We start from the raw sequence: 72,089 nt of genomic DNA on the forward strand, positions 1-72,089 counted from the left end.
AATTTTTATCTTTTCTCTGACAAGTGAATGGCTTGACTCTGAAAAAGTATTTGGAAATGAATCTTAGATATGACATACCTGATCATTTCCTCTAAGAATGTAACAAATAAGATTTTTGCAGTAGTATGGCATACTCAGAATTTTCCAGACCTATTGACTTTTCTTAGAAAATTATACCTGGGACTTCCAGTCAAGATGGCAGCTTAGACAGAGCTAAAAATCAGATCTCCGAAAACCCTTCCTTACAGATCTCAAACTGTAGGCTCCTAGGGCACCAAAATTTAAAACGAACAACAGGATAGACCCCAGGAACCTTTCTCCTGGACCTGGATCAAAAGGTACGGTCCCCCAAAAGCCAGAACCCTAGATCACTCGGATATAAGGGGTAGGCAGAAGGAAGATCCCAGGAACCACCATCTAACCCACAGTGCTGAGTCTTAGGCAGCAGCAGGAACCTCAGAGCTGGCAAAAGGACCTCAGGGCTGGCTATTCTGAAGGCTGCATCCTGAAAACAATCTTACCCAGTCACAGGGGCACCCAACACAGACAGCAAGGGAACAGAGAGAGATGGGAGGGATCCTGTAGCCCCTTGGCTGGATCCTTCCATCTGAGTCTCATGGAAGGTCCCTGCATCAGGGCATAATCAGTCCAAAACAGCTGAAGTTAATCCTATAAGGCTCCCTCTGAGCTCCAGGAAGCCACGGCCCCTCCCCCCTCAGAGTACAAGGTCTTCTGGCGGGCAAAGGCACTGAAATACCTTGAGGACACTGCCAAGCCAGGCTCAGAGAGTGGAAGTAAGGCAAAGGAGAAACATCGGGAGGGAACTGAGGAGAGCAGTAACACCAAAACACCAGTAAATTCCAGGCTTCCCTGGGAAGACAGAACATCTGTGGAGAACGGACAATTTGCCTGGTGCTAAAGCCTCTGAACACCAGACAGATATAAGAAGAGCTAGTCCTCCCCACTCAGATAGAGATGGCAAACAGCACAGAAGCACAAAAGCCTCAAAACACCAAGAAAAACAAGAAGAAGGGGGCAACTGTGGACACATTTTATGGAGCAAAAATATAAAATACAGAGGAGATAGAAGAGGAAACACAAGTAAATGCTCCAAAACCTTCCAAAGGAAATGGAAACTCTCCACAAATTCTTGAAGAATTTGAATCAGAAATGATAAAAAAGATGGAAGCCTTCTGGCAGGGAAAGTGGGAAATAATGCAAAAGGAATTCACAAAACTACAAAACCGGTTTGACCAAATTGAAAAGAAAAACCAGGCTTTAAAGGTCAAAATCAGGCAACTGGAAGACAGTGATCTTCAAAAAGAACAAGAATCAATAAAGCAAAGCCAAAAGATCAAGAAATTAGAAGAGAACATAAAATATCTCACTGACAAGGTGACAGACTTAGAAAATAGATGGAGAAGAGATAATTTGAGAATAATTGGACTACCAGAAAAGCCAGAAATAAAAAGCAAACTCGACATCTTAATACAAGATATAATCAAAGAAAATTGCCCAGAGATTCTAGAACAAGGGGGCAATACAGCTACTGACAGAGCTCACAGAACATCCTCTACACTAAATCCCCAAAAGACAACTCCCAGGAATGTAATTGCCAAATTCCAAAGCTCTCAAAGAAAAGAAAAAATCTTACAAGAAGCCAGAAAAACACAATTTAGATATAAAGGACTGCCAATCAGGGTCACACACGACCTTTCAAGTTCCACTCTGAATGATCGTAAGGCATGGAACATGATTTTTAGAAAGGCAAGAGAGCTGGATCTTCAATCAAGAATCAGCTATCCATCAAAACTGACTATATACTTCCAAGGGAAAGTATTGGCATTCAACAAAACAGAAGATTAACAAATTTTTGCAAAGAAAAGAGCAGAGCTCTGTGGAAAGTTTGATATCAAAAAACAAAGGGCATGGAATACCTGAAAAGGTAAATATGAAGGAAAGGTAAAGGAAAAAATTGTTATCTTTTCGTTTACTCAAACTCTCTTCTATAAGGACTACATTTATATCAATCTCTATATATTCATATGTGGAAAATATAATGTGTAAATAGGGGGAAAAGAAAAACCAAATAGAATAATCTTTCTCACACAAAGATTCACATGGGAAGGGGAGGGGAAGAAAACTCCTATAAGAATGAGAGGAAGAGAGTTTTTACTTAAACCTTACTCTCAGGGAAATCAACTCTGAGAGGGAAGACATCCAGATCCATTGGGATCTTGAATTCTATCTTACCCAACAAGGGTAGGGAGAAGGGAAAACCAAGGGGGATAGTGGGGAGGGAACAGAAAAAGGGAGGGAAGGAGAGGGGGGAGGGGGAGAGAACAAAAAGGGAGAGGCTATAAAGGGAAACATATAAAGGGAGGGGACAAGGGGGACCAATTAAAAGTAAATTACTAGAGTAAAAGGTTAGAGCTAAAGAAGAAAGGTTAAAATTAGGGAAGGATATCAAAATGCCAGGGAGTCCATAAGTGACAATCATAACTTTGAAGGTGAATGGGATGAACTCACCCATAAAATATAGACAAACAGCAGAATGGATTAGAATCCAAAAGCCTACCATACATTGTCTTCAAGAAACACACATGAGGCAGGTAGATACTCACAAGGTCAGAATTAAAGGATGGAGTAAGACCTTCCGGGCCTCAATTGATAGAAAGAAGGCAGGAGTTGCAATCATGATATCTGACAAAGCCAAAGCAAAAATATACCTGATTAAAAGGGATAGGGAAGGTAATTATATTTTGTTAAAAGGGACTTTAGATAATGAGGAAATATCACTAATCAACATGTATGCACCAAATAATATAGCACCCAAATTTCTAATGGAGAAACTAGGAGAATTGAAGGAAGAAATAGACAGTAACACTATATTAGTGTGAGATTTGAACCAAACATTATCAAATTTAAATAAATCAAATCAAAAAATAAATAAAAAGAGGTAAAAAAAGTGAATGAAATCTTAGAAAATTAGAGTTGAGACATATGGAGAAAAATAAATAAGGACAAAAAGGAATACACCTTCTTCTCAGCACCACATGACACATTCACAAAGATTGACCATACACTAGGTCACAGAAACATGGCATACAAATGCAGAAAAGCAGAAATAATAAATGCAGCCTTTTCAGATCACAAGGCAATAAAAATAATGATCAGTAACAGTACTTGGAAAACCAAATCAAAAATTAATTACAAGTTAAACAATATGATACTCCAAAATCATTTAGTTAGAGAAGAAATCATAGAAACAATTAATAATTTCATTAAGGAAAATGACAATGGTGGGACATCCTTTCAAACCTTTTGGGATGCAGCCAAAGCAGTAATCAACAAACTAGGGAGGGAAGAGATCAATGAATTGGAAATGCAAAGAAAAAAAAAACTCGAAAGCGAACAAATTAAAAACCCCCAAAAGAAAACCAAACTAGAGATCCTAAAAATTAAGGGAAAAATTAATAAAATAGAAAGTGATAGAACCATTGATTTAATAAATAAGACTAGAAGCTGGTACTTTGAAAAATCAAACAAAATAAACAAAGTACTGGTCAACCTAATTTAAAAAAAGGAAAGAAGAAAAGCAAAATAACAGCATCAAAGTTGAAAAGGGAGACATCACCTCCAATGAAGAGGAAATCAAGGCAATCATTAAAAATTAATTTGCCCAATTATATGGCAATAAATACACAAATCTAGGCGATATGGATGAATACATACAAAATGCAAACTGCCTAGACTAACAGAAGAAGAAATAGAATTCTTAAGTAATCCCATATCAGAAAATGATATCCAACAGGTCTTCAAAGAACTCCCTAAGAAAAAATACCCAGGGCCCCTTTCACAAGTGAATTCTATCAAACATTCAGAGAACAGTTAATCCCAATACTATACAAACTATTTGACATAATAAGCAAAGAGGGAGTTCTACCAAACTCCTTTTATGACACAAACATGGTACTGATTCCAAAACCAGGCAGGTCAAAAACAGAGAAAGAAAACTATAGACCAAACTCCCTAATGAATATAGATGCAAAAATCTGAATTAGGATACTAGCAAAAAGAGTCCAGCAAGTGATCAGAAGGGTCATCCAACATTATCAAGTAGGATTTATACCAGGGATGCAGGGCTGGTTCAATATTAGGAAAACCATCCACATAATTGACCACATCAACAAGCAAACCAACAGAAATCACATGATTATTTCAATAGATGCAGAAAAAGCCTTCGATAAAATACAACATCCATTCCTATTAAAAACACTAGAAAGCATAGGAATAGAAGGGTCGTTCCTAAAAAAAATAAACAGTATATATCTAAAACCATCAGCTAATATCATCTGCAATGGGGATAAACTAGATGCATTCCCAATAAGATCAGGAGTGAAACAAGGATGCCCATTATCACCTCTACTATTTGACATTGTACTAGAAACACTAGCAGTAGCAATTAGAGAAGAAAAAGAAATTGAAGGTATTAAAATTGGCAACGAGGAGACCAAACTGTCACTCTTTGAGGATGACATGATGGTCTACTTAAAGAAATCTAGAGAATCAACCAAAAAGCTTGTGGAAATAATCAATAACTTTAGCAAAATTGTAGGATACAAAATAAACACACATAAGTCATCAGCATTTCTATATATCTCCAACACAGCTCAGCAGCAAAAACTAGAAAGAGAAATCCCATTCAAAATCACCTTAGACAAAATAAAATACCTAGGAATCTATCTCCCGAGACAAAAAGAGGAACTATATGAACACAACTACAAAACACTCTCCACACAACTAAAACTAGACTTGAGCAATTGGAAAAACATTAACTGCTCGTGGGTAGGATGAGCCAATATAGTAAAAATGACCATCCCACCCAAACTTATCTATCTATTTAGTGCCATACCAATTGAACTTCCAAAAAAATTCTTTACTGATTTAGAAAAGAACATGACAAAGTTCATTTGGAATAACAAAGGATCAAGGATATCCAGGGAAATAATGAAAAAAAAATTCAAAGGAAGGGGACCTTGCAGACCCAGATCTCAAACTATATTACAAAGCAGCAGTCATCAAAACAATTTGGTACTGGCTAAGAGACAGAAAGAAGGATCAGTGGAATAGACTTGGGGCAAGTGACCTCAGCAAGACAGTATATCATAAACCCAAAGTTACCAGCTTTTGGATCAAAAATCCACTATTCAATAAAAACTGCTGGGGAAAACTGGAAGACAGTGTGGGAGAGATTATGTTTGGATCAACACCTCACATCCTACACCAAGATAAATTCAAAATGGGTGAATGACTTGAACATAAAGAAGGAAACTATAAGTAAATTAGGCAAACACAGAATAGTATACATCAGACCTTTGGGAAGGGAAAGACTTTAAAACCAAGCAAGACATAGAAAGAGTCACAAAATGTAAAATAAATAATTTCAACTACATCAAATTAAAAAGCTTTTGTACAAACAAAACCAATATAACTAAAATCAGAAGGGAAGCAACAAATTAGGAAAAAATCTTCATAAAAACCTCTGACAAAGGTTTAATTACTCAAATTTACAAAGAGCTAAATCAATTGTACAAAAATTCAAGCCATTCTCCAATTGATAAATGGGCAAGGGACATGAATAGGCAGTTTTCAGATAAAGAAATCAAAACTATTAATAAACACATGAAAAAGTGCTCTAAATCTCTTATAATCAGAGAGATGCAAATCAAAACAACTTTGAGGTACCACCTCACACCTAGCAGATTGGCTAATATTAAAGCAACAGAAAGTAATGAATGGTGGAGGGGATGTGGCAATGTCGGGAAATTGCTGGTGGAGTTGTGAATTGATCCAACCATTCTGGAGGGCAATTTGGAATTATGCCCAAAGGGTGATAAAAGACTGTCTGGCTTTGATCCAGCTATAGCACTGCTGGGTTTTTACCCCAAAGAGACAATAAGGAAAAAGTCTTGTACAAGAATATTCACAGCTGCACTCTTTGTGGTGGCCAAAAATTGGAAAATGAGGGGATGCCCTTCAATTGAAGAATTGCTGAACAAATTGTGGTATTTGTTGGTGATGGAATACTATTGTGCTCAAAGGAATAATAAGCTGGATTAATTTCATGTAAACTGGAACAACCTCCAGGAATTGATGAGAGGAATAGAACCAGGAGAACATTGTTCACAGAAACTGATATACTGTGGTTCAATCGAACTTAATGGATTTCTCCATTAGTGTCAATGCAATATACCTGAACAATTTGTCGGGATCTAGGAGAAAAAATACTATCCACATTCAGAGGTGTAAAAATGGAGATTTGAACCCTGTACTGCAATTCCCAGAAGTCCTTGGTACTTCCCAGAATTCCCTAAAATCTCACTGGAGATACCCACCTGGGCAGAGAACAAAATGGGTATTTAAACTGACTGTACCACCTACTACCTCTCTGCTTCCTCTTCTAAGCACACGTGGCTCTCTACCTAGCAGTCAAGATGTAGAGTAAGCAGTTGTGAATGGGCTCTGTGCCTAAGCACTTGCTTTTTTTATTTTGTATTTTCTTTATTTCTTAATCTTTAATAAACCTCATAAAAATATAACACTTTTAGCAGAGAAACTAAATTTAACTGTTACAGAGGAAAAACTGTGGGAGCAGAAACCCAGAAAAAAACACCTGCTTGAATACATGGGTCGAGGGGATATGATTGGGGATATAGACTCTAAATGAACATTGTAATGCAAACACCAACAACATGGAAATAGGTTTTGATGAAGGACACATGCAATACCCAGTGAAATTGTGTGTCAACTACAGAAAGGGTGGGGTTAGAGGAGGGAGGGAAAATATTATTCTTGTAAACAAGAAATAATGTCATAAATTGACTAAATAAATAAAATTTAAAAAAAGAAATAAAGACTAATAGCTAATTAGAAACTAAATAATCTAATCATAAAGAATGAAAGGATCAAAGAACAAATCATAGAAGCAATGACCAATTTAGCTAAAGAAAATGATGAAAAGGAGACAATTTACCCAAATTTATGGGCTGTAGCCAAAGCTGTAATTAGGAAGAAAGTTATATCCCTCAGTGCTTATATTAATAAAGTAGAGAAAGAGAAGATCAATGACTTGGGCATTCAACTAAAATTAACCAATAAATTACAAATTAAAAATTCCTGATTAAACACCAAATCCACAATCCTGAAAATCAAGAAAGAGATTAATTAAATTTAATGTAAGAATATCATTTTACTTAAAAATAAGATAAGAAATTGTCTCATGAAAAATAAAGGAGACATTCCATTGTAAATTAGATTTCAAAAAGAATGGGGAAAATCAAATTACCAGTATTAAAATAAAAAAGGTGAAATCAAAAGCAGTGAAGAAGAAATTAAAACAATTATTGGAAATTATTTTGTCCAACTATTTGCCAATAATTCTGACAATCTAAATGAAATAGATGCATCCTTAAAAAATCATAGACTACCCAGATTACCAAATCCATTTTTAAATGTAATTTGAAAATGGGTACAAAGTGCCAAAAACTATACATACCTTTTTACTTAACTACACTGTATCCTGGTTCTGTATCCCAAAGTGATCAGATATAAGGGAAAAGTATCTATCTGTAGGATGTGGAAACTAATGGCTCCTATTTTGACTCCTAGAATATGTAGTTCTCTGTCTACAGCAAGTCATAAAGACTAATGCCATGTTTTAGCAGTAATATAATCACAAATGAGTATTAAGATGGGGCCATTCTCTTATTGTATAATAATGAATACTTCTAGCAGCAGCTGGCACATCTGCCCCACTTATCTCTTGCTCCATTCCAGGATATGACCACTTCTGGGGTGCTTATACGATATAGTGAATAATAGTTATTTTTATTATATATAAATAGCTGATGTTAGGAGAGTGAGGGGTGGGCAGTGAATAGAATAGTCATATTGGACTGTCATCAGAACTGTATCAAATAGTAGCATGTTATTTAGATACATACTACTCTCATTAAAATCAATATCCTTCTCCAGAGGCCAGCTTTTGTGGAATGCTGCTTTTTTTTTTTCAGGAAAATCCTTCCAAGTCCTTTATTTGCATTTTAAGGCAATCTGGGTTATAATTTGCATAGGGTCATATAGCTGTGAAGTATCTGAGGACAGATTTGTGCTCAAGTTCTCCTGGCTCAAGGCCTAGTAGTCTATTCATTGTGCAACCTACTTGCCTCAATATTCCTTTTCTTTTTAAAGCCCTTTTAAAAATCTAAAAAGAATTGTGCTTAGATTAGAGTATTTGGTTCTAAGGCAATTGAACAGTAATGACTAGGCAACTGAGGTTAAGTTACTTGCTCAAAATCACACAGGAAGTATCTGAGGCTATATTTGAACATGGGACCTCTCATTTCCAGGCCCCCAATATCCTTCTTTATATTGGTTTGTCTTTTTAAAAATAGTTTAAAGAAAATCAGTTTCACCATATGCCTTGTGAAAAAACAACAGCAACAACTTAAAGCTGTGAAATCCCAATGACTAATATTGCCCCCCCCCCAAAGTGATAATAACAATATTTATAGCATAGTAAGTTTGCAGAGCTCTTTATAAATACTGTCTTACTTTTTCCTCACAACCAGTTCTATGAGATAGGTGCTTTTATTACCTCCATTTTATATAAAATAGATCCAAGGTAGAGAGAAGTTAAATGATTTATTTAATTTTACAGAACTAGTAATTCTCTGAGGTAATACTTGAACTCAGGTTTTTCTGATCCTACGTTAAGTGTTCTATTCATTACCGAATCATTTTTAAAAAGGTAAGAAAGGTTTCTCCATTCTATCTTTACAGAAGACAGGGGCAATAGATATTGAGTACTACATATTATATTCACTAAGTTGATGTGGGGGACTTAGCTTGATGGAATGTTTTCCTTTCTCCAAATTTTACTTCTTCTTCTTCTTCTTCTTCTTCTTCTTCTTCTTCTTCTTCTTCTTCTTCTTCTTCTTCTTCTTCTTCTTCTTCTTCTTCTTCTTCTTCTTCTTCTTCTTCTTCTTCTTCTTCTTCTTCTTCTTCTTCTTCTTCTTCTTCTTCTTCTTCTTCTTCTTCTTCTTCTTCTTCTTCTTCTTCTTCTTCTTCTTCTTCTTCTTCTTCTTCTTCTTCTTCTTCTTCTTCTCCTCCTTCTCCTCCTTCTCCTCCTTCTCCTCCTTCTCCTCCTTCTCCTCCTCCTCCTCCTCCTCCTCCTCCTTCTTCTTCTTCCTTTCTCTTATTTTAATTCATAATAATGACTCTCTTAAAGAGTAGCAAAAACATACATTAAGAAAACAAAGTGGTATAAAAAAGAAAATGCTCACTTTTCTGTGTATATTTTAATAAAGTCAGAGATTTTGTCCTTTGCAACTGTTGCAAATTATCTGTTGTCATCAAATGAATTTTGTTTGCTCTGGACTTGTAAGATGACTAAGTCAATTGTAAGTTATTATTGATTGAAAGTTTTACATTTTTTATATCAACAAAATCAACCTAATCACAGAAACTGTGTCAAAACAGAATTTTTTTTCTCAGTCAGGGACCTTTTCCTTGTTTTGAAAGCAACAGGAAAGGGATATTTGTTCAGTGAAAGCAAGCCTGACATGCTATATATTTTCTGATTTTGAGTCAGAGCCTTGGAAAGGCCTGGGCTTTGGCTTATTCCTATTTCTTCTGTAAATGTCACAAATACAAATTTGCTTGCTTCCATTTTTATTTTTACTTTTTATAGAAAGAGATGAATTTCTTTTACAAAAATTTAGTTCCATTAGACCTCAAATTTGCCATATATTTAAAGAAAAGTATTTAAAGAACAAGACATTTCATTAAATTTTTTTTCTCCATCAGAAATTACGGTCATACTGAAAGCAGTCCTCCATGATTGAGCACACTTTCGCAAAGGATATGGTCATTCACTTTTCAATAAAAATAAAAATGAAATAATGACTATATAATTGATCCAAAGAGAAATAATGACATTATTTGATTATAAATTGAAAACATTTAATGAAATATCAGTATTATATATAAAATTCACTAATACATTAGTATTATAGTACATGGACATTCACCTTATGCCTTTTGGTGAAAAGCCTTATGCGTAAGGGTTTGGTATAATAATATTGTATTATAATTACATATTATATGTCCTCAGGCTCAAAATAGAGCCTCCAGCATACTCTGCCATGAGTGCCATAGGTTTGCCAACACAGTTATATGGTATGTGAATCACGATGAGAGGTTATTAATGTTAAGATATTCAGGTAAAGTAGCAATTTCATTTATCAAATTTCTACTTTAAGGAAGCTTTGCTTTTGTCTTTAATCTAAAATATCTTCAAAGTTGTAAGTGTATTTTTTTGTTCTCAATATCATGCATACTGCTATTTTAAAAGAAAGAATTGGGGGAAGTGATTTGACTCTGCCAAGATATACTTCTATGAGAAAAAAAAAACACCTGAGTAATACATTCAAATAATATGTGCTAATGAGGCATATATTCATAGAACAAAGCTAAAGAATTTCACCAAAGATTTATAATAATGGCTGGAAATTCCTAAGGGGCAAATTTGTCTGGATTTTGCTGTATGACCACATCTGACTCTTGGTGACTCCATGGACTCTAGTGTATCAGGCAACTTTCTGTCATCTTCTATCCAAGCTCATGGCCATTGTTTCCATGATAGTATCTATCCATCTCATCTTCTGCCATTCCTTTTTCTTTTTGTCTTCAATCATTTCAAACATTAGGATTTTTTTCAATGTCTTGTCTTCTCATTATGTAGACTAAATATTTAAGCTTCAGCTTTAGTGTTTGACCTTCCAGTGAATGGTCTTTTTTAATTTAACTACTGACTGATTTGATCTTATTGCTGTCCAAGGGACTCTCAAAAGTCTCCCCCAGAACCCCAATTTGAAAGTGTCACTTCTTTATCACTCAGATATCCTTGTATGTATGTGTATATGTGTATGTTTGTGCAAAAATACAATAGAGGGAATCTTTAGAACCAGTTGACAGGTGCAAGTTTTCTTCATTTTACAGATTCAAACAAGAGGAAAGTTTAATGATTTGTGATGGACATATATTTGAATTAATATCTCTCCCTATTCACATCACCCTAATTTTTAGTATAATAATCAACTATGCCACAGTGCCTCATTAAGAGATTAAAAAATACAAACTTAGCTTTTTGGCAGAGTTAGAATCCCTATAAAGGAAACTTTGAAGGAAAGAGACCAGGAAGAATGGAAATTTAGAAGGGGTAAATATGGCTTTGTACAAGGTGACAGGATTTAAAAGGGTGCCACTTTCTTCTCTCACTTTTGGTCACAGATAATCAAGTTAATGTAAATATAACAAGACCAACCAGAACTGGTCCTTTTGTTTCTCAAACCAGTTATCTTATATAGGCAGGCCCTCTGCTTATTCCTAGTGTTTCTATAAATATTTTTCAGTAATTTTTCTCAATTTTTCTTTAATTTTAAACTTTAAAAATGTGGGCATTTCCATGAATAAGAAGTAAGGTGGAAAGTAAATGTGTGTCTGTTATGTATAACTTCTTTTATTAATTATATATCATTATAATTCATCTTTTAAGAATGATCAAAAAATTCATCACTGTATTTGAGTCAGGGCACGTGTTCAGTTGTAGTTGATTGAACCAATATAAGTTCTAAAGAAACTACTAGCTATAAGTTACAAATTGTCCATTTAAGTGTCTATAGTGGAAGTGACTGAATTTGTGCAGTTCATTTTTCCTTTGTGCTTCTATGATTATGTTTTGCCCATGGAATATGGTGCCTTTTTTGATACAGTCATTCCATGCCAGGCAATCTTGTGCCAGGGTTTCCCATAGTTCATAGTCAATATCAAAGTTCTCTTATGTTGGCAGCACATCTACAGGACTGTCCACATAGAACACAAGATTGACACATGTATTGTCAGTACTAGCTATGTGTTTGGGAAGAGCTGAAAGAAAATGTGAGAAAGAAAAATCCTCAGGCCACCTGCCAGGTCTATATAACTCACTGTATGCTTGCAAAATCTGGGCAGTCTATCACTGCCATGCCAGAAAACTGAACCCCTTCCATTTGAATTATCTCCAGAAGATCCTGAACATCACCTAACAAGGTAAGGTACAGGACACTGAGGCCCTTTCAAGAGCTGAACTGCCAAGCAAAGTATTGCAGAGAATGCAATTATGATGGGTTAGACATGCAGTTTTAATTCCAGAACACATATTTTTCCAAAAGACTGTTTTATAGAGAACTTGCATATGATAAGCCCTCAAAGAGAGGTCAAAAGAACACTTTCAAGTTATCTCGGAATAACTTTGGTATTAAATATATATTAAATTCAACATGATTATACTGGTGCTGCCAACTTATCTATTTTTTTCTGACCTTCCTGTTGCACTTTTCTACGTATTTTTAAATGTTTCATTGGCACTCCTCTCTTTCTTTAGTTTCATCCTATTTTTCTTAAGACTATTTCACTAAAAAACTATAATCACCAATCATTAATTTGCTCACAAATTTCACAAGTAATTCTTTCATTGAACCCAATATTTAGTATCAATTAAAAAAAATCAAAGACTGGATTTTTAATAAGATCTCCCTAACTCCTGGACTAGTTCTCTGTACCCTGCACCATCTTTCTGCCTTTAGAAATGTTTTGAGCATACATTTCTGATCTCTCAGTCTTTTATCTTTATGAAGTATATCTGGTGGTTGTGAAGCTGAAACTCAGATATTTTCAGTTTTCATATTATTACTGATTTGAAGTATTTTTCAATTTTTAATAGATTTCATTTCTTCTTCATAAAAACTTTGTATCATTTTGCCATCAATTGAGGGATGGCACTTGTTTTAATATATTTGCATTATTTTCTGATATGTCTTGACTACTATTCCTTTAGCAATTTGCTAGAAATATTTGCTACCAGTTAAATTTCCTCCCCCAATTCTAACTGTATTGATTATGTTCATGTGGGGAAAAAAAACCTTTTCAATTTTATTTAATCAGAAATTATATATTTTGTCTCTATTTTGTTAACATTGCAAAAATGTTACTACATAAAATTATTTTATGGCAAAACTTTAGTGGATTCAATAAATGACAATGCTTCAAATTTACATGAAATTGTCAATATCAGAGATATCGTGATACTTCAGTAGGATTTATAATAGCAATATAAGAATTCCAAAGCAGTCTTCATTGCAAGAATAGAGAACTGAAGGGACTGAGGATTTAAAGAACCAAGTGAAAGATCTATCTTCCTAGTTGCCAATAGTGCTGTGTCACCTACCATCTCACCCTGCTCCATTAGTCCCATTATATACTACCGTAGTTCCCAATTCCTTTTTAATACTGAATGGCTCTCAATAGCATCCCCTGTTTACCAATGGTAGAGATTAATTTGAAATGTTTTGTTCATTTTTCTCTATTTCAAATAGTTCATAAGATCATTTATTTCTTTCCTACATAATCAAGCTAATTTAGTGCACAAAAGAACATTATAAAACCATTAGGCATCTTCTCATAGAACCAAAGGAACTTACTGTGGAAAGGGAAGTGTATAGTATTTAATAATTGCCATGGGGACTGAGAAGTAAAGCAACTTGCCCATGGTCACAGAATTAATTGATTGGAGAGGCAGCACTTAACCACATTTCTTCCTTCCTAATTTTAGATTTCTGACATGATTCCTGATATTAGAGTCTCCTCTATCTAAATAATTTTTACTACTACTGAATTATCCTTCCAGATTATAAAACTGATCTTCCTTTTTGTTTTAATTTCATCTGGACCTGTGATTTTGTTACTATGAGCAAACCCCCTCGTGCAAAGATTTTTTCCACTTCGTCCAATAGAGGAGCTCTTTTGTTACCTAACAGGCTTGCTGAGGCATCTTGGACACTGATAGTTTAAGAGAACTTCTTTATGGTCACAAAATGTTTATGTGTTAGATGAAAGTCATACTATAGTCCTAACAATGGTCTGAAGCATCACATCCCACCTTGATCCATAGTGAAAATCTAGGGGATTAAAGAAATCTAAGGGAATCTAATGAATCTAAGAGGAAGACTGGACATGATAAAGACAGCTATACTAGAAATATAGATCAGGGCAAAGTTCTGCAAATACCTAATATATGCCTACATACATAAATATTTGTGTAAAGCGTATATCAAACATATACACATATACCTAAATATATATGTCTATGTACCTGCATGTATATGAATTTATTTCTTTATATGCATAGAAATGATTGTAAAATGCATGGGAGCTGAAGAGGTCATCAGAGAGAAAAGGTCATAAAAGATACCCTCAGAAAATCTTCAGTCAGGTGATCTTGGCAAGAAGGAGTGGTCAGATAAGCAGTAAACCAGGTGAGAAGAACATCATGAGTTTACCCTTAACAGTCTATCACAGAGCAATTTTTAACCAAGGAAGAATTTTGTTCAATTCTCTTATGTGATCAGTTTCTAGGATCTCACTATCTCAATTACATATAAATCCACAGAAGTTGCATGATTTGTTCATGATCACACAGATGATAAAGAAATATACCAAAAATTCATCCTTCTGGATTCCTATACATATACCTACTACTTTTAAATATCTTTTCTTTCCAAATCAACACAAATTGAACTGAAAGATTAAATAAATATTATTTTATTTTGAGATAGAGTCTCCTTAATTTGCCTAGGCTACAATTAATGGTGGCTACTCAGAGACCTTATTTCACCATTTATTGGGAGTTTGATTCTTCCATACTCAGACTTGGGCCAGTTTGTTCCTCCTTTATGCATCCTACTGGCCCTGAGTTCCCAGAGACACCCCATGCTGGTGGTAGATAGAAGATCATTCTAACAGTTTAAAATCCTGAACCTCAGAGCTGTTGAGCTCAGGTGCATCACCCCCCACCAGGATCATCATTCATCATGCATATACATCCATCATGCATCAGCATACATCATGCTATAAATTAATTTCAGAAGATGAGAAATATTCGTTTAATTTCAGAGATCTACCAATTTTCCTTAACAAAATTTATTGGGGAATCTTGACTGACAGGTTGTAATTTTAATTATAGAAATTCAGTAGTTTGACCATGTGACCAGAAAATACTACATTGAGGAAATGATGGGATTTAAAACAATGGAAACCTCTTTCTTTATGACCACTTGGAAGAAGATATGGAATGTTGAACTTGCTAAGCTTTCACCCAAAAAGTATACCTTAGATAGCATCTCAGAAATAACTCCTCATTTCACTCGCTTGGAAGCATATTAAAGAATTAATAATCATAACAGGTTAATTTCGTGCTTTTTGTAAAGCAACATTTTTCTTCAATAGAGAAGACACATTACATCATTGGCTGACATGCTAGCCTAAAAGTGCTTTATTTTTTTTTTTCAGTCTTTTCACTCTCTGGTCATTTGCTCACTCGTAAGTTATGTGCCTGATCCCTCCTCAGGAAGATGTGTGTATAGTATTATCACACCAACCACTGTGGCATATTCCATATTCCCTATTTCCCAGCACCCAGGAGAGGAGAGAATATGAAAATGAATTTCTTAGGAATATGTTGTTGCTTAAAACCAATTTAATCTTATCAAGAAATCTTAGTTTCTAAATAAAGAAGCAAAAAAATTCAATTAAGAACAGAGGCCTAACATATGAATGTCATTTACATGATTAAGCAGAGATAACACTGCTCTGCATTTAATTCTCCCACACAGCTCTGAACCAAATGTGAAATTGATACGTCGATGACATTAAATATCCATAGCTTTGTAATATTGTACTACTATTTAATTACTACCAAAGCTGTGAGCTTCAGAGCTCTCTGTTCTCCCATCCTAAGGGTTTTTAATATGGAATTGTGGTGGCAAGGGTAATGAAACAAAGCAGTAAAAACAATGCCGCAATTACAAATGCCAGGCACAGTAATGGAAAGCATGCCTAGAGATCATGTGGTCTAGTGGAATGAACATTGGATTCAGAGCCAGGATGCCTGGGTTCTAGGCCTTGTTGGACTAGTATCTCTCTATCTGACCTTGGACCAATTATTTAGTATTTTGAGGTTCTGATTTTCTCATCTGTAAAATTAAGGGAATTGGACTTGATAATATCTAAGATGCTTTCTAGCTCTACCATTCTATGATTTGATGGTTTAAATAGAAAAAGAAATTAACTCTATGCCCTCCTTCATAATTAATGCCCCAAATATAAGCTCAAAATACCAGTATTAGAAATAAAGCAGGTTTAAATCATTGAAGGCAGGGCAAGTGGACTCAGAATTTCATTAATAAAAGGAATTCCCCTGTGAGGAAAATATCAATTCAGTTCGGTACCTTCTCTGAAACATGTAAGTTTCACTTAAACAGTGAGAAGTTACTTACCCAGAGCCATAGCCAATGTGGAACAATTAGAGATAGGACTTGAATTTTTGGCATCTTTGACTCAAGACCAACTCCTCTGTCTACTATGATTCACTGCTTCCCACATTTAGTAATCAAAAATAAAATTTTTCCTAATATTCTTATTTATTTGTTAGCATATATTTTATCTTGAAGGGAACCATATTTTTATTAAGCTATATTTTTATTTATTTAGTTGTAAATTGTTCCCACAGTGTATAAAGGAGTAAGAAATATATCTCTCTTGTGACACTGGGCAAGTCACTTAACTTTACATTGACCCCAGGGAAATCTAAGACTAAGTTCCTGAAAAGTGGCCAATTTGTATTGTTGGAGGTTTTCTCTCCTGGATTCTCCATTACCAATGAAATCATATGTCTGACCACAAACTAAAACAGAACCCTAATGAAAAGTATTTAGTCTTATGTATGGGTCTTGAAATGGTGTTTAAAAATTTTTTTTAAATCATTGAACCAAATAAAGACTTGGGTAAGGGGTTAATCCAATTAGCAGAACTATAAAGATACAGAAGGTTAGTAATGCATTGTATGACAGTCAGGATTTAAAAAGCTGTTGACAGTCTTCATGAATATTAACTATTAACTTTAATATGTTGGTTAAATCAATTTGATTAGTGTTTCCATTTACAATTTGAATGTCCCCAAAAAGACTGACACTCACCAACATTGTTTCTTTATTCTCTGGCATAAGTTCCTACATCTTTCTACAACTATTTGACAAATGTACATAATAACTTTATTGAGATCTCTTGAAATAGGATGACTAATGATAGAACACATAAACTTTCAGATTGGTTAACATCCTAAAGATATATATTGTATACTACAATTTTTCATATGGATAATATATGACTCCCTATTTTCATATCAACATGTATGCTTTTCCATTGCTCTTTGTGCTGAATAAAATTGAATTTACTAAGGAAAATGCAAAGTCTTATATTGGGAAAGTAAATTTCAAAAGTAAAAGAGATGAGAGATAAGTGACTAGAATGATTACAAGATTTGGTGGACCAAAAGTTCAATTTAAAAGAACCATGTCATTTGATCTGTAAGAAAAACTCATTCAATTTCATGTTATATTTAAATTAATTAATCCAATTAATAATATTTTATTAAATACATATAGTGTATCAGGTTCTATGCTAGGAAATGTGTACTAAAGAGAAAAAATTGAATTATCCTTTAGTCTCATGGATCTTTTATTCTATCAAGGGAAACATCTAAATCATGTACATATGTGATTATATACAAATTAAATACACACACACACACACAAACACATATATATATATATATATATATATATATATAGTCAACAAGCATGTATTCAGCACTTACCATGCTTCTAGTGTTGTTTTAAGTTTGGGGGAAAGAAATACTAATAAAAAGAAAGACGATTTCTATTCTCAAAAAGCTTAAATTCTAATGGGTGAATATAACATTTGAAAGAAGGTTGAGACATGGTGACTAAGTCTAAAGCATGAGAGATATAAGTTCTAGGCCTTTTACCAAAATGGAAGTTGCAGAAAATTTATCAATGGAAAAAGGGACTCTTAAGAGTAGAGACAAGAAGCATCTAAAGCATACAAGTTTTACTCGGTAGGGATAGCTAGTCTGAGATACTTCTAGAATGCAGATTCCAAGAAGAACATATTATATGTATGTACACAAATAAAGGGAGCCATCTGTGGAATAAAAGATAAGGAATTAAATCCAAAGTCAGGAAGATCTGTGTCAAAAGTCTTCAACCTTTATTGGCTTCTTGACATACTAATTCCTAAACTTCTTTGTGCTTTAGGAAACTCTCTGGGGTTCCATATAGCAGAGGAGTTGATGGCCTACATTGTCAGAGTGAGTTCTGTCACCTAGAAGTTCTCTGCATCAGTGTAATCATAGGACCAGGCTATTTGCCCTATCCTCTACATTAAAGAGACATAGTACATTGACTTCTAGGAAGACGGCAGTCTGTCGCCCTTTCATACTTGCAAGTTTCTTTTCATTTCTGGAACCCATATTTTAGAAAGTATATGTACTCAAGAGTGTCCAGAAGAAGGCTACATTGATAGTAAAGACTGTAAGGGAAAAAAAACCTTTTAAATCATGAAAGGGAGGTTAAAAGTAAAAACAAAATAAAGCAGATAAATCAAGAACATCTAAAGGGGGTTCACTGATTGGGGAATGGTTGAACAAATTGTAGTAAATGAATATAATTAAATATACTTTTGGGAAAAAAATCTGAAATGAAAAGATTTCAGAGAATCATGGGTAGTATTGATTGGATAAGAAGTGAAGTGAGAAGAACCAGAAAAAAATATTTGTGTGGATAGAGACAACTTCAAAATATATAAAAACTCTGATGAATACATTGGCCCAACCATGCCTTCAGAGTCCCTGTTATTCATTCATTATTCCATATCACTGACACAGAAGTAATAGAAGAGAAATGGAGCATGTAATATAAGAAAGAGAAAGCCAAGGGGTTGCAATGAGAAGCCAATCTGAAGAGTAGCAGAGGAGGGGCAGAGAGAGAGAAGCTCCAACTGTCAATGGTCTTCCAGCCTGGGAGGTGAAGAAGGAAAGGAGGTTTTCCTGGAAGCTGAGAAAGAGCCCATCTGTATGGGACCTGTTATTCCTTCTGGGACCCAAAACACCTCCACTAAGACTCTTCAAGAACAGCTACTGGAATTCTCAAGGGGAGTTTGGATTTGAACTCACACTGGCTAGAGTCATCCAGATCTCTCCCTGAGATTTCTTTCTCTCCCTGACCTGTTCCTAAACTCCTAAATTGAAAGGTAGTTAGCTGAGGAATAGGGATCAACTAGCAGGTGGCCAAAGTAGGGTTCAAGGCACTCAACCTTGAACCCTGAGAAGATGGTGGGGCAGGCTGCCAGAGGGGACCAGTGTTAGGGTTTTCTACTCCTCACTTTCCTTGCCTGACACCCCTACCTCTCCTTCCCTGTGTGAACCCAAATAAATTGTTCACTACTTTAGGATTAGGTCTGGTTGGTTTCTGATGCTAGTAAAGGGGACAGAAGATTTGGGGAGAATCATATCTCTTCTCAAAAAGGGAAGGTTAGCTCAGGATCTCAGGGATCCAAACTGCCTAACCCAAGGAACAACATCTCTCCTTGATAGTGGGGTGACACCAGGTTTCTTAAGGGAAGTGACAGTGGGTGTCCTCCATCTCCCAGAACTATTCTCTGAGAAGATATATTCCCTCTCTAAGGGGGACAAGACTTAGCTACCTCTCTCCCAGAAAAAAGAGAGGAAGAAGAATTTTCTCTCTCCCTCTCTCCCCATTTCCCTCTCAGATCCTTCTATTACAAGTATATACCTTTTACATCTATGAGAAGAGGATATTTTTCAACAAAATGAAAAATGGGGATAATTATCAAATATGAAATACATTATTTTGATTGTCTGAATTTGAAAAGCTTTTGCACAAAGAAAATTAATACATCTAGAACAATTCTACTGGGGTAAATCAACATATGCAAAATATTAAAATACAAATTATATAAAGATAATATAAAATAATTTGTTTGGGGGGATAGCAGGTTTGTGAGATAGAGATCAGGAATGACATCATTCAGAAAGCATTACTGAGGCTGACCCATTATAATTCTAAGAGAAAGAGAGAAGCATATAGAAAGTCCCAGAAAAAGAAAATATAGTGTCATGTCCAAAGGTCAGAAAATAGACCATTTTGGATGAAATGGGCAGTAATGAGCCAAGGTGATATTGAATAAGTCTAAGGAAGATTGGTTGGAAGCAGATTGTCAAGGATTTCAAATGCGCAAAATTTGAGATAATACAGTTTCCTAGAACTGGGCTTCTTAATCTAGGGTCACTAGAACTCTTCATAAACTTGAATATGGAAAATAGATCTTTATTTTCACCAATTTGCATCTGGAATTTAGCATTTCCTTCAATTACTTAAAAAAAAAGAAATTAGAATGGGTTAATATAGTTTCACCAGACTTACAAAGGGGTCTATGACATGCAAAAAGTTAAGAACTCATCCTATAGGATGGGGGACACAAATGATTTTTGAACAAAGAAGTGACATGGTCTTAAATATACTTTAGAAATATCAGTTTGCAAGCTATATGGAAGATAGAGAAACTTCCTTCCATGGTGATATAGAAAATAATGATGGTGATGATGACATAAACAACTGACATTCATATATTATGCTAGCAATTCCACGTAACTTACATAGAGTTACTTATTTGATCCCCACAATAATCCTCTGAGAAAGAGAAAAGAAGTATTATTATCCTCAGTTTTGCAGAAGAGAAAGCTGAGGCTACGAGGTTAACTCATTTGCCAAAAGTCACAAAACAAATTATGTCTCAGAGGTTTCATTTTTATATCTATATCTTCCTGACTAAGCCCAGTGCTTTCTGCCACATTATACTTTTTTCTCTAATATAATTGACCACATTTTAGGTCAGGATAGTCAGTAAATTCAGATTTTGCCCAACTGGATTTGCTCTAACACATCTTTCCATCACATTTGCAAAAAATAATAGCATGAGATACTGTCATAGGCATTCTTATATACCCATAGTAGGTCTCCATATGATGATTCTTAATATTCTGCTTTAAAAGGATTTCATATTTATAAGTACCAAAGGAACTGGCGGTACAGAGAGACTAAGAAAAAGAAGGCTAGCTGCTTGGCGATGAACTCTTTGGTCATAGCAAACTATAAAATTAAGAAAACACAAAATGGCTCTCAACCACTCTTCGTTGTCCTGCAAAATGAAGATAAAAAGGCATAGAGAGTGGCAGTAAAGAAGTAAGAGGGGGTCTGTAATCACATGATTTTTAGATTATCTATAAACACTATCTTGGTACTTTACGTTCTTTTGACAAGCTCTGGCAATCAAAGTGTTCATATTATGTGGATTTAATACTTTTATTACTCCTTAGAACAAATGAGAGTTTAAAAAGGTAAACGTTACCAATCAAATTCAAATTGTCTAAATGCTACTAGCTATTTATTCTAAATTCAAAACAGAGGTTGTAGAAAGAATTTGCACATATGTCCATCAATTATTGCTTTATTCATAATCTCATTAATATCTCTTTATTTTAAGGGAAAGTAAGAGTGCAAAACAACTACATTTCTGAAAGAGTATTTTGCACCTTTGAGCCTTAAGTCTCCCCTAATTGCTCTTCCCTTTGTGATATTACTAGAGCAGTTAAGTAAGGGCTCAATATAAAGACCCAACAAGATTAGTGGTCCTTTAAAAAGCTTCTCAGCTCCAATGTTATCACCTTCTCTAGCTCCCAGCTGTATTTACAGTCTTGAAACTTAAACTCTTAGTCTACATCCTTAAAGACATAGCTGAAAGATCAAAATTTGGTTCCTGCTGGTACAGCAAGAGGATTATTTCCTTTGATGAGTCCTTTGTAGAACTATGCCTATGTCTATTAATTTGAGTATTATTTAGCTTTGCCTTTATACGTAGCTCAAAACTTGTCTCCATTATTTCTGAACTGATAGGTGTTAGATCTGAGAGGGGCACGAGCTGTTCATGACGCTCTCTGTCTCTGTCTCTCTCTTTCTCTGTCTCTCTTTGTCTCTGTCTCTCTCTGTGTCTCTCTGTCTCTGTCTTTCTGTCTGTCTCTGTCTCTGTTTCTCTCTCTTTGTCACTGTCTCTCAAAAACTTATACCATAATAGGACATTCTCAATACAGAAAGACTGTATCAATTCTTTTTACCAAATGTCCTAAAGCTTAAAGCCTTAGAGGATTTCCATGGACATTGAGAAATTAAAGGGCTGGTCCACCAAAGTCACGCAGGGATAGTGTGTCAGAGGGAAAATGAGGGAGCCCAGGTCTCCGTGATTCCTATTATTTCTCTATCCCGTATGTTAAGCTTCAGTTACAAATGGAAAAAAAAAAAACAACTTTAGAAGACATTGTTATTCCTTTGTCTTTCACATCTACATGCTAATCTAAAATATGGCTTACTCCCCCATTCCTTTATTCAACCACTGATCCCTCCACATAGACACTTTGGGTAGATATAGTGCAGTCCAATGAAAAGCACCTGACGTTCTTAGCTAAATAGGTTCCAGAGCTTGTAGAAGTTCCTTAACTGTGTTGACTTTAATTTTCTCACTTACAAAATAGAAATCATAATAACTAATTATTGTGAGTTTAAAACACTATTCAACTAGATCCTTTTCACTAGGATTACCTTCAATTTGTGATGTCTCTTATTTGTATGTTGTCTCTCCCACAATACTGAGTTACTTGAGGACAGGGCACCTTTTGCTTTTCATTGCATCCTTAATATATAACAGAGTGACTGATATTGCAGGTTCTTAATAAGTGCTTTTCCCTTTCATTGTTTTTCTTTCTATTTTTTCTTCCCTCCTTCCTTCCTTCCTTCCTTCCTTCCCTCCTTCCTTCCTTCCTTCCTTCCTTCCTTCCTTCCTTCCCTTCTTCCTTCCTTCCTTCCTTCCTTCCTTCCTTCCTTCCTTCCTTCCTTCCTTCCTTCCTTCCTTCCTTCCTTCCCTCCTTCTTTCCTTCCTTCCTTCCTTCCTTCCCTCCTTCCTTCCTTCCTTCCTTCCTTCCTTCCTTCCCTCCTTCTTTCCTTCCTTCCTTCCTTCCTTCCCTCCTTCCTTCCTTCCTTCCTTCCTTCCTTCCTTCCCTCCTTCTTTCCTTCCTTCCTTCCTTCCTTCCCTCCTTCCTTCCTTCCTTCCTTCCTTCCTTCCTTCCTTCCCTCCTTCTTTCCTTCCTTCCTTCCTTCCTTCCCTCCTTCCTTCCTTCCTTCCTTCCTTCCTTCCTTCCTTCCTTCCCTCCTTCCCTCCTTCCCTCCTTCCTTCCTTCCTTCCTTCCTTCCTTCCTTCCTTCCTTCCTTCCTTCTTTACTTCCTTCCTTCCTTCCTTCCTTCCTTCCTTCCTTCCTTCCTTCCTTCCTTCCTTCCTTCCTTCCATCCCTCCCTCCCTATTTCTTTCCTTTAAATTATTTGTTCTACACTTCATTTCAGACACTCTATTCTAATTATTTTTCAAGGCAAATAGACTTTTTTTTTTAAACCCTTACCTTCCATCTTGGAATCAATACTGTCTGTGTGATCCTGAGCAAATCATTTAACATCCATTCTGTGCCTCTTTCCTCACTTGTACAATGGAAATAACAATAGTACCCACCTCTTTCAGGGTAGTTGTGAGAATCAAATGAAACAATATTTGTAAAGCGCTTAAGGTAGGACCTGGCACATAGTGAGCACTTCATAAATGTTTGACTACAATTTAAGTCTTCATTATAGGTGGGGTCTCAACTCATATTTTTTAAAAGAAAATCAGAAGATGCTTTCCAAGATTGCTTTATATTCTGGAAAAGAACCCTGAAGTTCTATACTATCATTATATTCTCAGAAAATGAATTATTTTCCAAACTGTCACATTCTTAGCCTAACTTGGGCAATAATATCATACAACACATAAATGTTTGTCTACAGGGAGGAAGAAGAAATAGCCTGCATCAAAATTGGATGTGTCCAAGTCAAGATGGCATAGATTCTTATCTTGCTTTATAAATAATGGGTGACGAGGGGGACAAAAAATAATTGTCACGAAGAGCCTAAAAGTGAGTTTTGGTAAGTAAGATAGTGTCTGGGTCAGGTTATCCTAAAATATGAATTCTCTCTATGATAAGATACCATTTAGAGAGAAATCCCCATTGTGCTTCATGTTGCAAACTGTGCCCTAGAAGTATTAATATGTCTTCCAAAGTTTCATTCACATAAACAATGCATGAATGAAGTCAAATGCCACAAGGATAGAATGCAGATTTGATCACATTCACATCCCCAAAGGCAGAATCACTTTCCAATAAATGAAATAAAAACCGACAAGGAATGCTTAATGCACAAAGAAATGCAAGGTAATACACTTAAACCTCCCAATTTGCACATTACGTGGTGACTGCCATAAGCCCCACCTTGAGGAGAACACCAGTGAGAAATCCTCCAAATCTGACAAAGCTCTCAATGATCACTTTGTTGGACCAAAATAAATTATAACTTGATTCTGACATGAAAGCCTCTAACTTCTTAGAGCCTTAACCCTTTCTCAGGTCTATCTCTAAGAAACCATCATTCTTTATTACTTTGTTCAATGCGTGTATCTCTCTACCAAGGATGATCATTAAAAACTGCCCTTTTTTCTGCCCTTTTAAATACACTAAGTCAGCTATAATTGCTGAACAGTTTCTTGCCTGAGATATCTTCATATCACCAAGAGCATATCACCTTTATTCAGTCTGTATCATTAATCTTACCAGTAATGACAGGACTTGTAATATTTCTAACATTAAATCCATTTTACAACTCATTTTACAGCTCTGGGGTGAGTTGTAACAATGATGGCTCCTGTGAAATGAGATTAATTTATATTTTACTAAACATGTAAAACATTTGTTCAGCTAAGTTTTGTTCATGGTTTCAATATTGCTTTCAATTTCAGTCAACCAATGAAGCAGTTGCAATTCTGAATTTCAGAAGAAAAAGAAATGTCACTCGTAATTTCATTGAATTCATACCACCATTCACTGGTTACTGAACACACCCAGGAACACTCACAAACACACACACACACACACACACACACACACACACACACACACACACACACACAACCTGAAAAATTGAAAATATCATTAAGGTAGCTTTAGTTTTCATTCCTATTATATTTGATTCATGAAAAGTGATATATGCTAATTGGCTTTCCTAACAGTGACCAAAAGACCAAAAAGAGTTTTATTTTTCTTTATTGTCCACTCAATAAGGGGAAACAGGAATAATTTCAAAGGAAAAATCTTAATTGAAGATTGCTCAAGATGAAACATTGAATTGGCACTGCCTTCTTTTTTGTTATTTATTTTTCAGTTGCATGTAGGAATATTTTTTGACAAGAGGTTTCCGACATTTTAGGATTCGGATGTTCTCCCTTCTTCCCATCCCCAAATCAGAAAATATTATAAAAAATAATCAGTAGGTTACACCAGTACTATCACACAATACACGCTTCCATATTGTTCATGTCATAATAGAAGATACATATCATACATACAATTTTAAAAATCTATGAAGGAAATAAAGTACATCTTAGATCTATAGTCAGACTTGAACAGTCCCTTCTTTCATTGCAGTGGTTTGAAATGGTTTGAGCTGGAATGAAATAGTTTAAACTGTTTCAGACTGTATTGAACTGGTTTCACTCAGTTTAAAACATTTTAGACTGAATTGAACCACTTTGTATTTAGTACTGGTTTGAACTGGGTTGAACTTAATAAAACTGATTTTCAGATTGTTTTAAGTGGAGTTAACTATTTTTAAATCCAACAGCAATCAGTCAGTTGGTTATTGAAAAGTATCAACTATTTTAGACTGTTTTTTTAATTGATTTAAACATGTTTTATTGCTTTAAATTTCTTTAAAATAGTTTGGGCAGGTTTAAATGGGTTTGAACAGGTTTCAGACAGTTAAAAAATTAATCTGCTTAATTAAAGAGAAATTCAAACAGAAATTAAGCAAAGGAAAGGCAGAGACTTCTGCATTGAAAAAAAAATGATTCAGTTGAAATAAATGTACAAACTATGGCCAGGAGATCTAAAGAAGGCTTTAGGACTATACATATAAAGAGCACAAGGAGACATATTGATGTTTATTTGGGTGAAGTGGAATGAAACAACACAATACAGGATCAAATTATATGAAGAAATAAATGTTAATTTATCTGAATGTCAGTCTTCACTTCATCCACATTAATAAGTGTATCTACAGCCATATTAATCAAGTGAAAAATCCACCTGAATTGTCTTAAACATTAAAACTAAAATGGTTTCCATTGTCTTTGTCAAGTTAGCTAAATTTCCTCTCTGGCATGTCTGTCTCTATTGAACAACAACAACAGTGAAGCCATGGTGCAATTCTGTGCCCAGTTTGACATTGACCATATTATTTTTTTAGTGTTCTTGCAACCTAGATCACATTAACTGCTGCCTTGTGGGAGTGAATTGGGATGGTGGAATAGAGGTAGAGAACATGAATGGAAAAAGGCAGAAAGCCATTATTGGAAATTGTACTAACATATAATTAAAAAAAAACTTTACAAAACTTTGTTTGGTTTCTATTGCAAGCAGTTTAAACCATTCAGACTATCTGAAACATGGTCAAACCTATTTAAATCCATTCCAACTAGTTAAAAGAGGTTTAAATCACAAAAAAATATTCTAAAAATGAAGTGGGGAAAAATTAGTCAAAACCAATGAACGCTTTCCAGTACTCATTCAATTTCCAACAATTGGGTATAGTTTAATACACTGAAAACCATTAAATGTTTAAATCAGTTTAGACTAATTTGAATGCTTCAAACTGGTTTAGACCACATTGAACTGGTTTGAACTACTTTCAAGTATTTTTAATGCTATATAAGAAGATGATTCATTTAACCTCTAAAACTTTATCATCTCTAGGGCATTTAGAAGGAGTTTAAGTATACTTGAATTGAGGGCATGGGCAGATACCTATTTTGTTCGAATGATCTCAAAAGAAGAATATAAGGTGAATGAGAATAATATACTGGAAGAGAGAAGGAGAAAGAAGAATGGGTAAAATAATCTCCCCTAAATAAGACATTTAAGGAAGAGGTTGTGCAGTATAAGATAGAATAGCTGGCAATGCTTGAACCTCATTCTCATCTAAATATGTTCAAAGGAGGAAGGAAGACTCTATATACCCAGATGGAAAAGGAAACCCATCTTACCCAACAAGGAAGTAGGAGAGAAAGGGGTTGAAAGAGAGAATATTATGAAGTGAAAGTCATAGTTAGCATTCATAACTTTGAATATGAGAATGGATTTATGTTTAGGACAGAATAGGATAGCAGAATGAATTAGAAGCCAGAATCCAATCATATGTTGTTTACAGGAAAAACTCTTGGGGAAAAAAAAGCACAGACTTAAAATATGGGGCTGAAGCAAAATGTTTCAGTTGATGTAAAAATGACAGGAATACCAACCATGATATCTGACAAAACAAAAGCAAAAATTAAAAGAAAATATAAAACCCCCTACATTTTGCTAATACATAATGAATTACTAGTGATAATGGGACACATATATACCAAACAGCAGGCATTCAAATTTCAGAAGTTATTAAATTAAATCTTACAGGAGGAAGAGTTAAATGAGTTAGAGGTTAAACTACCCTATCCTACCCTACACTACACTATACTACATTACACCAAACTATACTAGCAAGGCAGAAGATGTTTATAGTCTATTGAATGGTAATAAAAGGAATATGACTATTTTTCAGTTGTGAAGAGCACCATCACAAAAATTGACCATATATTAAGGTATAAAAATCTCACAAGCAAATATAGAAAAATATGTATCTTTTTCTGACTATTGTGCAATAAAATTACTTTTGATGAATTGCCTTTGAAGCAAAGATATAAAAGTAATTAGAAACCAGATAATCTAATGCTAAAGAATGATCAATCATTCTAATTAGGTCCACTGCAAATTTTTGTGATATTACTTCAAATAGGCCCTCATGTTTTGTAGTCAATCCTATTATTCCTATTAAACTCTCACTATTCTACTCTCCACAGACCCTCTTCCAAATCTTTTCATTTAATCTTAGTCTTTTTGGTCACTTTCCCTCTATTCTTACCACTGAGAAACCTGTCCCATATTTAACAGAAAAAAATGAAGCCATTTTCTGTGCATTCCTTCTTATGCCCTCTTCCTCTTTTTTATCTCTCAGATGACTTCTATCAATTTTTCCACCTTTGGCCCTAACTCATATGTTAAAGTTTCCTTACTCCTTACCAAAACTAATGTCTTTACAAGTTCAAGTGATCCTGTTTTAACTTGACTAATTCTGACAAATTGTACTTTCTCTTATCCTCAATTATTTTAATCCCTCCCTGTCTAGATTGGCTAATGTAACAGAAAAAAAATGTGCAGGATGTGGCAAAATTAGGACACTAATGCACTCTTGGTTGAGTTGTGAAGTGATCTAACAATTTTACAGTATAAATTTTGGACTGCTAAAAGGGCTATAAAGCTATACAATACTACAAATAGATCTGTATTCCAAAAGGATCAAAGAAAAAGGAAAACACTGCACATAGAATAAATATTTATTTTTGTAATGACAAAGAATTAAGAATGGGTGATTTTATTACATAAAATTTAATAAAATGAAAATGAAATTTAATAAGCAAAATGAATGCAACTGAAATTAGAAGGAAAGCAAATGACTAGGGAACGAAACTTTTGAAAAAAGAGTTCTCAAAGATCTCACTTCTCAGATATATAGGAATGGAACCAAATTAATAAGAAAATATGTATATATATATATATATATATATATATGTATGTATGTATTGATAAGTGCTCAATGGATATAAATGGGCAATTTTCAGAAGAAGAAATTATAATTGTCAAATAAAAATACTCTTAATTACTAATAATCAGATAAATGCAAATTTAAATAAAAACAACTTTGAACTATCATCTTACAGATAACAGATGACCTACCATGAAAGAAAATAGGAGACTGCTAAAATCTGGAGGACATTTTGGAAAACAGGTGCACCAATGCACTTTTAGTGGAGCTTTGAAATAGTATAACCATACTGGCCTGCAATCTGAAACTATACCACTAAAGTTATAAAAGTGCATACTTTTTGCTCCAGGAATAACATTACTTAATATATACCCTTAAAGAGATTTTTTTAAAAAAATGTAACAGGACCTGAGCATACAGAAATATTTTTAGTAGAATTTTTGTGGTGGCAAAGAATTGAAACCGAGTGGATATTTTCATTTAGGGAATAGTTGAGCAAGTTAAGATATATGAAAATGGTAGAATACTATCATGCTGTAAGAAAATTTGAAAAGGAATCATTTTAGAAAAAAAATTTGGAAGACTTAAAAGAACAGATGTAATATAAAGTGAGCAAAATAGAAGAATAATTTCCACAGTAATAGCAATATTATAAAGATAATCAGCTGTGAAAGGCAGTAAGATCAAAATGATTCACCAAAATTATAAAGAACTCAGGATGAAAAAAATATTCTCTTTCTCTGATTAGAGAAATGATGGACTCAGAATGAAGACCTCAGCACAATTTGTTCCCTTATTCTTGTTCTTACTCCATTATTATTTTTTGGTAACATGGCTAGCACAGGAATGTTTTGCATATCATTTGTGTAATTTGTATTGCATTATCTTCTCAACATGGGGAGTAGGTAGATGTGAGCAAATTTGGAAATGAAAAAAAGTTAAATTAAATAAAATTTTAAAATAAACATAGCAAAAAATAAAATAAAATAAAATAAAGAATCATAGTATTCCAAGGCATAATTAGTCTATTAGAAAGTGCCAAGAGCTTTAGATATCTTATGAGTGGAAGTATATAAGCCAGATTTCAGTGGTTTAGAGCCAACTATAGCTGGAGAGAGTAACTAGTTTTGATATGCCCATTTAAGGCTATATATAATGCTGATATTGGCAAGGTATTTGGAAGGTGTTCCATACTATCCTGTAAACAAGGAGGACAGACTTGGATTACAAAACAATAAAATTAGATGGACTGAGATTTGGCTAAATTGCTGAGCCCAGATCAAGAAACACACACACACACACACACACACACACACACACACACACACACACACACACACATCACCATTCAAGCAAACTGGTTTAAATATTTGAGCTAGTCTAAAAATTATAAATAAATATTTCCTCACTCAGTTTTGTCATGTACTTCTTTAGAACATTAACTGTGAATGTTTGAAAATCTGATAGTAAAATGGGAAACATTATTTATGGTAGAAATCATAATTTTGTTAGGTATATTTTATATAACAAGAAAAATCTTTTTTCATGTTTTGTGTGTATGTGTGTGTGTTTAAATAGGAATGAAATATAGGTTTATATAGAGGCTTCCTTCATTCCCATTTTTTTCTTTTAGTTATTTCCTTAAGATTCTGGAGCTTTTGTGCTTCCAAATGAATTTCATTAATTTTTCTACTCTTATCAAATTATCTTTTGATAGTTTAACTGATATAACACCGAATCTCTAAATTAACACATACAATATTTTTATTTTTATTACATTGACTTGAACTATTCATAAACAATTAATATTTATCCAATTATTTGCATTTGTATTTTAATAATCAAGGTTTTATACTTAAATTCACATTGTTCTGATATTTTTCTTTTTTTTTAACACTTACCTTCTGTCTTGGAGTCCATACTGTATATTGGTTCCAATGCAAAAGAGTTGAAAGGGCTAGGTAATGGGGGTTAATGGACTTGCCCAGGGTCACATAGATGAGAAGTATCTGAGGCAAGATTTAAACCTAGGACCTTCCATCTCTAGAATTGGCTCTCAATCCACTGAGTTACCTAGCTTCCCCCTGATATATTTCTTCAAAAACTCAGCTTCTAAGAATTTTGTTAGATTTTGGTAATTGTTTTAAAAATAATTAATTTGTTAATATTTTCTTGCTAGGTTTTGTTGGAAATATACAATACCCTCTGGTATTCATACTTGAGTGGGTGTGGAGGGGAAGAAAAATAAAAACAAAATTCTCATATCAAATATGAATGAACAATTAAAATAAAATTCCCTACATAAAAGTTTTATCACCTTATAAAATATACTATTATATATTTATAAACAGATTATGTTAATTGAAATTATGTACATTATAGAACTTTGCTTATATTTATTAGATATAATTATATATTATAGACAGTATTTGATTTAATTTGCAATTAAATGGAGATAAAAACACCTAACTTATTTGGCTAAGAGGATCAGATGAGATATTTGTAAACTACTTAATCCAGTACCCAGGATATATGCTAGATTTATTACTTCTACCTCAGTCTCTTTTTAACATATAATTGGTGTTAAAATTTTTCTAATACTTTAATTTGCTCTTACTTAATTTTAATGAATCATTTTAATATTTATGTATTTTTGTAAATCTGAATTTAAAAAATATATAATGCTTTTATTAGTGTGTTGATGAATCAAAATTGTTTTTACTTTACATTTTTATTTCTATTATTTTCAGAATGTTTATTTTGTGTTTATTTGGAGATTTTTATTTGTTGGATTTTAATTTATGTCATCTTTTTTTTGTTTCTTTCTTTTGTATATGAAAGTATAGATCAAACACACATTTTCACCAATGGAATTCTTTTGATGTATCCAGTAGATTTTGGATTACTATTTTATCCTTTCCATTTCCTATGATAAAATTATTAATTGCATTCTTTATTTTTTCTTTAGAACAGATGTTTAGGATTATATAATTGTACATATACAGTTGCTGTTGTCATTCTTGGCAAAGATACTAGAGTGGTTTACCATTTCTTTATCCAGCTCATTTTACAGATGAGGAGATTGAGGTAAACAGGGCTAAGTATGATATGTCCAAGACCACACACCTAGTATGTGTCAGAGACCAGATCTGAGTTCAGGAAGATGAGTCTTTCTGACTCCAAGGCTGATATTCTAATTCACTGTAGTACCTACCTGCTCCTTTCTAAGAAACAGGAAGTATTCTTGACAATTGCATTATCACCTAAGTATTTTCGATCAAGTAGAGCTTTTCTACTCAGGCAACAAATTATATAAATTAGTCCCCATTTAATTTGGAATCCTTTTGTAATATTAATTTATTAATTCTATATTTTTCTGTGATAAATATTTGAGTTAAATTCTGAATAAATGAAGATAAACAATTTTAATATTGTGGGGAAATGGATTTGGATTAAAAGATCATTGTATATACGGGGTAAAGTATTATTATAAGAAAAGACTGAAGAATGTAATGAGAAGGAAAAAAATATTTCAAATATATTATAGATTATGGGTCTATATTGCTAGAAGAGATGTCAGATATCATTGAATTAAACCCTATTAGGTTTATTAAGAATAAGTAATGCATGCTGGTGGAGTTGTGAATTGATCCAACCATTCTGGAGAGCAATTTGAAACTATGCACAAAGGGCTTTAAAAGATTGCCTACCCTTTCATCTAGCCATACCACTGCTGGGTTTATACCCCAAAGGTATAATAAGGAAAAAGACTTGTACAAGAATATTCATAGCTGCGCTCTTTGTGGTGGCCAAAAATTGGAAAATGAGGGGATGCCCATCAATTGGGGAATGGCTGAACAAATTGTGTTATATGTTGGTGATGGAATACTATTGTGCTAAAAGGAATAATAAAGTGGAGGAATTCCATGGAGACTGGAACAACCTTCAGGAACTGATGCAGAGTGAAAGGAGCAGAACCAGGAGAACATTTTACACAGAGACTGATACACTGTGGCACAATTGAATGTAATGGACTTCTCTACTAGCAGCAATGCAGTGATCCAGGACAATTCTGAGCGACTTATGAGAAAGAACACTATCTACAGCCAGAAAAAGAACTGTGGGAGCATAAACACAAGAAAAACAAGTGCTTGATTACATGGTCCAATGGGGTTATGATTGGGGATGTGGACTCTGAATGATCACCCTGGTGAAAATATCAATACTTTGGAAATAGGTTTTGATCAAGGGCACGTGTAAAACCCAGTGGAATTGCTCATTGGCTATGGGAAGGAGGTTAGGTTGAAGCGAGGGAAAGAACATAATTCATATAACCATGGAAAAATATCTGAATTAATTAAATAAATAAATAGACTTTTAAAAAATAAGCAATGCATAATATCAAGGAAATTAATGAAAAAAATGTGAAGGACAGTGGCCTAGAAGTACAAGATTTCAAAGTGTAATATAAAGCAATAATTATCAAAACAATCTGATGCTGACTGAAAAATAGAATGGTGGATCAATGAGAATAGATTACATAAATAATATATATATTGGTAAAAGACCACAGAAATCTAGCGTTTGATAAATACAAAAGATACCAACTTTTGTGATAAGAACTCATTATCTGACAAAAACTCCTGGGAAAACTGGAAAACAGTATTGCAGAAACTAGTTATAGAACAATTTCTAGCACTGTATGCCAAGAGAAAGTCAAAATAGGTTATGTGATTTATATAGGATCATACCATCAGCAAATTAGGGAAGCAAAGAATAGTTAACCTGGCAGATCTATTGAAAAGGAAAGAATTTATGACCAAAAATGAGAAAGCATTATGATATATAAGATGAATAATTTTGATTATCTTAACTTTAAAAAGTTTTGAACAAACAAAACCAATGTAAGCAAGATTTGAAGGTAAACAACAAATGGGAAAATTTTTACAGAAAATTTCTCTTATAAAGGCCTCCTTTCTCATATATTTAGAAAAATCAGTCAAATTTATAATAATAAAAGTCATTCCAGAACTAACAAATGGTCAAATGATATGAACAAGCACTTTTCAGAGGAAGAAATCAAAACTATGAATAATTTTGTGAAAAAATTATCCAAATCACTATATATTAGAGAAATGTAAATTCAAATAATTCTGAGGTTCCATATCAGAGCTATCAGATTGACCAATATGGCATTAAAGGAAATTGATAAATGTTGGCAGGCCTGTGGCAAGATTGAGACACTTATGTATTGTCAGAGGAATTGTGAACTGATCAAACCATTCTGGAGAGCAATTTGGAACTATGTTCAAACGATTATACAATTGTCCATATTCTTTGATTCAGTAATGCCACTATTAGTTCTGTTTCCCATTGAAATTTTTAAAAATGAGAAAGATCTAAATATACAAAAAATATTTATTTATGACATAAAGAATAAAGAATTGGAGGTAAAAGGTAAAGGTAAAGAATTGGAAACTGAGGGGATATCTATCAAGTGACTGTACAAATTGTGGTATAAGAAATGATAAGTGGGGACTTCCGGTTAAGATGGCGGCTTAGAGAAAGCTGAAGTTCAGATCTCCGGAAAACCCTTCCCGACCGATCTCAAACTAGAAGCTCCTAAGGCGCCGAAATTCAAAACGATCAACAGCACAGACCCTGGGAACCCTCCTCCTGGACCTGGACCCGGTTCAAAAGGTACGGCTCCCCTTAAAAGCCAGAACCCGAGATCCCTCGGACCTCAGGGGTAGGAGCGCAGAGTCCAAGGCTCCCGGAAGCGGCAGCCGCGCCGGGCTCAGAGAGCAGGGTCTGAGGAACAACAACCCTCAGGGTCTTCTACCTAAGTCCCAGTCCGGGTGAAAGTTACTGCCTGGGGCCTCCGCTGCAAAGAGCCTGTCGGTCCGAGTGAAAGTTACTGCCTGGGGCCTCCGCTGCAGAGAGCTGGTCAAAACAACAGCAACCCTCAGGGCGGGCAAGACAGCCTCACGGGCTGGATCCTGCTATCCAAGTCTCAGTGAAAGTCTGTGCTCTCGGAGCTTGGGGAAGCGGCAGCCCATCCCCCCGCAGGCCGACGAAACAGCCTCACGGCCAGGGATTCTGAAGGCAACTTCCGGAAATCGAGCCAGGGGGAGAGTGTGGCCTCATGGTCCAACCCTTCCATTCCAGTTCCAGTGAGGCATATTCAGTTCAACCCAGGGAATGCTCATAGAACCAACATCTGCCCAGGACTAAAGCCTCTGATCACCAGACAGAGATAAGAAAAGCTAATCCTCCACATTCAGAGATGGCAGCAAACTCCACAGAAGCACAGAAGCCCCAAAATACCAAGAAAAATAAGAAGAAAGGGGCAACTCTGGACACATTCTATGGAGCCAAAATACAAAATACAGAGCAGATAGAAGAAGATATACAAGAAAATTCTCCAAAATCTTCCAAAGGAAATAGAAACTCTCCACAAACCCATGAAGAATTTGAATCAGAAAGGACCAAAAAGATGGAAGCCCTCTGGGAGGAAAAGTGGGAAATGATGCAAAAGAAATTCACGCATCTACAAAACCAGTTTGACCAAACTGTAAAAGAAAACCAGGCTTTAAAGCAAGAACTAATAAAGCAAAGCCAAAACACCAAGAAATTAGAAGAGAACATAAAATATCTCACCGACAAGGTGATAGATCTGGAAAACAGGGGGAGAAGAGAAAATTTAAGAATAATTGGACTCCCAGAAAAGCCAGAAATAAACACCAAACTGGACATGGTGATACAAGATATAATCAAAGAAAATTGCCCAGAGATTCTAGAACAAGGGGGCAATACATCCACTGACAGAGCTCACAGAACACCTTCTACACTAAACCCCCAAAAGACAACTCCCAGGAATGTAATTGCCAAATTCCAAAGCTATCAAACAAAAGAAAAAATCCTACAGGAAGCCAGAAAAAGACAATTTAGATATAAAGGAATGCCAATCAGGGTCACACAAGACCTTGCAAGTTCTACGCTGAATGATCGTAAGGCATGGAACATGATCTTCAGAAAGGCAAGAGAGCTGGGTCTCCAACCAAGAATCAGCTACCCAGCAAAACTGACTATATACTTCCAAGGGAAAGTATGGGCATTCAACAAAATAGAAGACTTCCAACTTTTTGCAAAGAAAAGACCAGAGCTCTGTGGAAAGTTTGATACCGAAAATCAAAGAGCAAGGAATACCTGAAAAGGTAAATATTAAGGAAAGGGGAAAATGTTATCTTCTTTTACTCAAACTCTCTTCTATAAGGACTACATTTATATCAACCTATGTATACTAATATGTGGGGAAAATGTAATGTATAAATAGGGGGTAAAGAAAGACCAAATAGAATAATGGTTCTCACACAAAGATTCACAGGGGAAGGGGAGGGGAAGAAAACTCCTATAAGAAGGAGAGGAAGAGAGGGGGGGGGGGTTTACTTAAACCTCAATCTCAGGGAAATCAACTCTGAGAGGGAAAAACATCCAGATCCATTGGGATCTTGAATTCTATCTTACCCAACAAGGGTAAGGAGAAGGGAAAACCAAGGGGGGGAGGGGGAGAGGGAGAACAAAAAGGGAGGGAAAGAGAGGGGGGAGGGGGAGGGAACAAAAAGGGAGGGACTAAAAAGGGAAACATCAAGGGAGGGGACAAGGGGGACTGATTCAAAGTAAATCACTGGACTAAAAGGTAGAGCCGAAGAAGAAAAGGTTAGAATTAGGGAAGGCAATCAAAATGCCAGGGAGTCCACAAATGACAATCATAACTTTGAACGTGAATGGGATGAACTCACCGATAAAATGTAGACGAATAGCTGAATGGATTAGAATCCAAAACCCTACCATATGTTGTCTTCAAGAAACACACATGAGGCGGGTTGACACCCACAAGGTCAGAATTAAAGGATGGAGTAAGACCTTCTGGGCCTCAACTGATAGAAAGAAGGCAGGAGTGGTAATCATGATATCTGATAAAGCCAATGCAAAAATAGACCTGATCAAAAGGGATAGGGAAGGTAATTATATTTTGTTAAAAGGGACTCTAGACAATGAGGAAATATCATTAATCAACATGTATGCACCAAATAATATAGCACCCAAATTTCTAATGGAGAAACTAGGAGAATTGAAGGAAGAAATAGACAATAAAACCATACTAGTGGGAGACTTAAACCAACCATTATCAAATTTAGATAAATCAAATCAAAAAATAAATAAGAAAGAGGTAAAAGAAGTGAATGAAATCTTAGAAAAATTAGAATTAATAGACATATGGAGAAAAATAAATAGGGATAAAAAGGAATACACCTTCTTCTCAGCACCACATGGCACATTCACAAAAATTGACCATACATTAGGTCACAGAAACATAGCACACAAATGCAAAAAAGCAGAAATAATGAATGCAGCCTTCTCAGATCACAAGGCAATAAAAATAATGATTAGTAATGGTACATGGAAAACCAAATCTAAAACCAATTGGAAATTAAACAATATGATACTCCAAAACCGTTTAGTTAAAGAAGAAATCATAGAAACAATTAATAATTTCATCAAGGAAAATGACAATGGCGAAACATCCTTTCAAACCTTTTGGGATGCAGCCAAAGCGGTAATCAGAGGCAAATTCATATCCCTGAAAGCTCATATTAACAAACAAGGGAGAGCAGAGATCAATCAATTGGAAATGCAATTGAAAAAACTCGAAAGCGATCAAATTAAAAACCCCCAGCAGAAAACCAAATTAGAAATCCTAAAAATTAAGGGAGAAATTAATAAAATCGAAAGTGATAGAACTATTGATTTAATAAATAAGACAAGAAGCTGGTACTTTGAAAAAACAAACAAAATAGACAAAGTACTGGTCAATCTAATTAAAAAAAGGAAGGAAGAAAAGCAAATTCACAGCATTAAAGATGAAAAGGGGGACAGCACCTCCAATGAGGAGGAAATTAAGGCAATCATTAGAAATTACTTTGCCCAATTATATGGCAATAAATACACCAATTTAGGAGAAATGGATGAATATATACAAAAATACAAACTGCCTAGACTAACAGAAGAGGAAATAGAATTCTTAAATAATCCCATATCAGAAATTGAAATCCATCAAGCCATCAAAGAACTTCCTAAGAAAAAATCCCCAGGGCCTGATGGATTCACCTGTGAATTCTATCAAACATTCAGAGAACAGTTAACCCCAATACTATACAAACTATTTGACATAATAAGCAAAGAGGGAGTTCTACCAAACTCCTTTTACGACACAAACATGGTACTGATTCCAAAACCAGGCAGGTCAAAAACAGAGAAAGAAAACTATAGACCAATCTCCCTAATGAATATAGATGCAAAAATTTTAAATAGGATACTAGCAAAAAGACTCCAGCAAGTGATCAGAAGGATCATTCACCATGATCAAGTAGGATTCATACCAGGGATGCAGGGCTGGTTCAACATTAGGAAAACCATCCACATAATTGACCACATCAACAAGCAAACTAGCAAGAACCACATGATTATCTCAATAGATGCAGAAAAAGCCTTTGATAAAATACAACACCCATTCCTATTAAAAACACTAGAAAGCATAGGAATAGAAGGGTCATTCCTAAAAATAATAAACAGTATATATCTAAAACCAACAGCTAATATCATCTGCAATGGGGATAAACTAGATGCATTCCCAATAAGATCAGGAGTGAAACAAGGATGCCCATTATCACCTCTACTATTTGACATTGTACTAGAAACACTAGCAGTAGCAATTAGAGAAGATAAAGAAATTGAAGGCATCAGAATAGGCAAGGAGGAGACCAAGTTATCACTCTTTGCGGATGACATGATGGTCTACTTAAAGAATCCTAGAGATTCAACCAAAAAGCTAATTGAAATAATCAACAACTTTAGCAAAGTTGCAGGATACAAAATAAACCCACATAAATCATCAGCTTTTCTATATATCTCCAACACAGCTCAGCAGCAAGAACTAGAAAGAGAAATCCCATTCAAAATCACCTTAGACAAAATAAAATACCTAGGAATCTATCTCCCAAGACAAACACAGGAACTATATGAACACAACTACAAAACACTCGCCACACAACTAAAACTAGACTTGAACAATTGGAAAAACATTAACTGCTCATGGATAGGACGAGCCAATATAATAAAAATGACCATCCTACCCAAACTTATTTATCTATTTAGTGCCATACCCATTGAACTACCAAAATACTTCTTCACTGATTTAGAAAAAACCATAACAAAGTTCATTTGGAAGAACAAAAGATCAAGGATATCCAGGGAAATAATGAAAAAAAACACATATGATGGGGGCCTTGCAGTCCCAGACCTCAAACTATATTACAAAGCAGCAGTCATCAAAACAATTTGGTACTGGCTAAGAAACAGAAAGGAAGATCAGTGGAATAGACTGGGGGAAAACGACCTCAGCAAGACAGTATACGATAAACCCAAAGATCCCAGCTTTTGGGACAAAAATCCACTATTCGATAGAAACTGCTGGGAAAATTGGAAGACAGTGTGGGAGAGACTAGGAATAGATCAACACCTCACACCCTACACCAAGATAAATTCAAAATGGGTGAGTGACTTAAACATAAAGAAGGAAACCATAAGTAAATTGGGTAAACACAGAATAGTATACATGTCAGACCTTTGGGAGGGGAAAGGCTTTAAAACCAAGCAAGATATAGAAAGAATCACAAAATGTAAAATAAATAATTTTGACTACATCAAACTAAAAAGCTTTTGTACAAACAAAACCAATATAACTAAAATCAGAAGGGAAACAACAAATTGGGAAAAAATCTTCATAGAAACCTCTGACAAAGGTTTAATTACTCATATTTATAATGAGCTAAATCAATTGTACAAAAAATCAAGCCATTCTCCAATTGATAAATGGGCAAGGGAAATGGATAGGCAGTTCTCAGATAAAGAAATCAAAACTATTAACAAGCACACGAAGAAGTGTTCTACATCTCTTATAATCAGAGAGATGCAAATCAAAACAACTCTGAGGTATCACCTCACACCTAGCAGATTGGCTAACATAACAGCAAAGAAAAGTAATGAATGCTGGAGGGGATGTGGCACAGTAGGGACATTAATTCATTGCTGGTGGAGTTGTGAACTGATCCAACCATTCTGGAGGGCAATTTGGAACTATGCCCAAAGGGCGACAAAAGAATATCTACCCTTTGACCCAGCCATAGCACTGCTGGGTCTGTACCCCAAAGAGATAATGGACACAAAGACTTGTACAAAAATATTCATAGCTGCGCTCTTTGTGGTGGCCCAAAACTGGAAAACGAGGGGATGCCCATCAATTGGGGAATGGCTGAACAAACTGTGGTATATGTTGGTGATGGAATACTATTGTGCTCAAAGGAATAATAAAGTGGAGAAGTTCCATGGAGACTGGAACAACCTCCAGGAAGTGATGCAGAGCGAGAGGAGCAGAACCAGGAGAACATTGTACACAGAGACTAATACACTGTGGTATAATCGAACGTAATGGACTTCTCCATTAGTGGCGGTGTAATGTCCCTGAACAACCTTCAGGGATCCAGGAGAAAAAAAACACCATTCATAAGCAAAGGATAAACTATGGGAGTGGAAACACCGAGAAAAAGCAACTGCCTGAATACAGAGGTTGAGGGGACATGACAGAGGATAGACTTTAAATGAACACTCTAATGCAAATACTATCAACAAAGCAATGGGTTCAAATCAAGAAAACATCTAATGCCCAGTGGACTTACGCGTCGGCTATGGGGGGTGGGGGGGAGGAAAAGAAAATGATCTATGTCTTTAACGAATAATGCTTGGAAATGATCAAATAAAATATATATATATATATAAAAAAAAAGAGAGATACTAAAAGTAAAAAAAAAAAAGAAATGATAAGTGGGATGATTTCAGAAATAACTCAAAAGACTCCCATTAACTGATGCAGAATGAAATAAGCAGAACCAGGAGAACATTGTCATAGTAACAAAAATATTGTGTGATGATCAATTGTGAAGGACCTCTATTCTCAGTCACAATGATCCAGGATAATTCTGAAGGACTTTATGACAAAGAATGCTATTCACTTCTAGAAAAAAAACAAAAAACAAAAACTTCTGGAGTTGGAATGCAGATGAAAACTTACTATTTTTCATTTTAGCTTTTTTTTATTTGGAGGTTTTGATTTTATATGAATATTCTTTTACAGCAATGGCCAGTATGATAACAAGTTTTACATGATGATTCATTTGTAAACCAGATCAAATTGCTTATCATCTCTGAAGGGGGAGGGGAGAGAGAAAGGGAGACAATTTGGATCTCATAACTCAAAAATCCATATATTGAAAAACTTTATTACATATAATTGGGAAATCAAAATATTTTAAATGACTAAGGAATATCAGGCTAATGCCATTTCATTTTCCTTCTTTCCCTTTTTGTTCTCTCTTTTCCTCCTTTACTCCCTTTCTCATTCTCTCTACCTCTACCTATTTTCTTTCTTTCTTTCTTTCTTTCTTTCTTTCTTTCTTTCTTTCTTTCTTTCTTTCTTTCTTTCTTTCTTTCTTTCTTTCTTTCTTTCTTTCTTTCTTTCTTTCTTTCTTTCTTTCTTCTGATAGGTCAATGGAATACTCTTTTCCAAGATTCTGATAAGGGATTTTAAAAACACCTCATGCTATCCTTATAAATAAAATGGAGATATCTGGGGTACAAAACAGTACAATTAGATAGAGTGAGAATTTACTAAATTTCTGTATTCAAAGAGTTAATTGAGTATTCAAATAAATGCTCCCAGTTCAACTGAGAATCAAGTCTCCTATGTAACACCCTTAGTGGTTGTCCTTAGCTCTTTGTTGTTTAAAATTTTATCTAGATTTTAGATAAAAGTATAGATGGCATCCTTTTTCAAATTTGCAGATGTCACAAATGTGGGTTATATCCAATAAGCTAAATGACCAAATAAAGATCCAAAATGATCTAGAGTGACTAGAACATTTAGCTGAATCTAAAAATGATGAAATTGGACAGGAATTAATATAAAGCCTTACACTTGGTTTCAAGAAATTGATTTCACCTGTATAAGATGAAGGAGGTATCATGAGACAGCAGTTTCTTTGAAAAAGATCTTAGTCTTAATAGGTTCCAAAAATGAGTAAGAAAGCAAAGAAATATATTGCTATGTTGGGTAGCATTAGCTAAAATATAGGTAGTCTTCAGGAAAGAGAGGCTAGTCCCTTCTGAACTCTGCTCCAAATTTGGAATTTTCTCTTCAGTGAAGGACACCATAGATAGGATAGAAAGCTTCAAGAACAAGGCAGTCAAAAGGTCGAAGAAACTTGGACTGTTCAGCTTGAAGATGAAAAGGTTTATGGAGGAGAGGAAGAGACAACCTAGCTGTCTTCAAATATGTGGTGGCATACATTAGGGAAAGAAATCAGACTTTCTCTGGCCCCAAAGATCAGAATCAGATGCAAGAAAGAAAATTGCAAAGAGATACATTTGCAGTTAATGTCAGGAAAGATGTTCCAACAATTAGAGCTGTCCAAAAGTGGAGTGGGGTGACATGGGAGCTAGTGGTTTGGATGTGTTTGATAAGGGCTAGATTATATGGCACTCCCGATTATTCTCACTTCTGAAGATCTTGGATTGTATGTGCTATTGTCCCTATTATTTGAGGAATGGCACCTCTTCTTCAGTTATGACTATTTCAACACAACTTTTAATGACAATGTGAGAGATCCACATCTGTGCTACATTAACAGGGAACAGTTAAGAAATCCGTGGCAATTGAATGAGCTATTTAGCTGGCTAGAGTTAAAACAGCTGCACAAGTAGCCTCAGGCAGAAAACTAAGGACCCCACAATTTTGTGCCTCATTCCTGTGGTTACATATACTTAGTTGAACCAATTTTCTCAAGAGAAAAGGACATAGTTCCAGACAGGAAAGGTACCTAGGAAATACTAATTGTTAAATCCATAATTAACATTTCCATACATTTCCAAATATATATAATATGCATTTATAATGTAGTATAATATATGTATTCTCTACAGTAAACCTATAATATACATGCAATATACATATAACAGCTAGCATTTTACAATGCCTCAAAGTTTGAGAATGCTATTTATATGTTACCTCATTTGATCCTCAAAGGAATCTTGTGAGATAGATACTGAGATTATCCCCATTTTAAAGATGTGGAAACTGTAGCCACGACACAGTGACTTACTCAGAGTCAAATATCTAGGCAGTATCTGAAGCAGGACTTCAATTCATATATTTTCCTGACTCCACTTACAGAACACTCTCCTACAATTACATATGAACCCATACATGTATATGCATGTTTGTGTTTCAGATATGGGAGTTGAAGCGAATTCTTTCTCACTCTGAGTCAGGCTCACAAGATATAGCAATATTGAAAATAATTATTCTCCTCTCCTCCTCCCTCCTCTCTCTCCCTTTCTCCCTCCCCCAAAGCCCCTCTTGGATACACATACATATTCATAATTGTCATTCTCGATCACCGAGAGACTACCACTATATATATACTACATATTCATAATACATATGCCATGTTGTATAAATGTGTTTCATGGTCTCCCTCCTCACCTAGGTCCATGCAGGTTGATTTAGTCTAAATTCATGGTCTATTTTACTGAACCCCTAAATCAATGATCCAACTGTCTCAGGTATTGAGGGAAATAGAAATTTAAGTAAGACACAACCTCTGATTTCTGATTCTGATTTTTCTACTATAATATTTTTTGGCATTTAATTTTTGGTAACTTGCATTATTGCCATTATTGCATGCATCATGCACTTTTTTTTTAGATTTTTTAAAAATTATTTGATTTTTCCCCAACTACATGTAAAACAGCTTCCAACATTTTAAAAAGAATTTTGAGTCTTCGATTCTTTCCCACCCAATGAGATGGTAAGCAACCTGATATAGATTGTATGTGTAATCATGTAAAACTTTTTTCACTATATTAATTCATTTGTGGTTAGAAATTCAAAGAAAAACATATTCAGAAAGAAAGTAAAAAAAAAGTTCACTTTGTTCTAGATTTATACTCCACCAGTTTTTTTTTTTTCTGGAAGCAAATGACATTTTTTATCATGAGTTATTTGAAATTGTTTTGAATCATTGTATTTATGAGAATAACTAAGTTATTCATCATTGTTTATCATACAATATTCCTGTCACTGTGTACAATGTTCTCCTGGTTCTGCTTCATCATGGTTTTCATGTTCTCCAATAATTCTTAGATAATCTCTCCTGAATTATTTTTTGAAATGAATGAAAAATGAATGAATGAAAATTCATTCATAGAATGAAAAAAAATGAAATATTTCAGGTCATTTATATTTTCCAATGAGATACTTTGCATTTTCTTCTATTTTTTTTATTCTTTGACCTTGTTGTGGTGTCATTAACTTTCACTTTCCAAATTCCAATTTTTAGATCATGATTTTCTTGAGTCAGCTTTTGCACCTTCTTTTCATTTGGTCAGTTTTTGGTTTTTAAAGAGTTCATTGCCTCATTGAAATTTTGAACCTCTTTTTCCTTTTTACCAATTCTGTGGTTTTTTTTTATGAAATTCTTCTCTTCAATGGATTTTTGAGCATTTTTTTTACCAATTGACCTAGTCTGATTTTTAAGGTATTAGCTTCTTCAGTATATTTTGTATCTGGTTTACTAAGCTGTTGACTTTTTTCATTATTTTCTTGAATCCTTCTCAACTCTTTTCCCATTTTTTTTCTACCTCTCTTATTTGAGATCAGCTCCTATTTTTCTTAGGCACTTCGGATATGTCAATATTGGATTCATTATCTTCTTTTAAGTTTGTTTTTTGGTCTTCCTTGTTGCCAAAGTAACTTTCTATGCTGAGTTTCTTTTTTGACATTGTGACTTGCCTAGGCTCACACAGCTAGTATATGCATGATGCTGGATTCAAAAGATAATTCTCTGTATGCCATACGTGATAAGCTGGTGTTTGTCAGCCTTTTTTTCAAAGACTTCCAAGGAGTGAGTACCCCCTACAACATGTGAAAGCCTGTTCACTTTTGACATCGCAGTTGTTCATTTCTTTGCATTGTAGGAAGCTAAATCACTTTGTGCTATATATTTTAACCATTTTACTATATATGCATGTTAGTATGTATGTCTATACACATATACTTATATTATCCATTAGAATATAAACTCCAAATGAGTAGGAATGTTTCCTTCATGGTATTTGCATCCCCAGCATGTAGCAGAGTATTTAGAACATGATAGTCTCTTAATGAGGGCCAACTAAGTGTTGCATAGAGTTCTGGAACTGGAGTCAGGAAGACCAGCATTCAAATCCGCCCTCAGATATTGGCTAGCTCTTTGAACCTGGACAAGTCATTTAATCTCAATTTCCCTTAAACTACTAGATAAGGAAATGGCGAGCTTCATTGTCTTTGCCAAGTAAACTCATGGATAATGTCCATAGGGTCACAGAGAGTTGGACATGAATGGATATATCCCTTAATAAATACTTGTTGATTGATCAACCTTGAAGAGAGTTCCTGCCTCTTCTATTCTCTCTTTTTCTCAAATATGGATAAAAAGAAGGTAGAAATCCCTCTTTTCATTATTCTTAGTTTCCATGAGCTGTGTTAGGTCATTCTGACCCCATTCATGCAAGGTTTTCTCTTGCACTTTTCTTTTCATCATTCAGTACATGTTACTTTTTCTCTCTGCATTTCTGAAACATAAATTGGTTGATTCATTCACATCTGTTGCTTAAAAGAACTTAGCTATTTTCTTAATATCAAAATTATTTCTCTTTTGGTTTTCAGTATTTCATTTTTGAAAGTTTTCATTGTTGTAAACTTGAAAGCTTTGGAAGCTCGTAGCCTGAGTTTGCCTATCAAATTGTGGTCCATAGGAATTTGACAATCTTTTCTCTGAAACACTTGAAGTTTAAGGTACATATTAAAATATTTCCAGTCTTCCTCTCCTATAACCAAAATTCTAATAAAATGTCTTCATTTCCCCAAATCCCATGTTGTTGAGAACAAAATTAAGAATTGAATTTACACACTACTTTTTGAAGAAGGAAGTTATCTTCAAGACAAGTTAAGAATTTACTGACAGATGTGATTTAGGCAGAATGAATCTTTCGGCAAATATCTGGATAATTGAAGCCCCCTTCTCCTAGTACATCTCTGTGCCAGTTGTATGATTCCCCCCCCTCCAGGCTATTTATTTATTCCCCCCCCACCCATCTTTCCTCCTTGGTACTCTACAATCTGATCCAATGACAATATCACCTCTGGTTCTGCCTCTATTTATCAACACTGAAATTTACTCTCCAGCAGGCTTCCCTGATTTTCTTCAAATAATTTTGTCATCTTAATATTTAATATAATTCCATCCCCATTCTTTATTCTGCTTCGTCTGAATCAGTTATATCCTCTCAGGATGAGATGGACAGAAAATGGAATTCCTTAGACTAAGAAGAAATGAATATGCTATAATTTTCCCAACTGGAAAGAATTCCACATTCACTAGAAAACAGAATTTAGAGTTGGAAATTATCTAGTTCAATATCATTTTAATAGATGAAGAAACTGAGACCCCAAATCAAAGTATCTAAGTTGAAGCTGACTGGAAAAGTATAAATAGCTCTTAAAATGTTTGCTAACAAGCAAATTAGCTACTGGCTAGAATGGCAACAAATCAATAAAGACAGTAAAACTACAGAGTTCTTGCTGATCTCATATTGTCTGTGAATGCAAACTGTAAAAGAGGTCCCCACAGACCTCAGAACAATAACCTACAAAGAATGAGACACAAAGGGTATCGAGCTTAAAGATGGTTCAATTTCCCAAGACAGCCAGCTCTTGTCACATCAAACCAGCTATTAGTCACAAACTCGTACAACTAAGAATTCTCCAGCCTCCTGAGATAGCCTGTCATCTTGAAAGAGATAATACCAATGAAAGGCACTGGCTCCTTCTGTAACATGCTCAGTTTATTGTTTTCAATGGCTCAGGCAATTTATGATGTTGCTATCACATATAAATAAGATTATGTCCTTAGTTCAGAAAAGGACATTAATGTGTCAGTTAGTGGAAAAGGTAACATATACAAAATGAATGTGAAAAAAATAAAATCATATGTGAGGGGGCCTATAATGTGGGCCAAAGGACAAAAATAAAGCCCTCAATATTTCAAACCTCTTATAGCACTCTGGATTCTAAAATTAGTAAATAAATATATTATGTTTCTCAACTTTCTTTGGTTTTGCTAAAGACATTTTAAAAATAAAATAAGGTACAAAGAATATCTGATTAGGAGTTAGGGAATTTTAGAGGGAAATGGAAATTTGGAATTGATTTAGCCTAACCTATATTATAGATGAGGAAAATGATGCTGAGAAATGATTGGTTGAGTTTCATATAACTAATTACTGTGGTCCTAGCCTTCTGACTCCCATTTCAGTTTTCTATCAACCACAGCATACTGCAATTCTGTTAAAAATGTTTTTAAATCCTCTTAAAATTTGGTGTCATATAGTTTTAGACCTACATACCTTAGGCATCTGAAGGCAAAGTCCATATAACCAATTTTACAGAGATACTTTTTACAAAGCCAGGAATAGAAAGCAGATCCTTAACTCTCAGGTCATTGGTTTTCCCAAATACCTAACTTAAGCCATGTAATATTAATGGCATGGTAGGCACTGGAACAATATTTTCTGCTAAATATATAGTAAATTAAAATTTTCCCACAGTCTTCTATCAGCCACACTCTACTGAGTATTTCAAAAATGCACTTTAATTGATACTTTCTTTAAAAACGTTAAAACTGTTTAGTGCTTTAGTGAAATGAGCAGTAGCTTTGGAATCAAAAGACCAGAGTTCATTTTCAACTTTTGATACTCCTTAAATGACCTTGTGTACATGACTTAACGTATGTAGGTCTCAATTTTCTCATGGCAAAACTAATGGGATTTAGTCTTGATGGCTTCTAAGGTTCATGAAAGCTCCAAATCTATGATACCATGAAAATTAATTTCATTCCATTACAAGCTTGTTCTTGTTGTCATTTCAGTTGTCAGACTTTTTATGACCCATTTTGCATTTTCTTAAAAAAGATATTAAGATATTAGAGTGGTTTGTAATCTCCTTTGTCAACTCATTTTACATATGAGGAAACTGAGGTAAACAGGGTTAAGTGACTTGTCCAGGGTCATACAACTAGTAAGTATCTGAGGTCATATTTGAACTCAGGATCTTCTTCTTTAGATGACTGCCTGCTTGGTTTTTCTAATATCACATTTTCATCCTCCTCTTGGTTAAGAAAGTACACTGATCAAACCTATTGAATTTGTACTCATCAGAGTGTCATCAAAGACTTTCCATGACCTGATTCCAACTTTCCTAGATAACTTATCTTTTACGACTCCCATATAGACTTCTGTTTAGTTCTGGTTGGTCCTTATAACGTTTTCCCACACTCATGCTCATTTCTTTGCCTTTTCTTGGATAGGCTCTCTCTCCTTTCTAGCAGTATATATCTCACATTTCCTTGAAGGATCACTTAAGTACTATTTTGGCTGTGAAGCATTCACAAATTTGCATTATCCCATGTTGATCTTTTATATATACTATACAATCTGTCATTCTTTTACTGTGTCTATGTATCATTCTCTCTGTCTTTCTTCCACTTAATTTCTCTCCCTCTTTCTGTCTGTCTTCGCCCTCTGCCCATTTCTACCTCTCTCCTTCCATCTCTGCCTGTGTCTTTTTTCTATCTCTGTCTGTTACTTCTATCTCTTTTCCTTTCTCTCTCACTTCTGATTGTTCTTTATTTTTTACATGTGTACCATGACTCATTAGTTTGTTAGTGTATTTAGAAGACACAAATGGAAACTTCTGCTTTAAAAACAAATCCTTGCAGCCTTTAACCCAAAACTGGCCACACAACAGAGCTTTAACAAATGCTGGGTGAATTAAGGCATGAGTGAATGAATATGTGTATTTAAAAGTTCATTTGATAAACCCTGCAGTAAACTATGCTTTGATTGCAAAATCAATAAGCTAAGCTACAAATTTAGTTTAAACAAATGAAAACATAAAATGGCTTATAATATCAATATCAGTAAATTTAGATGTCAGAAATGCCAGAACAAAGATCATCAGGATAATGGCCAAACATTTTACACTTTACTAGTTACATTGATTTGGTTTGGGAAATCATGCTCGTGCTGTATCAAGAGCTTGTATGAGAAGAGAGAGAAGGGGGGAATGAGAAGTCAGTTTCATCTTCTACCATCTAATTCTGCCTTCTGTCTCTTTGGTCATTCGCATTTACCGAACTTGTCCCCTTCTTCCTTCAGGTATTAATTGCACAGCTCATCAGCAAGCCAGTCAGTGTTTCAGGATTGAGTCCAGTAAGCATTGTAATTGATTGGTCTTCAATAAAAAATGGAAAGGTTGATTAGTTGTCAGACTAAGCTCTGAGCAGAGCTAGCTTAGTGGCTTATACTCCTAGGGCACCAAGCTGATTTAGCAACCACCTTAAACACGCTCCCCAGGTTCTACTGAAAGAATTCCAAGTTCCAGCTAGTCTGTCTTCCTAGACCAGCTACTCTTTAGCCGCCACCCTTCTCCGAGCACTTCCCCATCCTCACAGGCAGTTATTTATCCATGTAGTCTGATTCAAGGACAGACAGGAAAAGTCCCTGCCCCACTTCTATTCCAAGACTTTGTCCAGAATATTTCCTTTATCTCTTGTTACCAAAATAAAATCACACACACAGGGAGAGAGACAGAGACAGAGAGACACAGAGACACAGAGAGAGACAGAGACAGAGAGAGACAGAGACCCAGAAAGAGAGACAGACAGAGACAGAGAGACAGAGACAGAGAAACAGAGAGACAGACAGAGAAAGAGAGAGAAGAGAGAGAAATAGGTATATGAGTACTTATCATTAAGGGAGTCCCTATACTCTTTGCCTAAAATCCCCACCCAAGTTGATTTCTTGACTAGACAACTCAAATACCAGTAATTCTGGGATTAAAATCACCAGTCAATCAGGGCAGCTGGGTGACTCAGTGGATAGAGAGCCAGTCTTAAAGACTGAAAGTTCTGGGTTCATATCTGTCCCCAGATACTTCCTAGGTACCCCAGGTACCTAACCTTTACTTCTCTTCTGCTTTGGATCTAATACTTAGTATTGATTCCAAAATGAAAAGTAAGTTGTTATTGTTGTTGGGTTGTTTTTTTTTTAAATAGCAAACCAGTCAGATATGAATCATTTGGCAATTCTAGTAACTCTTGCTTTTCATACCAACTAAGGAATTAATATTTTCTATACTACTTCAACCTACTAAAAATATCAGTTAATGTAAGTCTTTTTTTATTTTTATGAAACAAGAATATGATGCTCAGAAAGGAGAAATCATTTGCCATAGATCATATGTCTAGCAAGTTACACAAGAGAGTATGGGTTCGATCACATGTCTGAGCAAAGCCCAACGCTCATTATTCTTATATTCATAAAGATATAGATGGAGAGAGAAAAAGAGACAGAGACAGAAAGAGACAAAGAGAGAGACAGAGAGATTTTTAAATGAGCCTGTACTATTTATATAACCTGCAGTGAAACATAGGCTTTTTTTATGTGACTGACTAGGTATCTGACTGAGGCAAATCACATTCTTTCCTGAACCTGGGTCTCTTGATCTGTAAAATAAAAATCATGTTTACCTTAACTACTTGTAATTTTTTTTCTAGAAATCTTTAGGCATTATAAAATTGAGAATTTTTATTAAAAGAAGTCAATGTAACAAATTGGTGATGTAGAGATTGCCAAATGACTCCTCTTTGACTGACTTAGTTGGTGTTTTAATGACAGAAGTATTGGTATTTGTTTTCAGGCCACCTATCTATATATCTATCTGTCCATTTATCTGTTTTTCTATGTATTGGTAATTCAGCACTTCCTATTAACCAGAATTGAACCATCAACCCAAGGATAGTCATGGACTCAAATTCTGACCATCCTGTGATCTACCAGGCATTATGACCACAAACTCATCCATACTTTCTCATGTGTAGTTCCCATCCATGTTTTCCTTAACTATTCCACAAGTGTACCATAGATGCTGAACTCCTTGAATTGGTTCTTTTTATTATTTTCTGGAGAGCAGTGTGACTGTGGATCCATTTGTTATTGCTCATTTTCTTTACCTAGCCAGCCTGTCTCCCTTGCCTATCATGTGTCCTTAATAATGGTCTTTATTTTACTTCTCAAAAAAAAAAAAAGAAAACATTTTAAAATTTATTTTTATTTTTGAAGGAGGAAAGTTCAGAGGGAGGGATGCTAAAATTAAAAGAAGAAGAGAATGAATCATCAAAAATAAATAACATGGCACAAGGTAACTATGTATTGTATGAGAATTTATGTACAACCAATGCTCAAGCCTGTCTTCTTAGGGAAGTGGGAGGAGTGAGAGGAAAGGAAAAATCTTTAAAAATTTTAAGAAAGTTTATTAGTTTCTTGTTAAATAGAAGGTTTTTGAAAAGGAGTAGGCATAATGATAGTCATATCAAAAAAGAAAACATGAAAAGAACATTGAGGAATCAATTAAAAATGCAAATAAAAAAGCAAAAGAAAATGCAAAATGGGACCCGGACAAGCAATGTTGGAACTATATGTTAACTTTGAAATACATATGCTTTAAAAGCTGTATGCAATGGAGATTCCCAACTTCATATGTGGTTCTCTTTTCTGTTCTTTGGATGTAGAAATGCTCATGTTAGTTAATGCTTATCAAGTTCATTGTAATAAAAGTGATAAAAAATAAATGGTAGAGAAAAGGAAATAGATTAGAATATTGATATTTCTATGAAAATATGAAATACAATTTTATAAAGCTGTATGTAGCTGATATTCATGGTTTCAAATGCAGTCTTCTTTTCATGTTTTTCATAAATGGAAACATTCAGGTTTGTCCATGATTGTCCACCTAGTAAGACATATCCATAATATTAAAAGTATCATTTAAGATATTTAATACAAAATACAAATTGAATACAAAAATATTTAACAATATTTAATAATATTTAATAAAATGCTTACTATAAGACATTAATACAAAGAGTATCATTTAAACTATTTGATGCACTATCAGATGACACATTTCACAATTGCAGATAAGAAAAAAATATTCAGATATAAAATAGATCTCTTTCACTCATTCTATTTTTTCAGACATGTCATTCCACCCAAAATAGGGAACTTTGTATGTAATCATTACCTCTCTTCCAGGCAGAGAAATAACTTCTTGTATGCAGTTATTTGGTTGTCTCCTCTTTAAATTTTGAGATATTGAAAGAAGTCTTATTGTTTTGTTTTGGATCCCTATTACTTAGCATTATGTCAGGCGCAAGGCAGTTGCCTATTAAATCCTTGGTGACTTGAGACACCCCTTAAATGATGAGTAATTAAATAATTTTAATTAATAATTTTTAAAATAACAAATTTGAAGTATCACGCGGTACCTAATTGTTTAAAATCACTAAACATATGAGAAAGAAAAATGTAAAAAATTCGAGTTTTTACCTGACAACCATCATGCTAGCAAAATTACAAAAGATGAAAAAAAAACTGGATATGAATGAGTTAAGCAAAGACAAGAATGCAAATTTTGTGCTAATGGAGCTGTGAATTGATTCCACTGTTCTGGAAAAGAATTTGGAATTGTGCAAGAAAAATGACTAATTCGTTTATTCCCTTTGACCTAGAGATTTAGCTATTGGCACTATATCCCAGGGAGATTGTTGACAGCAAGAGAAGATTCTTATGGACAAAAAGGTCAATACCGCAGTATTTGTGACATTTTTTTTTACAATGTTCAAAAAAAAATATGTGCTGAGTTGATTAGGTAAATGCTAAAGAAACTATTGTATGTGAATGAAATGGAATAGCACTGTGCCTTCAAAGAATAATGGTTGTTTTTACATATGAAGATATTGCAATTATCCAAGCAATAGGGGATGAGGGTCTGAATTCATAAACTTAAGATTCCCACAGATTATCCAATTTGAAACATCTGATAGGCAGTTCATGAAAAAGAAAAGGAGTTTAGGAAAGATTCTAGTGCTAGGTAAGTTGATCTTAGAGTGATAAAGGTGATCAGTAAATAAGAGTGTATGAAGTCACCATATTGAAGAGGGTAGAGAAACATCTCAAGATACAATCAAATTTGCAGAAGAATTTGGATTGCAGGTCAGCAAAGGATACTGAGAAGAAGTGATCAGATAGTTATGAATGATTCTGCCCTGAGATCAAATATTATCTCTCCCCAAAAAATACCTTTGTGTTATTTAGCTTATATTTATCTAGGTAATAATGTTAATTGCCTATAGAATGTAAGCTCTCTGAAGGCAGTGACTGTTCCTTTTTTTTTTTAAACACGTATCTCTAGCATCTATCAGAGTGCATAGCATAGCAAGGAGTGACTTTAGATCATGAGAGACAGTGGGTTGAATTTGGAGTTGTACAAGATCAATTTGAATTTGCCAGTTTCTAGTTCAGTTACTATGGATGTCAATTTGCTTTTTCCCTCAGTTTTCTAATGTGTAAAAACAGGGATAATGACATCTACATTACCCACCTCCCTAGGGTTTTTACATGGAAAAAATGGGATAATAAACTGACAAACATTAAAATGCCATACATATTTTGAATGAATTGATTGTGCTAGGTGTAATGAGTGAGTTGTTGAATGAGTATGTGTATATGTATGTTCTAATTATTATTTAGAAAATATGCAAATGAGATATTTCCAATTGCCTTTCTTTTCCCCTTTTTTCCTTGTCTTATCTGAAGTGTTCTTACACTAAGAACCTCTCCTTTCTCTAAGTTATTTTTCTTTCTATTCTTGACTTCCTTGAACTAGGTTTTCCTCCTGCCCCTCAAATATTACCTCTTGGTCTCCTTTCCTATATCATCTTCCATTCTCTAACCTCTAAGTAGAATTTCATGAACTTGGAAGTTCAAGACTGTGTTCTGGATCATCTTACTCTAACTTTTCTTACATCTTCTCCCTAGTTGATCTCTTCTCCCGAGTTCAGTTATTATCTCTACACAATTCTAGGTCCCCATTCTGTTTATCTAGCCAAAATCTCTCTGTTGAACTCTGAACCTTCATCTCTCATTGCCTTTTCAATATCATCACCTGTAGCTCCAATTAGAATTTTTAAATTTCCTTTTGCATAAAGCAGAAGTAAATATTTTCACTTTACCATAACCTCTTCTTGTCCCAATCATCTTGTTGCTCTAGTCTAGAGGGAACCAGCATCCATTGAATTTCTGACATTGTACCCTTAGTATTACCCCTGCTTGTCATCAGCCAGATGACTAGTCTTATTGATTCTACCTCAACATCAACTATCACTCTTTCCTCTTTCTTCATATGACCACTCCCTAAACTTATGCCCTCATCCCCAAAGGGCTTGTTTTGAGGATCAAAGGACATAATATGTGAAAAGCACTTTATAAAACTTTTAATCACTATATACACACTAGTGATATTGACAATGATGATGATGAAAACATCAAGAGATTGCAAGCTATATCAGTTTCCACCAAGCTTTGAATGTGATATATATTATATGTTTGTCATATATGTATATTATGTGTTTGTATTCCAAGAACCAGTCTTTCTATGTTCAAAAACATTCTTTGCCAGGTTGGATGCAGGGTACTAAGTGCCCAACCTGGCAGTGAATTCCTTCTACAAAATTATAGAAGTCACCAACTTATATAGGTAGATGGGCTATCCATATAGGTGAAAGCACAGATGTTTGATATGATGATGATGATGATGATGATGATGATAGTTAGCTATTGCATAATCCATTAAAATTTTGAAAGCACAGGATAGTTCGGTTGCTCAGTGAATAGAGTTAGGTCTACTTTCAGGAGTTTCTGGGTTCAAATCTGACCTCAAGAACTTCCTAGCTATGTGACCCTGGGCAAGTCACAACCCCATCAACTAGACCTTGTCAATCATCTGCTATGGAATCAACATTCATGATCAATTCTAAGACAGAAAGTAAGGGGTTAAAATATATTTTTCCAAAGTATTCCATATATGCCATAACGTGATCCTCTAACAACTCAGTAAAGTGTTATTATTAACTTATTCATATAGATAAGGAAACTGAGGCTTAAGGCAATTAAGTTCCTTGCCAGAAATAAGAGAGCTAATAAGAATCTGAGGCAGTATTTGAACTCAGGTTTTCTAGACTCCAAATTCAATACTCTATTTACTATTCTGTCTGACTGTCTTAGAAATGAATAATTGATTTTTAAAAATGTAGCCCACAGATATTACAAGTTATTGGCAACATTCATGTTAACCTTCTCAATGGCATAATATCTGATTTTCACATTTTGAAAACATAATTTGAGTACTAGGAGACAGGACAAGACATGGGGCTGGATAAGTCACTTTTAAAGTGCAGTGCTTCAGTTTAGCTTTCTCTGTTGATTAATAAGTTAGCCCTTTGCTGACAAGGGGACATCAAGTCACAGTTTGAGAACAGGCACTGACATGAAGGATCACTTTGCCAAATTATCTCCTTTTATAGATTCACACACTAAAAGAAAGGGAGGTCAGTTGACTTGCCCAAGGTACTATTGGTAGAAAATATTAGTTAGAATTTTAATCCATGTCCCTTGATCCAGATGCAATGATATTTTGGTTATGCTACTCTGCCACTTCACAATGAAAACTGGAAATCTCATGAAAAATATGTTGTATTGGGAGATTTCTTATTGGTATGTATAGATAACATACACATATGACATGTGTATGTATACATGTGTGTATTATATAAACATATATATATATTCACTTCTGCCACAATCAACTCCATCTATGTGCTGAATAGGTGGTATGGCAGTGGGTTTCCAGGGTCAAAGGAAAGTCTTCCCCTGCCCCCCAAATATCTCACCTACTCACTGATGCTTGACATTCCACTCCAGGATCTTAATTCCTTTAACTCAAGTACTTGATCCTTGTCAAAGTTCAAATCCCCCTGGAAGAGATAGGACTTTAGGATGTTGTTAATTATTTACATGTTAGCATGAAGTAGCTCCATGTGTTTTCCTGATAACAAATTAGAGAGGTGAGAAGTTGAGGATTCTGGATTTCTGAGATGCACTTAAGATGAATAGATCAGCCCCAATTCTGGCTTTCTCTCCTACCTGATGCCAATGCTTTATACTTCTTTAAAAATTCTAACTGACCTCCATGAATTTTTCTTTAGTGTAAACAATATATGTCTTGTTGCACAATCTGATGAACATGAAAATATGTATTATATTATATAACATGTACAATCTATAGCATATTGCCTGCCACGTTAGAAGAGAAGAAGAAAAGGTAGAGAATACAGATCGCAAAATGTCTGAAAATGATTGATGGGGTAACTAGGTAACATTTCCTAGCTGTGTGAACCTGGGTAAGTCACTTACCTCAATTGCCTAGTCCTAAAAGCTCTTCTGACTTGGAATCAATATTTAGTATCAATTCTAAGACAAAATGTAAGGGTTTAACAATAAAAAATAAATAATATTAAGAACTGTATCAACATGTAATGTGGAAAATTATTTTTAAAATTATAATAGAAAATTATATGAATTGATGGGGAGATCCAGTTGTAAAGCAGTGGACTTTTCTCTTCCTATGAACATAGCTCTTCCCTCAATTACTCTGCCTATATCACAGGACAGTATGGAATTTTGAATTCCTTTTCACATTTCATTGACTTATTTATTCATTCCTTTTACTTTAGCTACCTCCCTCTTCCACTAATTTTTGTACTCATTCTTAGTTGTTTTTTAGTCATTTAATTAATATCTGACTCTTCAAATCCCATTTCTTGGCAAAGATATTGGAGTTGTTTTCTATTTCCTTTTCCAGCTCATTCTACCGAGAAAGAAACTAAAGCAAACAGAGATAAGTGACTAGGCCAGGGTCACACATTTGGTATCTGAGACTGAATTTAACTCAGGTCTTCTTGACTTCAGGCCCAGTGTTGCATCCACTGTGCCACCTAGCTGCTCTATTCATTTTTAATTATTCTTTATAATTATCTACATATGACTTTTCAACTTTCTCCTCCAATAACAATCCTCTCCTCTTAACTAATCTTTAAATCTGGCTTAGAAGGTTCCTACATGGGGATTAAAGGCTTCAGGAAAAAGAATAGGATTTTTTGTGTGTGTTTATAAAATTATGAAAATTTTTCTTGGAATCCATTTGTGAATTTAAAATTAGAAAAAATATGTAGTCTGTAGATTAAATCAATAAAATCTCTAATGTTTATATTTTCATGGGACATAACTTGAATCCCAAAGCCCTTTGATCTGGGATTCTGTCCCATGATAGAGACTGGCAGTTCCTCACATATCAGCTTCTGTATGGGGTCTTCTGCTTTAGAAATCTGAAGTAGGATTGCAATCTTCTCTTCCAAAACATGAAGACAGAAGCACCTGAAATGGTTGCAGTGCCCAAAGCTCCTGAAAAGACTCGTAAAGAGACTAGAAATTTCCTCTCTCCTGCTCTCACTGGATGCAGCCCACATTTTAGAAAAGACATCGATCACCTAGAGCATAGATAGGCTGAGGAGGACAACCAGCACAAAGCATTTTGAAGAAAAGGGGATGTTTCTCTAGAAGAGAAGACTTAAGCGAACAAGGAGGTAGACCATAGTGTATACATGCAGACCTGTGTACCTACATCCAAATATGCAAATATGTTACACATAGATAATTATAGTAATAACTAAAATGTCTAAATTACTTTTTTCCCTTTGCAAATCATTCTATATGCTTTTGATTTTCATTTTAGTGTCATCCTGGTGTGGCCAATAATACATTGGATTTGCAGTCAGGAAGAACTGAGTTCAAATTCTACCTCAGACATTTATGAATTTGTCTGTACCTTAGTTTCCTCATCTGTAAAATGCAATCATTTGCCCCAAATGTCTCCAACTTCTCTTCCAGATTTAAATCTATAATCATAAAATCCTCCCAGTCACTCTATGAAGTACATATGGGTAGAGTTGTTGTCCCTATTTTAAAGAGAGGAAGTCAAGGTTAGGAAGGTTACATCGGTGTTATGTCACACTGTCACACAGTATCACAGGCAAAATTGGTATTGGACTCCAAAAGCAACAGCCCGTCCCCAGATCAAGCTGCCTTGCGGACGGTGATGTATCTTTTCATAGGTCAGAAGGGCTATCTAGTGAAAGGGGGTTCAGATTTGCTTTTTTTGTCCCCAGAAGGAAAGACAAGGAGTGGATATCACAGAACCAAAGTTTTCTACTAGCATAAGTTGTGTAAAGTACACTGACATATTCTGGGATGCAATTAATCCCCACATCAGTCTCCCTCCACACAGAGTCTAGATAGTGTCTGAAATGATGAGCAAGGGAAAATTCTGATCAATTGATGAAATAAATGGTAATTCCATTGAGATGTGATTCTATTATCCATCTGGTTGACTGAGCCCTCTTTCCCTACAGCAATGGCTCATTTTAAGGTATATTTCCTGAATATGGACAATGATAACAGCCATCACCATCACCACCACCACCTCTCCACCATGGCTGGCTCTGGAAACTCCAGCTCCCTTATCAATTTCATGGAAAGGAATCTGCTGAGGTCAGCCGCCTTGCTGGTTGAGCAACTGACCATTATCCAGATATGACTTCAGAAAAGAACAAAAGGGGAAACAGCAACTGAGAGGTGTCGTAAGAGATCTGACCCCATCCCACTGTGGTCTGAGCCATGGAAAAAATAGTGCAGCACAGGAGTTATCCCTTTCCAAAACTGGGGGTTTTCTACCTCTCTTTCACTCTTTGACTCCCCAGTGTTTCCTCCTCTCTCCTGTTCACACATAGTCCAGAGCAGCTGGGGAAAGGACAGCTGCCAACATGTGCTCCAGTGGCAGCCTGCCAAAAGTACCAGCATCTCTGTCAGCCTGGTGCCTACTACTCAGATTCAGGCACTGCTTCATAGGCTTGCCAATAAAAAGAGAATAAGAAACCCACTAAAGAGAAGAGAAGTGCAGATAAATCAAAGCTCATATAAAAAGGTTTGGGACTTGCCTGAATTTGTTCTTTACTTCTCAGTGATGAAATTCAGAATTAAAGGGTTTCTGTGAAACACACAACAAGAGATATGCTCAAGATAACATTTTAATTAGGACAGGGCCTGGCTTTGGATAGCCACCTGTGTCTTAATCCAAAGTGAGACATTACAACTAGGCTCCAATTTATTAGCTCCACAACTGTCCCGCCACTTTCTTGGATTGTGTTAGGGGGTAAAGATAATTTTTCTTGATGAAAATCGAGTACCCAAGGAATGGATGGGGCTTGGGTGGGGAGGGGGAGGCAGGGAAGTCAACATACCAGATAAGAAGCTTTACATAATGCTTCTTGTTAAAATAGTAACATTTTTTAGTAGCTGTATTCTGGCAAACTCAAGGAAAACCAAACTTGAACTTTCAAAGTCCAAAAGACCAAATGCAAATGGAAATCCTGAAGCAGTGGATCCAGAAATAAGCAGGGCAGCTGGAGAATGGTGATGGGGGAGGGGGTCTGTGCATGCCCAAAGTGACATACAGTCGTTTTTACTAGAATACTTTACTCTGATTTTTCAATAAAATAGTAATAGCCACTGCCTCAAAGCAGTGACATGAATCTGAAAACGCAATTGCAAACAGTTCATCTGGTGTGAGGTCCTTGCTGTGTGGCTCAATTGCCAGAAATGTAGGATAGTTAGGAGAAATGCCAAGCTTTGGGGGTGGGGGTGGGGGTGGGATGAGGTTTTAAAAAGTGTGAGAAAGGCAGGAGGAGAAAAAAGGAGGAAGCTTCCGGACCTTTGAGCTACCAGTTCTGAACGGAAGTCAACTTGTAAAACTAAATTGTAGTTTATTCATAGCTGTAACTCCTTGCCCCCCAAAAATAATAACAAAGATAAGTACACAAAATTAAAAGCTCAGACGCTTCTTAGTGTCAAATATCCTGATTTGTGTTTTTTCTATCCCCTTGATTTCCAAATATATTCCTCCCTTTCCCTCTCCCCAGCCCCTTACTTCCCCAGAGAGTCATAACTTGAAACACAGACTGAAAATGAAAATCAGGGAAATGAGCAGCTCAGCAAAACTGACCAACACATAGGATTTAGAGCTGGAAGGGACCTTAGAAATCACCCAGGGCAACTCCTTAATTTTACAGATTTAGAATGAGGCCCAGAGAAGTTAAGTGTATTGCCTGGGGTCACACAGGTAGTAAATACAGAATCTGATTTTGAACATAGATTTTCTGATTCCCAATTGAGTACTCTTTCCTGTTAATATATGAACTATTTCACATGCATAGTGTCTCCCTCCATGCAAAGAATATAGGGATAATGCTAAATATTTTGTAAAATATTCCTATATAAGAAATTTGTAAGCTTTTTATACATCTTTCTTTCACAAAGAAACATAAATGTAGCCAATGAATTACTTTCCAATATCTGGGATTTAAATGAAGAAAATACAGGAGGTTAGTATATTGGGGGTTCAGATAGAACCCCATATATTGTTAAGATGAACTAGATTCCACCAAAGTTTTTTCCTACTTAAAATCAACTCTCCCTTTTTCTGTTCAGAACATATCCTTCTTATTGTATAAAAAATAACGGACTGGCATAAAGAGACATCCAATGTCATTATTTCTTAATGCAAAGGTTACTTTATTTCCTCTCAGTGCTCCACTGTGGCTACTTGGGCAGCAGTTGTAGAAAAGATGGATAAAAATGTCCTAGCTGATTTAGGAATACTGTAAGGTGAGGGGGGAAATGATCAAAATTAAATAAGGTGCAAAGTATATTGTAATGAATATAGCCTAAATGCAAAAAGAAGATGAAAAAGAATTCAAGTACAAGTCCCTTGAACTCTCCCCAAGATTGAATATTTTAAATGAAGAGGATGGGATATGGTTATCATGGGCCTCTTCTGACATCCAGGCTCTCAATCAACATTGACAGCTGAACACATTCTGCATCAGTTTGAGTTTTGTCACAGTTAACAAACCAAATGGATGCAGATCAAAACACTTTTTTTATGTCAGGAGCAGAGCTCAGTTGTCAAAAAACCATTGTGATGAGTGGCCATGGGGAGACATCCCAGCAATAATCAATCACCAATCAGTCATGGAAAGTGCTTATTCTGCTCTTATGTGAGCCTCTTCATTACTTGGTGTGCGTTGATCTCAGGGGGAAGAAGATAAAGGTTTCCTTCAATGAATAAAGCAAGAGTTGCCATGCAGAGACAGATAAGGAGGGAGAAAAATCAACTTAAATTACCAGTCTGTAAGAAGATTTGGGAACCTTTTCTCTCTCTCTCTCTTTTTTGTTGTTGTTGTGGGGGGTTACTCAGTTAAAAAAATGAATAAATAAAATCCTCCTTAACTGGAAGGAGTTGATTTACTCTATGACACAATTCTCTTCTTAGAGATTTTTAATTCTATTTTGGCCTTCACAAAGTGACAAAAAAGGAGCCCAAAGAACCACTGTAAAGATGGAAACTGACATAATGTATCATGCTGCATGGAGAAGTAAACTCAGAGGCGTTTTAAGTTCTAATGAAAGGGAAATAAGAAACAATGTTAATATTATATTAAAATGATGAAAGAAAATGTAGATATAAATATGACCTAACATATGAAGTCATATATTGGGCCACATGGTATAACAATATGTGATATGAATAATATAGACATAATTCAAATAACTGTTAAGTTTTAGGTAAAGGTTAGCTAGCTACACACTATGTGATGCACAATTGCTAACATAAAAAGAGAGCGCTGGTGTGGTTTGAATTTATAGAAGATCTTTTTTTTTTTTAATTCGTCCCTCTTGAGATGTGTATGGAATGACATTAGATCCCAGCAGAAGGGGGAAATGCCATTTCTTCTCTGATGACCATTTCTTTTCAAAGCATAGGCATTATCTTTTCCTTAAGTGCACTGATGGCTGTGTTGGCAGTCCTCTCTCTACCACGAAACCATAGCTGACTGCTCTTGGCTGGCAGTCTGGGTGAAGGGACGCGATTCTGAATTTGTTTTCATAGTGGAAAATAGGTTTGCCAACATAGCTCCAGTTCATGAAAGGGGGGAGGACAGCTGTATTTGGTTTATAATAAATCTTTCACAAATCAGTAAAAGCAAATAGACAGCACAACTGTAAACCATAAAAGTGGAAAATATTAAACAAGAGGCAGTGAAGTTGTTAAACTTTCCCACAGATGCTGCTGGTTCAAAAAAAAAAAAAGGCAAGCAAGCAAGCCGGGACCGAATATGCACAGGCAACTCCGCTGGCCCAGATAACAGCGGAATCGCTGCTTGATTAGAGGGAAAATCCTGTTAAGGTGACTTCCTTCCGCAGAATCAGGCTGAAGGTGTCTCCAGCAGCTTCCTGTTCCTATTACTGAATGTTAGTGCAGAATAATTACTTGCTCGCCAAAAATGACAGGACATTGACCCTGCAGACTTATTGAATTCTCATTGCTTGCCTGCAGGCCATGTCGGGGGTTATTCAATTTTGCCCGAGGAGGACAATCTATTATGAGAGATGAGTCAAGGAGGCATCTTCCTTGATTGCCCACCAAAACCATTACCGCCGCGCCGAGAGGGCATCCGTAGTGAGTGGACAGACAAGCTGAGGCTGATCTCCATTACCTAGGGACCAGATACAATTTACATCCCCTGGAGCCATAGGACAGAGGGCAATCAGTCCTGGGAATAAGGCGCCCACCCTGGAGCCAGCGGGTATTAGCAGCACAAAAGCAACTGAGCTAATTGCTTATGCTGGATCTGACCTTTAGCCTTACGGGATATTAAGTGATTGGTGTGATCTGTAATTGTGCAGATAATTCTACATTGAAAAACAGAATGGTACCCCCACACCCCCCGGAAATAAAAGGCATCTAAATGACCAAAATACACAGGCTGATTTTTTTTTCTTTTCCTCTTTTTTTTCCAGCTTTGTCTTTTCTGTTTCAGTCTAATTTGTCACTAACGCGAGTGACCACCAGGAACCTGCTACAAAACATTTCATGTCAAAACTATACCCAAGAAGGGTGGGGGGCGGGTGGAAACGGGGATCAGCCAGCCCAGCCCTGTGATTGCCCACCCACACTGGACTTTTCCCTGTAGAAAGAATGAAGTAGCCACTTGGCAAAAGGCCTGGCCCCTTCAATGCCTTGGGAAGTCGCATTGTAAAATTGTGATTTGAGGCTCAGTTAGCTCAATAAGCCAATTTCATGGTGCTAATGCTAACATATAACAAAATCAAGTAAGGCTTCTTTTTAGATTTGAATGTTCGTTAAAACCCAAGGATAGGAAGCTTACCACATTAGCTCCTGATATCCCAGCAAGGGTATCCTGCTAAATTGAAAAGTCAATCTGACTCTACGCCATTCAACGTGAAATATTTTATTACTATTTTTATAACAAAAAGGATTTAATTGAAAGGATTGGAAAAGTTCCCATTATCTCTGGCTCATGAAAGGTAGGTAAGGGTGATGCTGGAGTATCCAAGTGTAAAAATATGCTCGATTTAGCATAGGAGGAGAATCTTCTTTTTTTCAGTATTCCCCTAACGGATTGCACAGTGCAGAGAGCAGAGAGCACCTCTCCTCCCGCAGCACAATTCCAATAGCACGAGAGTTTCCATTACCTGTACAACCTTAAAAGAGTCCATGAGAAACTATGTCGCATGGGAAGAATGGCCTTCGCCACCATGGAACTCTCTAGCTATGCTATTAGGATACTTTGCAATTGCTATGACAGGCAAATCACCTTTCATCCTCCCATGAATACTGATTAATTAGGCCATGAAATGAGGATGATTTATAAAAGAGCTTTACAAAACAAATGCCTTTTGAGATTTTCTGCTTAGAATCTACTCTGGAAAAAGCTTGCAACTAAAGAAAATCACATTAAACCACTGATTTAAAGATTTGAACATGTGGCAGAAAGGGTCAAAGTAACCACCAAACCCTCATTTCATGCAACAAAATGGCAGAATCTACTCATTATTTGAAGCGTTGTATCTTGGCTTTCACCCAATCCTTAAAAAGATTGGCACACGCTCAGTGCCATATCAAAAGCCCATGTCTAAATCAGTGCAACCAAATACCTTACATTTTCATTGGGTAATAAGATGCTAAATGCCCTAATCATAATTCCCTACTTCACTTCATGGTTTTAGAATACTTTAATATATGTTACATCATTTGACTTGTACAATAAAAACACTATAAAGTAAGCACCATAAATTTTCCCCATTCCTTTTGAAGATAAAGAAATTGAGACTCAGAAATGTCGAATTATATATTCAATGTATATTTAGTAAGTAATTTGTATGTTTAAATCATTTTGCTAGTCATATGAAAACAAAAAACAAAAAACAAAAATGACCTTTAAACTCAAGAGGGAAGGGAAGGGAAAGGAATAAGCTTTAATTAAATTACTGATATCTTATTCTTGAGCAGCTAGGTGGCACAGTGGATAGCGTGTGGGGCTGAAAGCAGGGAAGCATCATGTTGAGCTTAAATTGCAGACATTTAGAAGCTTTGGGAACTGGGTAAGTTACCTAACCCTATTGACTTTAATTTCCTCATATGTAAAATTAACTAGAGAAGGAAAGGGTAAACCATCCCAGGACCTTTTCCAAGAAATCCCAAATGGGGTCACAAAGAGTTGGACATGACTGAACAAAAAGAAAACAATTACTACAACTGATGATGATGATGATGATGATGATGATGATGATGATGATGATGATGATATTTTCTTTTCTTTTACAGGCTTTGGGCTAAGCCCTTTAAAAGGATTATCTCATTTGAACTTCATAACAACTCTGCAGATGGTGGAATTATGGTCCTCATTTTACAGAGAAAATTGAGATAAAAGGAGGTTAAGCGATTTGCCCAGGATCACAAAGCTAGTAAATTTCTGAAGTCAGATTTTAACTCAGTCTTAATTATAGATACTTTGATATTTCAAGAATCAGTGACTTAATCAGTATTGATACAACTTATAAATAGTCAAGGAATACATTTCTGTCTCAGTAAAGTCAGTGTGACCTCCAAAAAAAAGTTGTGTGTGGGGCATAATGCAAAGTAACAAAAACAAAACTACACACAAATAAATAGAGATAAACAGATACATAAAAAATGAGTATAGTAATACATAAATGAATGAATGAATAAAAATTAACAAGCAAACGAATGAAATAGCAACACAGATCACTGTGTAGCAAATGCTTTGGTAATGCCTCACCATACTTTCCAATGTATGAAGTTCACCACTGGGTCCATATTTGAAGCTTTTCCTGGTTGCCAGGATTTTCCAGAGTTTAGTTTCATTGTCACAGATTTTAAGATGTTAAGGCCATCTCTAGGTCACTATGAAGTATCTATTAAAGTAGGATATTAGTTGATGATATAAATACATGTGTGTGTGTGTCTTTGATACAATATAGTTTTCATGAGATATTTACTTATCTGAAAGCTGTGAGAGTAGCAACATCCCCTATAACAAAGATCTTATTCCCAGCTCTGCCCTCAAAGTCATTGCCCTGCAAATCAACTCCTGTGGAGATAAGGCCTTGAAACAAGTTTAACAGTGTAAAAGGGAATTCTTTGTTCTCTTTGAGTTTACACCTGTGAAAGGGAATCTTTTATTCTCTTTGCCTAGTTGGGACTAATGCTTTGGTTAAAAATAATTTAAGAATCCTTACTTAGTACCTCACTAGATTGTGAAGACAGGATTAACTCTCCTCTGTTTACCTTTTGATTGAATCAACAAAAGCTTGAACAAGGTGGAAGAGTTCAAACCATTTAGTGAATTCACATCCTCAGAAACTCAAAAAAAGCTTGAACAAGGTGGAAGAGTTCAAACCATTTAGTGAATTCACATCCTCAGAAACTCAATCAGCCAGGAATCTGTGAACCCTTTTGATGAGTATTCACCCCTCCAGAAGGTGAGAAGTGGTTCCCACAAACACAGCCCCTTGGGCAGTGCTAGGCAATTTGGAAGCTGTGATTGGCTCCTGTGCAGAGGGGAAGGGACAAGAAGCCACTATAAAAGGTCCTGAATTTCTGGGGCTAAGAAAGTCAACTACAAAAAGGAAGTTGGCTTCAAGAAGGATTTGCACTTCAAGAAGGAAGTCAGCTTCAAGAAGAAGGTTGGTTCAAAGAATAAAGTCAGCCTCAGGAGTTACCTTTAGCTCCAGTCATCCTCTTGACCTGCCTCTTGGAGGGAATTTGGGTGAGTGAATAGCTGGCTTTCCTTTCTGTCTTTTGGAGAGAGTTTAATTCCTGTTGAAGGTCAACAAGTCCTGGCCTAGTCAAGCAACAGAGCAATATTTAGTTGGATAGGCTAAATATCTTCTCTATCTTTTGTATTTCTCTACTTTCACTCTTTTCACCTCTTTTGTAAATAAACACTATTAAAAGTCATTAGACTTTTTTGAGTAATAATTCTTTAGAACAACAACTATCATCATTATTTATAACTTTCATATATTTTAGTCAAATCAATAATATTTAACCCTTACAACAGGCACTTCAGCCATAGTGTAAAAGAGTAGGACATTGGCATTTCCAATATTCTAGATACTTTCAAGTGGTTCAGCATAAAAAACCAATATGATTTTAACAAAAAAAATGACATGGAAGATGGGATTTTCCCAATTAAGTTGCAGTTCAAACCTTCTATATCTGTTGTCTCCTTCATTAGAATATGAAATACATGAGAGCAGGGCCAATCTTTCCTTCCTATTTGTATTCCCCAGTGCAGTCTTATGGTACTTGGGTAGAGTTTCAAATTATTCTCCAGAATGGTTCCTCCCACATCACTATTTCATTGGTATATTTACTTTCCCACATCACCTCTAGCATTTGTAATTTTTGATACATATTGCAACTACTATCTTCTAACTATTTTGTAGATTTTCTTCCAAACTAGTCATTTTTCTGAATTTCTTAACTTCTCCCTATCATTCACTCTAAATATCCAATCCATGGTCTAATCTTGTTTCTACTTTTCCATCTGCCATTGCCCTTTTCTCCATTTACATAGCTATAACCCTAGTTTAAGTCCTCATCACCTCCTGCTTGACCTATTCTAATAGATATATAATTAAACTCCTTACAAGTATCTTTCAACTATAATCCAACTTCCATTCATGCAGGAAGGTGATTTTTCCAAAACATAGGTCTGACCAGGTTCATTTCAAACATCTAACCTATGATTAATGAGTGCTACTTTTCCTCTATGATTTCTAAGAGTAAATATGAACTCCTCTGAATTAGAAAGCTCTTCTTAACTTGACTCATTATTAAATTTCTACTCTTTGCATATAATTTAATTTTCTTCATGCCGTCTACAATCTGGCTGCACTGGCCTACCCAGTTCCTCAAGTACACATCCAGAGGCTTTGCTTCTTCAAGACTGATCAAATCTCATCTCTACAGGAAGTCTTTCCCCCACATTCTCCCCCAAATTCCAGTGCCATCTCCTCTCATATTACTTTCATTCCACTTTGCATATACTTTTCATGTATGGACATAGTTATTTGCATGTTCTCTCACTCATTACAATGTAATGTCCTTGAAGACATGGAATATTGCTTTATCCCTTTCTTTGTATCTCTATAATTTAGAACATATTGTGAATGGGATTAACTCATAAAAAGAAAGCAAATAGCAGAATGAATTAAAAATCAGAGTCCTCATTCTTACCCTGTGATCAACCCAGAATCATATGCGAATAATGCCCCTGGTGCAAGCAAAAGTTCTTCCATCATCTTCTAATTCTGAAAAATCTTCTCTGTGTATAATGTTCTCATGGTTCTGCTCATTTCACTCTGCATCAATTCCTGTAGGTCTTTAGAGTTCAAATGGAATTCCCCCAGTTCATTATTCCTTTGAACAAAATAGTATTCCATCACCAATAGATACCACAATTTGTTCAGCCACTTCCCCAATTGAAGGGCATCCTCTCATTTTCCAATTTTTTTGCCACCACAAAGAGCGCAGCTATGAATATTCTTGTACAAGTCTTTTTCCTTATTATCTCTTTGGAGTAAAGAACCAGAAGAGGTATGACTGTATCAAAGGGCAAGCTGTTTTTAATGCCCTTTGGGTATAGTTCCCAATTGCCTTCCAGAATGGTTGGATCAATTTACAACTCCACTAGCAATGCATTAATGCCTCAATTTGCCACATCCCCTCCAACATTGATTACTTACCTTTGCCGTCTTAATAGCCAGTATTTTAGGTGTGAGGTGGTACCTCAGAGTTGTTTTGATTTACATTTCTCTGAGCATCCAAATTCTTAAAAGAAAAATTAATGAGTTGCAGGAGAAAACAGTAAAATTATGCTGGAATTAGAGGATTTCAATCTGCTATTTTCAGAACTAGGTACATTTAAACAAAATATAAATAAGAGAGAAGTTAAGAAGATATTTAGAATTTTTAAAAAGTTAGACATAATAAACATCTGGGGAGAAAGAATGGGGATAAAAAAGAATATACCTTTTTCTCAGTGAAATGTGGTACCTACACAAAAACTATTCATGATTTATGGCATAAAACTTCCATAAACAAATGCAGAAAAGCACAAATATTAAATGCATCCTTTTCCAGATAAAAATACAATAAAAATTACATTCAATAAAGGCCATGAAAACATAGATTAAAAAATAACTGGAAACTCAGTAATGTAATCCTAAAATATAAGTAGGTAAAATAGTAAATCATAAAATGTCAATAATTTTATTAAAGAGAATAATAAAGAGGTGACATTCCAAAATTAATGAGATATCCCAAAGCAGTACTTAGGGTAAAAAAATACCTTAAGACATTTACATCAATAAAATATAAAATAATTGATTGAGCATGCAAATTTAAAAAAAAACACTAGAAAAGGATTGATAACATTGAAAATAAGATGGCCATAAGATGAACCATTGGTTATTTTGATTTAAAAAGGAAGAAAAGAAACCCAGATTACCAATATCAAAAACAAAAACAAACTAAAAAAGGAATTCACCACTAATGAAGATGAAATTAAAGCAGTTATTAGAAGTTATTTTGCCCAATTATATCCCAAAGTAATTATCTAAGTGAAATGGACTTATGTTCAACTAATATATACTGCCCAGATTAGCATAAGAGGAAATAGATGGGAATATATAGATGTATATACTCTCTGTCCCAGCAATACCACTACTAGATTTATATCTCAAAGAGATTTAAAAAAAGGTAAATGATCTATTTAAACATAAAAATTCATAGCTGCTCTTTTCATGGTGTTAATAAATTGGAAAATTTGGGCATATTCATCAACTTAGGAATGGTTAACAAATTGTGGCATATGCTGTACTATTGTGCCATAAGAAATAATGAGTAGGATGCCTTCAGAAAAACCCAGACATATGTATGAATTGATGCAAAGTGAAGTAAAAGTTAACTAGGAGAACCCAATTCACAGTAACAGCAATATTTTATGATGATCAACTGTGAATAACTACACTTTTCTCAGAAATACATTGTTCTAAAACAATTACAAGGGACACATAATGAAAAATATTATCCGAATTGGACTTCCTGGTAAACATGGTGTCAGTCTAGACACAGGACTCTTCCTCTCCTCAGCACCTACCATTATAGACTAACACAAAAGACAAAAAAATAAAATAAAAAACAACCCCAAATTCATATGAACGAAGGGACTCTACAGTAGGGTGCATCATTGAAGGTACTTGGGATTTGGGCATTTCCACACTATGAGGGGGTAAAAAAGCTTCCACCAAAATGTGGGCTGATCTACCTTCCCCCAGAACACCTATGGAGCCAGAGTCAGAGCCAATGAATTCTAGATTCAGTGAGTGAGTGAGGGGCACCTCTAGGTCCTTGGCAGCTGAATAAGACCACAAAAGACCTACCTCTGAGAGAAGCTAGACCTGAAATCCCAGCAGACTGAAGAATACAGAGTGTAGGCTTCCTCAGGAAGATAGCACAGAGAAGGACAGCAAACAGTAGAACCTGCAGAAATTCGAGAGCTGGCCTCAGGCAAAATCCTTGCTCCATAGCTCCATACACAGAGAGCCTGACCATCTCACTCAGATTTCTGACTGGAAAGGGAAGGAAAAACCACCACAGTGATGGCAAAAAGTACCCAGGAACAACTTCCCAACACCAAGAAAAGCAAGAAGAAGGGATTGACCCTGGAAATTTTTTATGGAAGAAAAACCCAGGCTACAGAGGAAATAGATGTGGAAATACAAATAAATACACCAAAGCCTTCCCAAAGTGGAAATTGTCTACAAGTTCTTGAAGAATTTAAATTGGAGCTTGTCAAAAAGATGGAAACCTTCTGTCAAGAAAAGTGGGAAACAGTTCAAAAAAGAAAATAACAGTGTAAAGGACAAGAACTTCCAATTGGAGAAATAGCTGGAAGCCATAAAAAAGCAGGATAGACCAAATCAAAAAGGAAAGCCAAAAGATTATAGCAGAAAACCAGGCCCTAAAGACCAGAATTGGGCAATTGGAAACCAATGATCTTGCAAAAGAGCAAGAATTAATAAAGCAAAGTCAAAAGACTGACAAAATAGAAGAAAACATAAAATATCTGACTGAGAAGATGACAGATCAGGAAAACAGAGCAAGGGGAAACAATTTGAGAATCATTGGTCTACCTGAAAATTCAAAAATAAACAGAAATATTGACATCATACTACAAGAAATTATCCAAGAAAACTGACTTGATGTTCCTGAACAAGGGGAGGAGGGGAATAGACATTGAAAGAATTCATAGAACACCCTCTACACTAAATCCTTAAAAGACAACTCCCAGGAATTTAATTATCAAATTCAAGAACTTTCAAGCTAAGGATAAAATTCTACAAGAATCCAAAAAGAGTAAATTCAGATACCAAGGAGCACCAATCAGGATTAAACAAGACCTGGAAGCTTCCACACTAAAGGACAACAAAGCTTAGCATATGACATTCAGAAAGGCAAGAGAATTGGGTCTTTAACCAAGGATCACCTATCCATCAAAACTGATTATACTTCCAGGGGTACATATGGGTATTCAACAAAATAGAAGATTTACAAGTATTGATAAAGAAAAGTCCAGAACTAAGTGGAAAGTTTGGTATCCAAACACAAAGATCAAGAGAAACATGAAATGGTAAATAAGAAAGAGTGGAAAAAGGGGAAAAGTTTTTATTCAAACATTGTTCTCTAAAGGATTCAATAAGATCAAACAATTTATAATAGTATATGGGGAAAATGTTATTTGTAACTCTCAAAAATAATATTCACTATTATAGTAATTAGAAGAATCATTCACAGGAAGAGATTGGGGCAATAAGTGCTATAAGATGATATGCAAAAAAAAAAAAGAAAAATGGAGGGGGGAATCAAAGACTGTACCAAGAGATACTTAAAGAAATAAAATAAATAGGATAATCTTTATCTCACAAAGATATGCATGGGGAGGGGAAGGAAAGAATACTCTTATAAGAAGGAGAGTGCTAATAGGTAATACATAAACCTTACTCTCAGTGAAATAAATTCTGAGAGGGAATAGCATCTAGATCCATTGAGGACATGAATTCTGCCTTATCCTACAGGGAAAGTGAGAAGGGAAAACTAAAGGGGCAGGGGGAGATGGATTACAAAAAGGATGGAAAGAGAGGGGGAGGGAACTTAACAGACTCTAAAAAAATAAGAAGGTAACAAAAAGGGAGGGGCCAGAAAGAGAAGCATATTAAGGGAGGCGATTAGGGGGATTGACTAAAAGCAAACCACTGCTTTAAAAGGATATAGCAAAAGAAAAGAGGATAGAACTAGGAGAGGATATCAAAATGTTGGGGAATACACAAGTGGCAATCATAACTTTGAATGTGAATATAATGAACTCACTCATAAAAGGAAAACAAATAGGAGAAAGCATTAGAATTAAAAATTCTAACATATGTTGTCTACAAGAAACACACCTGAGGTGGGTAGACACTCACAAGGTTAGAATTAAAGATTGGAGC

Source organism: Monodelphis domestica, chromosome 6 (assembly GCF_027887165.1).
Source record: "Monodelphis domestica isolate mMonDom1 chromosome 6, mMonDom1.pri, whole genome shotgun sequence".
NCBI lineage: Eukaryota > Metazoa > Chordata > Mammalia > Didelphimorphia > Didelphidae > Monodelphis > Monodelphis domestica.